The following is a 72,089-nucleotide window of genomic DNA, read 5'->3' as shown; positions in this document are numbered from 1 at the left end:
AACAAGAGCAGTAAAAACCGAACCAGTCAACAGTTTTCATCCACATCCAGTCTGTCAGGAAACAGTCATTCTGCTTCCACCTCTAACACTGTGACTGCTGCAGATACGACTGTTAAAACTACCAATTCAATTTTTGTTACAGATATTATTGATAATGAACTGATCAACCAGGAAATAATCTAAACCCTAAAGGTTGCATCAAAGTTGAGAAACTTGTTTGAACCATGAGCGTTTTTAGATTTGCTGTTCAGTTTGTGACGTTCCTGCTGTGTCTTCTTGTGTTTCCTCACAGTCTGGTGGACGACCGGCTCAGCTAAACAGTTTATCTCTGTCGCAATCTCTTTTTACCATAGACTGTATATAAGAAGCTTTTTACTGATGAACTTATTTGAGTTAAGAGCCCATCCAAGAGCCGTTCCTGATTTTGAGTTTTTAATTTTCCTTGAATTGCTTTTATCTCCTTTAAATATGATTTGCTTATTTTTGCTTTTTTCTTACATTGAAATGTTTTTTATATGTTTTAATGTTTTTATTTGTTCTCTTTTATAATGCAATTATTTTATGATTAGTGTATTTGCTACCTTTTAACCACTTTGTAACTTGGAAGTCAAATGTATTATAAAATGTAATTGAAATCATTGAAACAGAAGTGTGAAATATGTTGACATGCATTGGCATGTTTCATAAACTCATCTATTTAAACCACATCAAGTTCTTATTTTTATTTTTTAAATCATAGTAGCCAGATTACAGCACAATATAAAAACAGAAATTACTTCAAAAATAATTATCAAACATAGGTTTAACTTCACTGCTGAAAAATTGATTGATTGATTGATTGATTGACAGTTCAATGTGTTATACTGTTAAGACCAGACAGAATATATTTGTATAATGATGCAATGACTATCAGATCTCAATGTTACATCTACGTGTATATATCTATGCCTATACAGTATTTTTAGCCATGTACATGAAAAGAAAAACATCACTTTGTACTAATAAAAGAAGATATTTTAAGAATGTGGCTTCATGTATGAAGACCACATGTATAAGCAGACAGCTGAGTTCCTGTTCAGACACAAGCTGTGGTCAGTTCTGATCTCTACGAGGCTGAGAGTCTGTCACTGCCTGTTGGCCTTTGCTCCAGGATGTACCATCAGTGCAGACAAAGAAATGCTATTTTATGACTTATTTTAACATATTTCTTATTGTTTAGAGTTTCTTCACCTGCCCATCTGGGATAAAGTGGTACATTCCATCTAGTGTTGTAAATCTTAGTACCACAAATTTTAAAATTCCTTTCGAAACACATTAAATAGGTCATAAATGTATTTCTAAAAAAGGTGTAAAAAGCATTTCAACCATTTAGATTTGAATTGTGGAGCTAGGCTTCACAAACTGTGTTTCAAGATTTCTGTGTTCAGGATTTAGTGGTGATTAGCATAAACTCACCCCTGCTGCTGTAGAGGTATAAATACATTCAGCACACACTACTACTACTACAGTCTACAGTTAGCCAGTTAGCTGAGTTAGCAGCCGAGTTAGCCGCCTCGCAAGCAGCTGAGCTGAATCTCAGTATTGAAGAATTTAAAAGAGGTTAAAGCAGCAATGGATGATTTGTTAAACAAGGAAGCTAAAAATCATTGTCTTTGAAGACAGAGAACATCTGATGGAGGCCCCAGAGCAGCTGAGGTGTTGGCTTACAAACTTAAAAAACAGCAAAAGAAGGCACCAATAGTGCAGCTACATGAAAGAGACACAAAGGTACTAATAAGGGGCCAGAATGAGATAACAAACCAATTTGCTAAATATTACCAAGATCTATATGACACTGCCCAAAATACCGTAAACAAAGACAATATCAGAGGAGGAAATCCATAATCATATTAATAAACTAAATACATAAGTCTCCTGGAAGTAATAAATATTCAAATGAGTTCTACAAAGAATTTAAGTATGACCTGGTTCCACTTCTATGTAGAGCTTATAATTGATCATTGGACTACAAAACAGAGCTTTCACAGCAAACCACAAACCACCTACAGAGTAATGGAAGTGAATCTATCATCAGTGTGTCTATATGTATCCTTAGTAACCCGACCACCTGCGTCATTGTCACTATTTCTCATCATACTGCAGATATATTCATGACACTCAATAACCGTCTGGTAAATAGAATAACACCCCGCCCCCTCCCCCCACACACACACCCCCACCACTACCACCAAGAGGTTTGTCATGCAGGAAGCAGTTTGTACTTCCTCTTAATCATGAGTTATGGTTGCTGTCGAACATGCACCTTTTGTATTTGACCTCATGTAACTTAAAGATGAGTGTTTTCTTGTTTTTTGTGTTTTTAATCTGTGTAACACCTGGACACTGGTTCTAGCAATCCCCACCCTAGTGTCTACTATCCAATCGGGTTGAATTCTTGTTCCACTATCTTTTTTATCATATACTGTCAACCCAGTCTTGCAACCTGTGTGCAGATAGCACAACTCTCAAGTTTCAACTTGAAACTTTCAAGTTGCATGCAATTTGTAATGATCGCTACCCATCTATAGTGTGATATCACTTCTTTGATGAGGTCAGAGTTTCGATGTGGAAAGACGCATGTCCAAGCTTGTAGCCAACATTATGCTTAAAGCTGGTTTCTTAGCACTAAAACTGTCACCTGTACAAGAGTAATGTCTGCCCAAAATAAATAAAACTACAGATGCAGAGGGAATTGTTAGGGCGAACCAAGGGACCTAAGCTCAGGACACCAAGACAGGGCGAAGATTTGAAGAGTTTATTTACGTATGCAATGTTTGAGGGTGGAGGGGGAGGGGGGAGGGTGTTACCACAGTTCACCATCATTAAAACATGACCTTTATATGTGTGGTCAGACACGTGACTGCAACGTTCTGTTGAAACCACAAAGTCTAAAGATGTCTGTGTCAAACATGTCTCTAACTGTGTTCACTCAAAATGTGGTGTTTTGGTGTTTTCTTTGTTTGGCAGCTCTCACTGTTCAGTCTTTTCCTTTTGGTTGTTGAATGTCTTTTTGTTTCTTTGCTAAACATTAGTCACTGTTTCTATCTGCATTTCTCACAGATCACCTTTCTGTTGTTGACTTTAAGTTGATTTATTTTGATTTTCTTTGACCTGCTCATTACTCTGTCAGTGGCAATGACAGATCTTTGGTCCAAGGTGTTCTGGTACCAAGTACACTTATGAACATCTTTATGCTCAAACATGGTGTTTATTATGGCTAATCCATGGCTAGCACAGAAGTCCAATAACAATACGCCACACAGATTCCTAATCACCCTGCTCCAGGTTTGTTTGTCATTATCCATGTGGGCGTTGCAGTTTCCCAGGAGAACTATGGACTTGTATCCGATACTCTGAACTGCTGTGTGCACAGTCAACAATCGGAGTCTTCCTCCCAGCAACATGAAGTATCAAGAAGGCAACCCGCTCATTCTGCAGGGGGGGGGACCCTAATATTGCTGTGCTCAGCCAGGGACTCATGAGTATCCCCATACCCACTCAGCACCTCTCACCCTGGGCAATTCCAGCCCCTCTTCAGGAGTTTGGTTCCAGAGCTGATGCTGTACATATAGGTAAGCCCAACTATATCCAGTTGGTACCATCTCCATCTCCCACACTAACTCCAGCTCTGTCCTCACCTGCAAGGTGACGTCCCTATAACTAATTTACAATGCTCAGGATCAGCACATCACACCCCTGCCCAATGCCTGATTGACATCTCACCTGACCCCAGAATTTATCCCTGCAGGTGATGGGCCCACAGGACAGTGACTCCATGTCGTACCAAAATGGCATCAATATCTAAATATCTTTAGCAACACATATCTGAGAACAAATTACATGCAAGATCACACACACACACACACACACACACACACACACACATTTTAAAAAATCACAACTATCACATATATCATATATCAGCTAGTAATACTTTACAGTCACTCAGTTTAAAAACAATAATCACTAATCACATGGTGTTCTGTCACAGGAAACATCAGCATTCATCAACCACAAACAGAAAATAAGAGGTGACAGTCAGTGTCTGAAGCCAAGTTCCTGTTCCTCTCTCAGATAGAAACTGTGGTCACTGACTGTCTCTTCAGTCTGGTTCAGTGTGTTGGAGGATGAACATCTACAGCTGCCTGTTGGCCTTACTGCTGGCCTGTAATGTGACAGCAGGTAAGAATTTATCTCTCATCATAATAATGTTTAATAATAATGTTTTTCAGTGATGAATGTGGTGCAGCTCTTTGTTTTCACTGCTGTTTTCAGGCTGTAAGAATGCAGCAGACACATATAAAGTATGAAGTCTGTTGTTTTTGGTTTATTGTTCATATCGTAATCTGAAGATAGATGTCAGTTTCTCCATAACAAGTTTATCTACTTTTCTGTGTGATAGAGTCAGAGTCAGATTCAGATTCAGACAACGTTATTGATCCCAAAGAGGGCAATTTATTTGCAGCTTCCACAATAAAACAAACAACATCCAGTAAGTAACATGTCAAAAACAGAGATCAGCAAACAAACAGAGGTCAGTGAAGAACAGCACGATAAAAATAACTACGGTAAAATAGATCAAATATAAATAAATACATGTGTTACTTCTGTTGTTAAGTAAAGGCACAGTCATTAAAATGGCATTTAATATGACCACTGTAAGAGTTTAGTAACCTAATAGCAGAAGGAATGACAGATAATGAGTATCTATTAGTTACCCTTAAAGACACATGATACCATATTTCTTTGCCTCCTTTTTCACCTGATTCTCCAGAAAGAAAACAAACCTCTTTGCCTGACTAGTGATCATAGAGCAGACCTTAACAATGCTGTACAGGCTGTTTTTGTCCTTAATGGATAGTCCATCGAACCAACAGATAAAAGAGAATGTTAAAAGACTTTCAATAAATTAACAAAAAAAGTTACTTACAGTCCTTCACTGATACTGAAAGAGTTCAGCTTCCTCAACAAGTGGATTCTCAGTCGTCCATGTTTGAAAATAGACTCAGTGTTAGTATCAAACTTAAGTTGACAGTCAAACACAGTTCCAACGTATTTATAAAACTCAACAGTCTGGATGCTTTTGCCAAGTATGACACTAGCTTTATGTTTAGTGTTTTATCTGAAGTCAATAATTATTTCCTCAGTTTTTGATACTTTGACGTCAAGATAATTACAGATACTCAGGTAATGCAGGACCATCATCAGACTCTGAACCTTGAAATAGAGATAAAACGACAGAGTCATCAGAAAACTTAATAGGAAAACTGTTCTGCTGAGAAGTCCTTTAGCTGTCAGTGTACATGATGAATAGGAAGGGTGCCAACACACAGCGGTCCATTTACGAAAGACCTGCTTGGCCCCCTTGGTCTCATAAGCATATTGGTGAATTTAGGCCATATTCTTAATTCCTCGCCAAGCCGTACCCAAGTACTCTGCTGCTATATTGCACTTTCATTTGATCCTACATTCCTCTTTGCCCTTTCTTATACAGCCTTTTTCTCTTGGGGATTACTAGTACAATAAGTCTGTTTCTTTTTGTTGATAACTGATTTAAGCTCCTTTGTTATCCAAGGTTTGTTAAATTGATAAATAACCTTTTTAGTTGGGATGATGGAGTCCACACATAAAGTGATGATGATATGGTGTCACAAAGATCATTAATATTATTACCACATGCATCATAAAACATTGCCAGTTTGTAAAGGCTTGAAGTCCTCACTGATTTCTCCACACCAGGGAGTTTCATGAAGGAAGGAGTGTACAGAGGCATGAGATATACACTGTTGTGGTATTATGATCCAAGAGAAGGCAGTGTCAACAAATTATACGCACCTCAGGTCAATGGTAGAGTTCCTCAGTGTAGTGGAAGACACATTAATGTGCGGATTAATGTAGACAATCAAAAAAAACAACTGTTGAAATTCACTAGGCAAGAAAAAGGGCAGAGTGAGATCTTCAACAGTTCTATGTCAGCCTAACAGATCCTCTTCAGAACCATGACGGTGTTACAGTACCTCTAGGTGACAGCTCCTCATTCAGATCACTGAGCCACCTTTCAGTGAAGGCCAGTAGACAAGGGTCTTTAACTTCATGTTTGAATGTGACTCAAACCTTCAGCTCATCATTGATAGATTTCTTGATTGCAGCCAAAAGTATTTTATAGATTTTAAGGTTTTGTTGAAGCATGTTCAAGTTTATTATCATTGTGTTTGAATAAATCAAGTTAAAAGATGATGTTGATTATAGATAGATATGATTAAACAATATAGATGAAAACTGTAATCAATGTACAGTACATTACACTATACCCATATAACTAAATACATTATGAACAAATACCAATATTGATTGTAAAAATGAGTGGTTATAAGAAGATGAAAACCTTCCACATATATGATCTTAAACACTTGATCACATGTATGATGTAAAATATCCACAGACTCACACAGAGACCAGAGACTGTGACGCACAAACAGTTTGTTACTAAAACAATAAAAAAACACAGAAACCACAAAGAGTGATGCAGTGCACTGTGACTGTGTTCAATAATATGTCAGACCCCAAAAACCTCTGACAAAAGTCACAAAAGGGAAGTGATGCTTTAAGGTCTTCATGTTTCATGATTAGCAGTTAGCACTCAACAGCTAAATGTGATTCTGACTCTGATGAACAACAAAGTTATTGTAAACTGTGTTTCTTTTGCAGGAATGATCTATCAAGGAGTCAAGGAGGGGAAGTCAACCTTTCTGTCTTGTCCTCACTCTGTGGAGGGTAAAGTGACGTGGAGCAGAGAGACTGATGGAAGGAAAGTTGATATATTTGCAGTTGATGGAGACAGAGAGATAAGATTCAATGATCCCCAGAAACGATACAGTTCAACAGCAGAAAAGTCACTGATCATCTCTGGAGCTGCTGTCTCAGACTCTGGAACATATTACTGTAATAATGAACCAGCTGCTGAACTGACGGTGATCCCATCAGGTAACATCAGACTCTGTTAAAGTTGTTCTGCTTTCTGCTTTCTCTTCCTGTTTCAGAGTCTCTGAGCTCAACTTTTCTTTCTCTAAACTTTGATTAAACACAAACATTAACAAATGATATTGTGATTACTATAATTACTCAATCAGATTTTAATTTCCATCTAACTTCTTGTTACTGTAGTTAAATATTTGTATGTTGTGAAAGAGCTCAGTGAAGAAAAATGTATTTAATATTAATTAATATGTTTTTATTTTCCTTCAAAGTCCCTTAATCTGAAACATTCTTTAGAAACTAATAATAAAAGTATGTAGACAGTAAGCTGCTTCTAACCCTGATTCCTCCTGTTCATACTGAGCATTAGATCCTTCATAATGTTAACAGGAAGTGATGGAGGACTAAATCCACAGTCATCCTTCTGTGGAAACATGGATTTAAAAGTTGATCTGAAGCTAATATGAAGCTTCAGCGTCCAAATGAGTCAAATCTTCATCTTCTATGTTTCAACGTTACAGTGTTTTTAGTAGCAAAGTCTTTTTGTTACTATACTTCCACCACAGCTCAACAGGAAACACTAAGAGGGAATATGATGCTAAAAAGACTGTAAATGTGTCAGATATCACTTGATATGACTAACTCAGACTACATAAATGCAAATACTCCAAAACCTCACCCAACTTTAGAAGTTTCTTGCACGAGTTCAAAGAGTACATGAAATCCCTTACACTAATTGACACTAAACAAAGTATCACATCCATAGATATTTACGAAAGATTTTTCAAGGAAGAATAAAGCTTACACCCCCCCCCCCCTTTTCTTGTGTTATATTATATTTTCAGTTTCCTTTCATTGATTTAGTATTTTCTTACAATGTTTAAATAACTTTATTTTTTTGTAATTTATTTATTTTTGATACATATTGGAGCACCTGTCTGATATTTCATGTGTTATTATCATAGAGGTTATTATCTGTACAACTGTTTTGTGTACATCAGTTGTTATGCACAATGTTTAAATAAAGATCATTGAAAAAAAAAGACTAACTCAGACTGATGAAGCTCAATAGAAGCTGATCAGATACTTTATAATGACTGTGTGGAAACACTCTGGATTTAGTCCTCCATCACTTTACATTAAAGCACATTTGAAGGAGATCTTTTAATATTCAGTATGAACAGGAGGAATGATTACAGAGAGGAAAACCTCTTTACTGTTCATATAAACACCTGACTGCTGGTTTATTAATCCCAGTAAGGCAGCGAGCAGCCGACCCAACAAGTGTAAAAGTAACAGAGCATTACTGTGATTAGTAACTGTAATATAATTACTGAATATCAGATAGTAATCCATCACACTACACATTGCTGTAAATGTAATATTACTGTAGTGTTACTGCTCAACACTGTTGGCCAATATATTAGTGCAGCTGTAAGTCAGACATCAATACAGTCAGAGCACTTTTAGTGACCTCACCACTTCTTCACTTTACTGTAGAAACAGAAGTTAGTTTCTTAAAGAAAATCTTGTTTTGGAACAAAACTCATTCATGTGTCTGCTGACTTTATCCTGAATACATTTATGATGACATGATATAAAACATGTCTTACTTTTTACTTTCTGTTTATTTGTTGTTCACAGGAACAGAAATCCAAACTATAGAGAGGTCCAGCATCACTCTGACATGTCCTCATGATGATGGGGGGTCACATGTTCCAACATGGAGCAGAGAGGTTGGTGGAAGACAAAAACCAATCAAGCCTGATGTTTTAAATGTAACCAAGACGTTGATGTTACGTCGCCTGCGACTTACTGACTCTGGACTGTACCTCTGTGATGGAAAACCAGCTGTGTATCTAAATGTGATCAAAGGTGAGTCGTCTGAGAGACAAGAACTCAAAGATATACACACAAATATGAAGGAGAAGAAGTTATTTAAAAGGAATAATCTGATATTCTGGGCAATATGTCATATTTTTTACTTTCTTTCTTTCAAAAATCTCTTTATTGATTTTAACACTGGAGTGGTCTTGTAATACATTCAGATGCGTAGTTGAGGTACAGCAACAGTAACAGAGTACTGAAGCAAGGTTCCAGCTTAATTCCCACCCATCAGAACACCCTAAATTCACCCACCCAAAACAGAAAAAGAACCCACAGACAGCAAACAAGAGTAAGTAAGCAGGTTAACAATTGAGGTAGCGTAAACACGTAAGTACGTGCTCAAAAAGGGAGAGGGGAGAATAAAATAAAATAAAATAAAAAATAAACAAGTAAATAAAAAATAAAATAAAAATAAACAAGTAAATAAACAATAAAAGAAAAAGAAAAATAAATAAAGAACATTTTCAAAAAGGGAGGGGGAGGGATACAGTACTCAGACATTTTCAGCATCAATAGTTAGAGAGTCAACGTGGTTTATAAAGGTTGCCACATCTCATAGAATTTACATACAGAACCTTCTCCAGGGTGATACAATATAGCATTTCATGGATCAATTTACTGTGAATGGGAGGGGAGGCACGAATCCACTTAAGGAGGATAAGCCTTCGAGCAAGTAAGGAAGAAAACGAAATAATGTGCTGTGAGGATTTAGACAGGCCATGTGTGAGGGAGATGCCGAAGAGGACCACAAGGGGCTCAGGGTTGATGGTTCGGCCTATAACTTCACTAATTGTTTTAAATATTGCAGACCAATATTCCGATAAACGTGGGCAGGTTAGAAACACATGAACATAATCAGCAGGGGAGCCTTTACATTTTTTACTTTCTTACTGAGAGTTAGAAGAGAAGATCAGTCAGTGATGGATTGTAACTAAATATAGCCTCTATATCTCAGAGAGGAATATTCTACTTTTTACTCCTCTACATTTATTTGAACTTAATCTTTCCAGATCTATATTTTACTAATAAGACATGTAGGAGCAGTAGGGAGTGTGTTTGGTTATTAATAATGATAATTATCATACGTAATTATTCGTTATTAATATGGAATTAAATAATAATTCATTCTAGTTATTATTCATATTAATTTGGGGTACCACTAAAAAAACAGAAACAATAACCAAACCATAAAATTAACCTCAATCAATAATGAAAATTGGAAAAGTGAAGGAGTAGAGTCAGAGCTCTGACTATTTTGATCAGCCACTTATCATAATACATTCATAATAATCACAAAACACTTCTCTTTACAGCTAAAAACAGTTTATGAACCAGCTATCAATCTAAAAGTTAATCAATGTATAGTTATAAATTGTTCTACTATTAAACTACTACACAAACACTAAACAACAGTTGTGTACAGTATAAATAACTCAATAAAACACACAGAAAACCACAAAGAGTGATGCAGTGCACTGTGACTCTGTTCCATAATATGTCAGATCCCAAAAACCTCTGACAAAAGTCACAAAAGTGAAGTGATGCTTTAAGGTCTTCATGTTTCATGATTAGCAGTTAGCACTCGACAGCTAAATGTGATTCTGACTCTGATGAAGAACTTTTGTGGTTTTTGAAAAATTTGAAATGCTGACATTCTGCAAATGGATGTTTAGTTATTATAAACTGTGTTTCTTTTACAGAAATAATCTATCTAGACGTCAAGGTGGGGAACTTGGTCACTATAAATTGTCCTCACTCTGTGGAGGGTAAAGTGACGTGGAGCAGAGACACTGATGGAAGGAAAGTTGATATATTTGCAACTGATGGTAAAAAAGTGGAAAGATTATATGATCCTCAGAGACGATACCATTCAGCAGCAGATAAGTCACTGTTCATCTCTGGAGCTATTGTCTCAGACTCTGGAACATATTACTGTAATAATGAACCAGCTGCTGAACTGACGGTGATCCCATCAGGTAACATCAGACTCTGTTAAAGTTGTTCTGCTTTCTGCTTTCTCTTCCTGTTTCAGAGTCTCTGAGCTCAACTTTTCTTTCTCTAAACTTTAATTAAATACAAACATTAATTTATTAATGAAATGCTGCATTTCAGAGGTAAATGTGGTTTTAACTTCAATACATTCTGACATTAATTTCTTACTCATTGTTAAGAATAATTAATTTCTGACATGAACTTCTTGTCATTGTAGTTCCTTAAATATTTATGTGTATTTTTACATGTGATGTGCTTTACTTTGTAGTAAATTAGTAAAAACCTTTTTATGGTCAGTGAAGGAAAATGTTACTCTATTACTCTAAAATGTCATTTTTAACATCTTTCTCCAAACCCTTTTCTTTAAAACATTCTAACGGAACTAATAATTTACCTGTGAAACACATTTTAAATGAGCTGCTTCATGTTTAAAATATGGCATCAGTTTAAAGTTATTTAAAAGACTAATTTGACATGTTTTACTTTCTTACTGAGTTAGAAGAGAAGATCAGCCAGTGATGGATTGTAACTAAGTACATTTACTTAAATACAGTTTTTTAGATATCATGTGTTGCTGATGATCCACTCCTCTATATCTCAGAGAGGAATATTGTACTTTTTACTCCTCTACATTTAATTGAATTTTTTAGATCTATTTTTTTTTTACAAATAAAATATGTAATGTATATTATATTTGTACTTTTTTATTTCTGTTGTCCTGAGTTTATAACTCACCACAAAACTGGTCTTCACCTTTTTTCAGAATTCATGATTTCATGACTTTCTGTGGTAAAATGTATTTTGCTGTTCTGTTCTTTATATTTCCTCCATCTTACACAGAAGAAAACAGGAAGCCAACAACAACAACTACTACTACAAGAAGACAAACAGCAGCAGTAACAACAACAACTATGGCTACAACAGAGAAACCAAGTAAGATGAAATAGATATAAAAGTTAAATTATTAAACTAATTAAAAGTTCATCAATCTAAACAAGCTAAAAAGCAGAAAACATTTTAACTGCAGTTATTAATCAAACAGATGCAGAGATATCAGAGCCTGGGAAACTTTTAACACTGTGTCTGTCAATTTTTAAAAACAGGATCATTTTGTGTCATTCAGTGAACAGTTAGCTGAAGTGAAATATATTTTCTGTCCTGTAATCTATATTTTCTCTACTCTTCACAGAAGATGAAACAGCAACTTTGTCTACAATAACTTCCCCAAAGGCTTCTACAACATCAGCACCACCTGCAGACACCACTGCAGCAAGTAAGTCAAGAAACAAAAAAAAAAGAAAATGGGTAGGCCTAAAATGAAACAGATTTAAATGTTGAAATGTAAAATTAATTACTCATGCACATATATAAGAGCCTGAGACAGGTTTAATGTTATTTAAATATATATTCTGCCATATAATATATAGTTTTTTTTTCTATTCCACACAGAAGATGGAAACATAAACTAAATTACATACAACAGCTTCTGCAACATCAGCACCACCTGCAGACACAGATATGATCATAACTAATGAGTCACATCAAGAAACCTGAAAATAAAATGAGTAAAATGGAATGGGTTGAAAGAAGTGTTGAAATGTAAAATTAATTAACAGGTGAACAATCTGCAATAACTACAGGACCAACAATAAAGTAATTAACACTTTAAATTAAGTTATTAAACAATCAGATACACAGATATAAGAATCTTAGAGACGTTTAATGTTGTGTAGTAAAATACATTTTATGCCCTGTAATACATATTTTCTCTATTTTCTCTCTGCATGGCTGGCCACAAATTCTACAACATCAGCACCATCTGCAGACACAAGTATGACTAAAACAGGTAAATCAAGAAATTGAAAAAGTAAATTAGTAAAATGAATCCTGTACTGAATATAACTCTGGTGTTGTTTTAATTTTTTACTTTGTCTTCCAATTGTTCTTAAAGAGATTCTTTTGGTGTTGATGATAGCTGTTCCGTCCGTCCTCGTCCTCATCATCATCATCATCATCATCACCTGCTGTACTTGCAGACGAAGATTTAAAAAACAAGGTAAATAAAGTCTGACCTGAAAATTTACAATCACACTAAATCTTGATGAATACAAGAAACATGCTCATAAATTTAAATGAACATGGTACTTAATAAAATAAAAGGCATTCATGTGTATATGAGTGCAACATATTGAATTTAATTTCAGACATTAGAAATAATCTCAGAATATTTTTTCCCAGTCATCATACACTTCCATAAACAGATCAAATTAACTCATTACACTGAAATGATGAAATAACAATTTTAATGCAGTAATGCAATGATGTCATGCTCCACCACTGTGTGTGTTTGTGTTCCACAGAAGAACAAAAATACGCAGTCTACGAAGATATTCAGGATGGAGGATTGATACCTACAAATCGTGAGAAGTGTTCTTTTTTTAAATGACAACTTCCTCTTTCTATTCTCATCGAGACTGTTCTAAAATTAAATCCTATGCTGTGCTTTCTATGCTGTTCCCATTGTGACCTTTAAATCACTCATCTGTAACTGAGAGGAGCTCGTAGCATTACAAGTGTTGGTTCATGTTGTACACAGGTGGGGGAGCTCCAGTCCTCTGCAATGAGGCCAACCTGGAAGTAACTTAGAACTGCATTCTATAAAAAGGCCAACAGGGGGGCGACCGTCTCTATACAAGTCAATCGAGAATTCACCAACTTCTCACTTGATTTCTAACCTCAAGAAACGTTTTCAAAATGTGTTTATGGTCTCAATCGCTAGTTTAAAGCCTTCTTCAATGCAGTATGATGTTCATTTGGGACATTTTGGCCTCCCTGATTTTATATTTGACGATAAAGCAGGGTATGCATTAGTGCGTGGCTGCGTCATGATTGACAGGTTGATTGATTCACAGGTTCAGGAGTGCGGACAGATAGACTGTATGGAAATAGCTATGAACTTGTTTCACACCGGCAGTTTTCTGTTTGTGGTTATAATTAGTCTTAACAGCTAGACCAGTGGTTCTTAACCTGGGTTCGATTGAACCCTAGGGGTTTGGTGAGTCGGTCTCGGGGGTTCGGCAGAGCCTCATTTTTTTTGAAAATGACATGAGAGTGGCACTTGCCAAGGTGAAGCCACGCATATCTGAACTGGTCTCTCAAAGGCAACAGCAGAAGTCACACTGATTTGCAGGTGTGTAATTTGTTGTGAGTTTATGCATTGTGTTGGCTTTGTTCTTTGAACAAGGTGATGTTCATACACGGCTCATTTTATGCACCAGTAAAAAAACATATCTATGTCTTGAATTTGAAAAAAATCATATTTTATTTTTCACTAAAGAGGGGTTTGGTGAATGCGCATATGAAACTGGTGGGGTTCGGTACCTCCAACAAGGTTAAGAACCACTGAGCTAGACTGTAGACTGTGGTAGGTAGGCGTGCAATTTCCTTGAGATCCAGCCCTCGCAACCTCCCCCACTCCGTCCTCTTGCTCCTCCGGATGCCCATATAAGTGAAATCCGTGTTCTTTTTTCCCCCCGAAATGCACCTCAAATTTTCAAGATGGAGCTGCTCAGATCCGATTCCATTGGCCTCAAAGCAGCAGTCCACAAACCAATGGGTGACGTCATGACTGTTATGTCCATTATATATATAGTCTATGGTTGTACATTATCACTATACTCAAATCACAAAGCTTCCACAGATTCTGAGACGCTTCTAAAAGCCTCTTCTCACCATCTGAATGAGAAAATAATGAATCCTCTGCACAGCAAACACCATTTCTTACCTGCTTCCTCGGGTGCAATTTAATTTCTTACTGTAATCAAATAAAGATGCCATAACAACTATTCATATCCCCAAGTCTGTTTTATATCATTTACACCTTTTTTCCTTTATATGAACATGATCTTCTATTATTTTTTTATATTTGTATTTTTCTTTCAAAAGCAAGATGACACTAGTCTACCATTTCTTCTTTTTGGCAGGTGGGAACATTTCTGGCAGACCATCAACTACAATCAACATGGCGGATCTCCCAGGTAAATGATCAAATATTTTCCCACAGCCTTTGAAACCGAACTGAAGTATTTTTGTGTGTATATTCTGTATATCCTGTAATTGTGAGATCCTTCTCATTTATACCTTCTAACTTGTAACTTGTAATCTTGTCAAAAAACGCCACAAATTTGGACGTGGAGTGCAAAGGCCTTTACCTGAAAATGTCTTTTCAATGTGTCATTAAGTCTTCGCCAGGCTTCAAGAAACAAAAACCATCCAAACAGCATCACACCTGTTATTAAAACCTGTTTCACCTTAAAATTAGATCAACTGATCAGTCACTGATGTTGATAGTCAGCTCAAAAGTTGGAATAGTGTATGAATACCTGTAGTATAAGAGGTCAGGTAGTTGTGTATAATAAATGTTTGTCTCCTGAATGTTTTAAAAGGTGAATCAAAACAAAATGATCATGCATATCACACCATCCCTGATCTTCCACCAATGGGAAACAAGACCGGTAAAGTCTGAGCTGTCATCTACATTTACAGTTTTACACTTTAACCAAATGTTATAGAGATATATCTCTGGTTATACACGTAATATATTAAATATATTTTGCTTCTTCTTACAGATACATCTCAAACTAATGAGTTGCCGTATTCCCTCATTAAGAAACCTTTCCCTGATGGTAATAAACAAGGTAAATCATTGGGTTGGAGGGTATTTATATGTTTGTAAGTATTGGAAGGTTTTTTTTAAATTAAAACACCATGTAACGTACATGTAAAAATGTATATCATTACAGTTTAACCAAATGTTATAGAGATATATATCTCTGGTTAAACACATAATATATTAATTATATTTTGCTTCTTCTTACAGATTATCCCTTGACCACCAGCATTAAGAAACCTTTCCCTGATGGTGATAAACAAGGTAAATCATGAGTTTGGAGGCTATTTATGTGTTTGTACAGTTTAACCAAAATGTTATAGAGATATATCTCTGATTACACACATAATATATTAATTATATTTTGCTTCTTCTTACAGATACATCTCCAACTAATGAGTCGACGTATTCCTTGACCACCAGTTGAATGACTAGAAGTGTTTTTTACTGAAACCCATAGTACCCAAGAACAAATAGCTAATACCTGCATGTTGTTATGTCAACATTTTGCCTCTGTTAGGTAAAAAGTAAAATTTTTGAAAGTTTGTTTATTGAAAAAAATTGGAAGAAATCCTTATTCGTAATTTTTGGAGGTCAAAACTGTTTCAGTGTGACTTTGTCCAGTGTATTATATTCTTTTTTTTAATTATAGTCCTGCAATCCTTTTAGAATAAATGTCTTTATTATTCATAATTCTAAAATATTTGTTTTTAAATAAATGTTTAAATTAAAAAAAATACCACGAAACAAAATGCTTTCATGTGTTCTGTTGCTTTGTTTGAGCTGAACCATTTCTCCTGTCGATGTATTTGTTTGTGACTTTATTAATACACATTTGTACAATACAGTAAATTTAATATTTTTTGTTCTTTCAGCATATTCACAGCATTTATTTCAGTTTTTTAAAAATCATTGTTATATGTCATTTGTGTGCTTGGAAATGAAGTTATTTCCTGTTTATATAAAACAAAACAACCCCCTGGTGAGATGGTTATATAAATATTTGAGGGTGGTTGTCATAATTATGATGAGATATTTTGTTGTTTTCTATAATCTGAGCAGTGAATGTCTGTCTGGGTGTAAATGTGCCTGTTCTATATTAATAAATCAATTTTTACCATGAAAAATGTGTCTCAATTTTTCAGCAATCATAACCCAAATATGAAGAGTCTCAGAAAGGCCACTAGATGGCGACATTGCTCCTTGCTCTAAGGCCCAACTTTCTACCAGATATCTTAAAAATAAAAGAAGTGGCCTTTGAGATATTATCATAAGTAACAGACAAACAAAGCTGGAAGACATTAACATCTATGTCATGTTCCTCATCACTGTAACCATTAACATAAACATAATGCTCTCTTTTAAATGTGAGACGCTGACTGATGAAGATGCAACACAAGTGAACTGAAAACATGTTTAATCATCTTTATGTTTACCTTCTCTCTGTTGCAGCTCGACAGATACAGACACGACACACAGCAGAAACAGAAAATCATCTCTGATCCTCCATCACACAGAAACAAGAGAAGTAAAAACCGACCGGTCAACAGTTTTCATCCACAAACAGTCATTCAGTCTATGCGGTTGTTTAGGGCCACAGCCACTAGGGGGCACACGATCAGTGGGATTTTATATTTTGCCAGCTCTTCACACTACAGTGCGGTATTTTTACATATAAATGATAAACCATTACATTCAAACCCTTCTCAAACGAGTTAACACAATGCCGATTACGCCTATCACTGCCATATAAATCTCTGTAGTTCACATTATCTTCAGTCTGTGGAACTTCTTTCTTCGTCTGCGAAGAAGCTAACTTCCGGTTAGCTATCTGCTAACTTCAGCGCAGAAGAAATAATTTAATTGTGCGGCTCTTCAAACTGTTCAGATGTTACCGGACAGATGTATAAATTCTGCTTATAGCGATACGAGTCATTTCGCGGGAGTTATATGATGTCCAAACTATTGATTTACTGTTTTACAGCTGCAGCAACGAAGTCTGTGTAACCATGGTAACTAAGATACACAGTAGGTAATGCTACGGTAAGGATGTTATAAGGACTATTAAGACTCACAGGCCTCATTAGATTAAGGTGACCAGATTTCTGAAATGAAAATCGGGGACATTTTCAATGCAGCGGTGAAAAATCATTACATTTTATCATTATGAAATAAAAAATGGGGACAAGTACTTTTTCATGTCTTTTAACCAGCTTTTATTACACAGTCAGTAGATATTGTACAGTTAGTATCGGACTGAGTTGAAGCCTTCACAGGTAGAGGTGTGGTTACAGAAACTGCACATGGTCGGCATTGCCTGTGTTTGATGGTGGGACCCAGTGTGATATCTTTTGGGGCCCAAAATCCCTGGTGGCGCCCCTGCAAAAGGTTAATAAATCAAAATGTCAGCACTCACAAATATCATGTGTCAGTAGTGAACAGCAGTGTCAAAAACACAAATATAGAATAATACATGAGAAAAAACATCTCTCTTCCAAATTTAAGAGTCATGTGCAAAGACAGCTGCCAGACCAGTAGCTAGTAAATATCATTAAGATGTAATTTAATAATAATTACCAAGTCAAAACATATAAAAAAGATGTAAGTGGATCACATAATGTGTACCACTGGAAACAAATGGGTGACATCACCAACCATCCATCCACTGAGGAAGACAACAATATCTTAGTCTTGTTAGCCTGAGTTATGATAGATTTTTTTGGTCAAAAGTGTCTACTCAACTGAATACTGAACTGATATTTATGACACAAAAGGTGGCAATCAAAAAGATAGGTGACATTACCGTGATCCCCTCATTCATCCACCTCCGCCTCAGGAGCCTGGATAGAATAAGAGCAGAGGAGAACATGAGAAAAATTGCAAGAACAGAGCCAATCAGCAAGGCTAAACATCAACAAAATGCTACTGTATTAAAATCAAAGCCTACATTTATAAAGTGCACCCACAAAAGTCACTCATCAGGGGGACAGTTCCAGTATAGAAATTGGGCTCATATATTATCTGTTTCTCCTTCTATCTCCTCTCCTCTCCTCTCTCACTTTGTCTCTCTGTCTCTCACTCTCCCTCATTCCCTCTTTCTCTCCCTCCCTCTCCTTACCTGATTTGCATATTTCTCAGACAAATGTATTTTCTTCTGGATGGCTCTGTCTTTGGCCAGCATCTCCATAAACTTATCACAAGGGAGGTTGATGTTTGTCTTTACAATAAGGATGGCCTTGATGGAAGGAACAGTGAACCTATTTCTGCTGTCTGTCCATATGTCATTCATTTGAGAGAACACCCTCTCTACTGGTGCATTACTGCCAGGTAAGCACATGACAACAGACACTAATCTTGCCAGGTTAGTGTGCGGGATGTCATTTTCTTTGAAATGAGTAAAGACTGTGCTCCATCTCTGACTGAGTGGTGTCTCAAGTTCTCTCCATTTCACGAGTGATTCCCCCTTTAGGAATTCTTGCAGGGCAGAAACTTCATCAAACAAATCATCTTCTTTGACTTTCACATTGGGGCACTTTTCCTGCAGTGTGGCTGTTGCCTTCTGGATCTCTTCGCGCAGGGGTTTGTTTTTTAAAAGGAGACAGTGCAAGTCATTTAAATTGTCTGTATGCTTTCCCCAAGCTTGCAAGTAGTTCACAGCCGTTGTGAAGAAAGATTGACTTGTTTTGAGAAAGTTTTCTCTTTCAATTGCTGCATTTTCCACAAGCTCCCCCAGCAGTCCTCTGGCCAGTACTGGAATGAAGATGTCATCACGTCTTGCTGTCAATTTTACCTCCACCTGTCTCAGTATTGCAGCTGACTCCACAGCACAGCGGTCCTGGCCTTCAAGCTTCTTGATTGTTTCACTAAATATGGCCAGATTTCCATGGGCGAAGGCAAGCCACAGCTCAGTCAGTGGATCTTCAAACATTCTTCGCAAGACAACAGGGCATTTCTCTTCAGAAAGAAAAAAGGCTTTAAGTGGTGCATACATTTTAAGCACTCTTTCTAGAGCAGGGAGCATGGACAGCCAGCGAACGTTGCTGTGTCCTAAGATGTTCTGATACTCTTGGCCAACAAATTCACAAAAGCTCTTTAATCTTTCCACCCTAACAGTGTAAATATGAAAATATCCGAATATTTTTGTGAGCAGGTACTCTACATCAATGGGAAGGGTGTCCATAGCTGTTTTGGTTGCATTATGGATGATGTGGGCAGGACAACCCAGGCCAATCACCTCCCGCTGCAGTGCATTTTTCACTTTGGTGTGGACATTGACTCTCCCCACCCTATTCAGCCCGCCAAAGTTGGTGTTTGTATTGTCAGCAGAGAATGCCACTACTTTATTTTCCAGTGAGAATTTTTCAATCACTGCCATGATCTCAGCTGCAAGTTCCTCTGCCTTTTCTCCTTTAAGTTGAACAAAATCAAGTAATTTTGTTTCTATGGACATGCTGCCATCATTAGCTTTGCAATATCTGACCATTAATGGCAGCAGCTTCACATGTCCATGATTGGATGAATCAATGGACAGGGAAACAAATTCAACCTGCACTAGATCCTGTCTTACCATACTGGTTGCCCATGGTGCGAAGATATTATTTACTATGGCTTCACCTTTGGTCCGGGCACATGAAAACTTTGGCTCATAAAGCTTCTTTGTCAGTTGTGCTGTGCAGTCCATAGAACGGTAACTATGATTATGTTTCATAGTGTGATACGCCAAGATACCCTCCTGCACAGCTAACTCGAACTCCTTTTGGGAAGGCTCTGTCTTCTTATAAAATGTGGCGATAGAGGGCGTAACAGCATTGGCAGTCAGACCTTTTTTATGTTTTTTTGTCTGCTGATGCTCCACCACAGAATATCTCCCCCCACTGGCAATTGAAAAAGAAGACTGGCAAAGGGTGCAGTGGACCACTGTATCATCTTGGCCTGGGCGACAGGGGCGTATAAATGGAAACTCTTGCTGGATTTTTTCAGTAAAATGGCATTTGCGCTTCTTTGAAAGAGCCATCTTCTCCTCTACTCTTCTTGTCTCTCGTCTCTTTTCTCTTCTCCTTCAATGCTTTTCTTTTCTTCACCCTTCTTTCTCCTCTCCTTAGCTTCACTCTGTTGTTTACTTCTTTATTTCTGCCTTTCCACACTGTTCTCCTCCTCTTCTCTCCTTCACTCTGTTGTTTACTTCTTTATTTCTGCCTTGCCACACTGTTCTGCTGCTCTTCTCTCCTTCACTCTGTTGTTTACTTCTTTATTTCTGCCTTGCCACACTGTTCTCCTGCTCTTTTCTCTTTCACTCTGTTGTTTACTTCTTTATTTCTGCCTTTCCACACTGTTCTCCTGCTCTTTTCTCTTTCACTCTGTTGTTTACTTCCTTATTTCTGCCTTGCCACACTGTTCTCCTGCTCTTTTCCTCTTCTCTCCTTCACTCTGTTGTTTACTTCCTTATTTCTGCCTTGCCACACTGTTCTCCTCCTCTTCTCTCCTTCACTCTGTTGTTTACTTCTTTATTTCTGCCTTGCCACACTGTTCTCCTGCTCTTTTCCTCTTCTCTCCTTCACTCTGTTGTTTATTTCCTTATTTCTGCCTTTCCACACTGTTCTCCTGCTCTTTTCCTCTTCTCTCCTTCACTCTGTTGTTTACTTCCTTATTTCTGCCTTGCCACACTGTTCTCCTGCTCTTTTCCTCTTCTCTCCTTCACTCTGTTGTTTACTTCCTTATTTCTGCCTTGCCACACTGTTCTCCTGCTCTTTTCCTCTTCTCTCCTTCACTCTGTTGTTTACTTCCTTATTTCTGCCTTTCCACACTGTTCTGCTGCTCTTCTCTCCTTCACTCTGTTGTTTACTTCCTTATTTCTGCCTTTCCACACTGTTCTCCTGCTCTTTTCTCCTTCACTCTGTTGTTTACTTCTTTATTTCTGCCTTGCCACACTGTTCTCCTGCTCTTTTCCTCTTCTCTCCTTCACTCTGTTGTTTACTTCTTTATTTCTGCCTTGCCACACTGTTCTCCTGCTCTTTTCCTCTTCTCTCCTTCACTCTGTTGTTTACTTCCTTATTTCTGCCTTGCCACACTGTTCTCCTGCTCTTTTCCTCTTCTCTCCTTCACTCTGTTGTTTACTTCCTTATTTCTGCCTTGCCACACTGTTCTCCTGCTCTTTTCCTCTTCTCTCCTTCACTCTGTTGTTTACTTCCTTATTTCTGCCTTTCCACACTGTTCTGCTGCTCTTCTCTCCTTCACTCTGTTGTTTACTTCCTTATTTCTGCCTTTCCACACTGTTCTCCTGCTCTTTTCTCCTTCACTCTGTTGTTTACTTCTTTATTTCTGCCTTGCCACACTGTTCTCCTGCTCTTTTCCTCTTCTCTCCTTCACTCTGTTGTTTACTTCCTTATTTCTGCCTTGCCACACTGTTCTCCTGCTCTTTTCCTCTTCTCTCCTTCACTCTGTTGTTTACTTCCTTATTTCTGCCTTTCCACACTGTTCTGCTGCTCTTCTCTCCTTCACTCTGTTGTTTACTTCCTTATTTCTGCCTTGCCACACTGTTCTCCTGCTCTTTTCCTCTTCTCTCCTTCACTCTGTTGTTTACTTCCTTATTTCTGCCTTGCCACACTGTTCTCCTGCTCTTTTCCTCTTCTCTCCTTCACTCTGTTGTTTACTTCCTTATTTCTGCCTTTCCACACTGTTCTGCTGCTCTTCTCTCCTTCACTCTGTTGTTTACTTCCTTATTTCTGCCTTTCCACACTGTTCTCCTGCTCTTTTCTCCTTCACTCTGTTGTTTACTTCTTTATTTCTGCCTTGCCACACTGTTCTCCTGCTCTTTTCCTCTTCTCTCCTTCACTCTGTTGTTTACTTCCTTATTTCTGCCTTGCCACACTGTTCTCCTGCTCTTTTCCTCTTCTCTCCTTCACTCTGTTGTTTACTTCCTTATTTCTGCCTTTCCACACTGTTCTCTTCCTCTTCTCTCCTAAACTCTGTTTACTTCTTTATTTCTGCCTTTCCACACTGTTCTCCTGCTCTTCTCCTCTTCTCTCTTTACTATCAGTTTCTCCTATACTTGTCTTCTTCCTAATCTACAACAGAGCAACATAGAGATAATATTGTAATATCATTGTAATCTAATATAACAAGTTACACCTTTACTAACATACAAAACAGTGACTCAGGGCATCAGCTAATCAGATGGCCTGCATTTATAGCTACTACAGTCATTGGTTACCCACACAGCACTGTATTCCCACACAACTATTGACTTATTATTAATTTATTTATTATTTGAACAGAGTCCTAGGTCCTTATGCCTACGGGAAAATCATATGCTACCAAAGCAGTCTTCCACCTCCCTCTCTTCCAAAACAGAGCCACATACAATGTCATCACCCGGTAATCTCATGCTAACGTTAACGTTACAGCTTCACTAATGACAGATATGAAAACAGCGTCATAATGTTAACGTTCATTCACTGACTTTTATAACGTTTCGTTAGGTCTTCAGTTCAGATAAACAATCATACTTACTTTAACGTTACATCACTTCACACACACAGCCAAGTCTACTGCCAGTTCACACAAAATAATAATAAGTTCATACACAACATACCATTCATCGCTGCCGTTGGTCTTCTTTTCTCTCCTTTTTGCCGCCTCTAGATTGTAGCTGTTGACGCTGCTGCATCTGGTCGTACGTCCTGATAACGTCTGTACGTCATACGACGTCTCCTCTGGCGATGCGTTTAATGTCTACCGTAATAACTGGTGTTTGAGTCTGTGTGCATTTTCCCCCATTCAGTGTCAAAATCGGGGACATTTTCGGGGACAGGTTTGACCGGGGACAGGTCACCCAAAACGGGGACTGTCCCCGGAAATCGGGGACGTCTGGTCACGCTACATTAGATTAACTTCATCAACTATATAAATGTGATATTTAAACACTTGTGGTATTTTAATTTTTCATAAATCATTTTAAATCTAAATGAAGAAGAGAGGAGCCTCTGCTGTCCAGGAGGGAGAGTGTGTGTTTCTATCAGCAGCTGCTCTGAACGGCTAAAGAAGAGAAAACTGGAGATGGAAAACTATCACAGTATAAAGGTTTGTTATTGTTTATTGAATCTGATTAAATGAGCTGACAGTCATTTTCTTGCATATTATTATTTTTAGCTGAAACGTTAACAGCTAACATCAGTAGGACTGTAACCTCATTTATAATTCATAACGGCTAGCTTTACTAGCTCCCAATGTTTTCTTGCAACATAAAAGTAGTGGTTTGATTTATTATTTGTATTTATTTAATTACTTTAATTCACCTACCTATCTAACCTTGTGTGTCCAAAATGCCCAAAATAGTTTCAATCTAACATTATTTTTCTGTTAAATTGTATTTCCGTAGATCATATTCTTTTAATCTTCTAGTTATACCTTATCTCAGTTTGCGCACCAATTTTTATTCTTAACTTCTTTTTTGTAATCTTGTGTTTTTCATCAGCAAACCTACAGAGGAAAGGCCTTTAAAAGTAAGCACGTCACTTTCATTTTTGAATTCAGCCTGGTTTTGACATTTTTGGGGACTTGACGTGTGGCCAGCACTGAGATCTCTTTGAAAGTTATTAAACAGTGAACTAGTTAAATTGGACTTTTCCTCCGTCATCAACCTGCAAGAGCTTTTGGGCAGATAAACATCTGTCAACCCTACGACTCGTCATAATGGAGGGGACAAAGTCTGCAGACAGAAACCACCGGACCAGGCAGTCTGACAGAAGACCAGCCGAACCCGGATCATCCTCACAGCACTGGACCTGCCACGCTCTCTGAGATCTTCCACTTGGTGTGTATACGCGTGGTTCTGAAGGACGGACAGCTGAGGCCCTCCATGGATGAAAGTAGGATCCAAATATTGCATTAATCAAGGATTGATGTCAGATTGAGTAATTAAAAATGTCTTTAAAAGTAAAACTCAGTTAAACTCATTCACCGCTATATTGAGTAATAATCATATCATATTGTATTGTAAATTCATCATCTATTCTTTGAAGTGATACAGGGGATTATTGAACAGTAGAGCCACGATGTCAGAAATTTGACTGATGAACCAATAGACTAAGTAAATACATATTTCCTCCAGAACAAGGAGGTGGTGCCCCTGATAACGAGAGCTTATAAATTTAAACATCCAAAATTTCTACATAATACTATGGTGCCCCGTGTGAGGTGGGTTTTAATGTCACTGTATTCACTTCAAAGAAGAACATGACGATTGAATCAACACCCATGGCATAAATCTGCTGTTGCTGGTTTGTGTGTGAGCATCTTTAAATCTTAAAACCTGTGAATTCATGATTTAAACTAAGCATTTGAATTGTGAAGCTGAATGAAAATGAATCTGCTTAGCCACAAGTCATCTCTCGTCTATCCGGTGGCGACAAAGTGCCAGGAGCACGTAAGTCAACTTCTGGTAGAGAAAACAATAGGAGTAGAGTCTGCAGATAAATAATAATAATGGTTCATTTTTGTAGTAACCAGTTTTACTTTTTCCATCATTAGGCTTCCATACAAACTATGAGCGCTAGTTTCCCGTGCTGCTCTCCTCATCTCCTGCTGCTGACTGTGAGATCTGAGCAGGTAGAAGCTGATAGTTCACTTATTATAACCAGGGAGCACACTGCAACAAGATTAATGATCAACACAGTGACATTATATCATTGATATGATGCGCAAAAGCGAGTCACTCTCTAGTGCACGCTGTTGCTCGCTCCAGATTCCGGGAGCATCATGGAGCCGCTATTAGGAGAGCAGGAGGTTGGGTTTTCTGCTTTTATCCTCCCCCTACTTCAGTAGCTTATGAAGGGAGGGGGCAGGTTGTGTTATGAAGCCTACACCGAAGCCAAAAGCGAAGTTATATGGTTAACTAGCGCCACTGTTGAATAACCAACTCTGCACTGCTCACCACTGACTATTGGCACTTTTCCACTATACAGTTCAAGCCCTACTTGACTCGACTCGGTTTGGTACCAGGAACCTTTTCCATTACTATAGTTCCTCCTCAACGTGAGCGGGGTTGTCATAGCAACGCTGCGTTAAATTGCCATGACTTTGTTTTCTACGCGAGACAAACAGATAAACAATGGAGGCGATGGTGTACTTGCTGCTGTATGTGTCTTTCTGTCACACACAAAGCAAGAGAAGAGAAACCAATCACTGTAACACTGTTATTGCTATTTAAAAATGCCGCCTTGTTTCCAGGTTTGAAAGTCAAAATCAAAAGTAATCCATGCTGCGGCCATTTTTCAGTTCAAGCAGTGGTCAGAGGTTAGCATAGCTTTGGTTAAGGTTAAAGAGATCTGTACTTTTGGTGCATTCCTGCAGAACTTTCTCAGCAAACCACAAACCACCTACACACTAATGAAAGTGATGCACACAAAAGCATTCAGCATCACTGTTTCTCTGTGATGACATCACATCATACGATACTGCAGATGCATTCATGACACTCTGCAGACAGCTTCAGGAAGCTTCTACATAAACTAACTATAGTAGCAGGATTTCACTCCAAATGTTCAACTTCTCAAATCCATCGGTACATGTTGGAGCTGAATCTGCATTTCTACATACACTCATCTCAAGTGTAACATCAGACATCATAAGAGTAGTCTATATCAATATAAGATCAGCTGAGTCAATGCCTTGATTTAAAAAGGTTTTATTTTAATGTTTTATCTCTCTGTTTGAACAGTAATTTAAATCCTGCTTTAGTTGCATTTGCTGTTAATATTTATTGTTATAATTTATGGTTTTGTATTGTTTTTGTGGCCTTCTTGCATTTATTGTATTCATGTGGTCAACGAAAGTAGAATACAGAGTTTTTGTCACGGTTCACCATCATGACAACGTGACTTTGATACCAGTATGGTCAGATACGTGACTGTGATGTTCTGTTGAAACCACCAAAGTCTAAATATGTCTGTTAAACATGTCTCTAACTGTGTTCACTCAAAACATGGTGGTTTGGTTTTTTTCTTTGTTTGGCAGCTCTCACTGTTCAGTTTGTTCCTGACACTTGTTGAATGTCTTTTTGTTTCTTTGCTAAACATTAGTCACTGTTTCTATCTGCTCCTCCCACAGATCACCTTTCTGTTGTTGATAGTAAGTTTACTTTGAGTTTGTGTGACCTGCTCGTTACTCTTTCAGTTATTATGTGATATAAAGAGACAGATATTTTTTTCAGGAGTTCAAACTTGAGCTACAAGAGACTAAATACTGGACTCAGACCAGGTGCATTTATAAATTCCTTCATGTACAATCCATCCATCCATCTCCCACTGCTTATCCAGGGGTGAGGCATCCTTCTCTCCGGCTCGGATGTGCCCAGAACTCCTCTAAAGGGAGGGGTCCAGGAGGCATCCCGACCAGGTCCCTAGACTACCTAAACTGGCTCCTTTGACAGCGAAGCAGAAGCAGCTCCAGATGTCTGAACTCCTGACCCTATATCTAAGGCTGAGCCCAGGCACTCTCTGGAAGAAACTCATTTTCACAGTTTGTATCCATGATCTCATTGTTTGTGTCACTACTCAAAGCTGGTGACCATAGATGAGGGTTGGGATGCAGACTGACTGGTGAATAGAGAGTTTCACCTTCAGCTCAACTCTCTCTTCACCAGGACAGTCCAGTACTACATCACTGCTGATGCTGCACCAATCAGGTCTGAGAACAGATTACATACAAGATACCCCCCCCCCCACACACACACACACACACAGTCTTACTTTTGTCACTTTTGGGGTATTTACATAGACTTACATTAATTTTCTAGAAACTTACACTGGCGCAAAAGTTTTAACAACTGGGAATATGACCTTTGTCCCCAATCAACACACACTTATGTAATAAAGTCATTTTAGGTACTTTCTAACACTGGAGCTGTATGTTTTTAACATGATCACACTCTGCTCTGACAGAGGAAACATCAGCGTTCATTAACCACAAACAGAAAAAAACTTGTCAGAAGTGACAGACCTGTGTTTGAAGCTGAGTTCCTGTTCCTCTCTCAGATAGAAACTGTGGTCACTGACTGTCTCTTCAGTCTGGTTCAGTGTGTTGGAGGATGAACATCTACAGCTGCCTGTTGGCCTTACTGCTGGCCTGTAATGTGACAGCAGGTAAGAATTTATCTCTCATCATAATAATGTTTAATAATAATGTTTTTCTTTATTTTCACTGCTGTTTTCAGGCTGTAAGAATGCAGCAGACACATATAAAGTATTTCTGGTGTTTTATGTATCGTTCATATCATAGTCTGAAGGTAAAGCTCAGTTTCTTCATACAGAGTTTAACTGATGTTCTGTGTCATTGTTTTATTGATTGCAGCCAAAACTGTTTTATAGAGATTTTAAAGCTTTGTTGGAGCACCTTCAACTTTATTATTATTATATTTGAATCAAATTAAAAGTTCTTTGTTGGTCACGTACACAAAGCTCAATACAATGAGCAGTAAAATGATGTGATTAAAAACTAGATTATTTTATAGCAGGCAAGTTAAATAATAAAGTAGAGCTCTGAGGTCTACTGACTCAGGTCAGATAGTTGAGCCCAGAGCTCTGAGATCTACTGACTCAGGTCAGATAGTTGAGCTCAGAGTTCAAACTAAACATGATGAAGCAGCTTTTACACAACTGGAACAAACTACCAGCAGAACTGAATTCATGTTTAAATCCAGGTTGAAAACTCTTCTCTTCTCCTGAGCTTATGATTGAGCTCTTTTAAAGCGCTTTACATTTTAATCTTTCATTGGCACTCTATGTCCTTTTAATGATTTTAAAGCAAATCATTATTTTATGCTGCAACCTTATATTTAATGATCTATTATAGTATTTTATTTCTCTCTTTCTATTTTTCTGTACTTTGTTTTTATTATTAGTGTGTGTGTGTGTGTGTGTGTGTGTGTGTGTGTGGGGGGGGGGGGGGGGGGGGGGGGGGTTAATTGTATGTTTTAATGTTTCTCAAATTGCATGTTTTTCTGTTTTATGTAAAGCACATTGAGTTGCCATTGTGTATGAAATGCACTATATAAATAAAACTGCCTTGCCTAAAGATAAAAACTGTAAATGATGAAAAGTAGATCAAAGATAAAATATTATATTACATATATAATAAATATAATAATATTATTATAAACATATACTAAGATAGTAAAAATGAGTGATAATATATGATCTTAAACACTTGATCACATGTTTGATGTAAAATATCCACAGACTCACACAGAGACCAGAGACTGTGACAAACAGTTTGTTACCAAGACAATAAAAACACACAGAAAACCACAAAGAGTGATGCAGTGCACTGTGACTGTGTTCAATAATATGTCAGACCCCAAAAACCTCTGACACATTTACTGATGGTGTGAATAATGTGTGAAGTTAGATGTTAAAGTGAAGTGATGCTTTAAGGTCTTCATGTTTCATGATTAGCAGTTAGCACTCGACAGCTAAATATTAATGCTGACATTCTGAAAATGGATGTTTAGTTATTATAAACTGTGTTTCTTTTGCAGAAATAATCTATCAAGGAGTCAAGGAGGGGGAGTTCGCCTCTCTGTCTTGTCCTCACTCTGTGGAGGGTAAAGTGACGTGGAGCAGAGAGATTGATGGAAGGAAAGTTGATATACTCACAATTGATGGCGACAGAGACCAAAGATTCAATGATCCTCAGAAACGATACAGTTCATTAGCAGATAAGTCACTGTTCATCATCAGTGCTGCTGTCTCAGACTCTGGAACATATTACTGTAATAAAGAACCAGCTGCTGAACTGACGGTGATCCCATCAGGTAACATCACACTCTGTTAAAGTTGTTCTGCTTTCTGCTTTCTCTTCCTGTTTCAGAGTCTCTGAGCTCAACTTTTCTTTCTCTAAACTTTGATTAAATACAAACATTAACTTATTAATGAAATGCTGCATTTCAGAGGTAAATGTGGTTTTAACTTCATTCAATTCTGAGATTAACTTCTTGTTACTGTAGTTGCTTAAATATTTCTGTGTATTTTTCTATGTTAGTATTTTTATTGTTGATGTGATTTACTTTGAGATAAAAATGTCTTTAAATTACTCTTATATATTATTATTATTTCTATTTTCCTTTAAAAGAGCTCATCTTGTTCATGCAGAGTTACAGATAACAGCTCAATTAAATCCTTTTCTCTAAAACTTTATTAAGGTACTAATAACTTACACGTGAAACATGTTATCAAAGAGCTGCTTCATAATTAAAGGACATGTTCAGACATTATTCAAGTTTGTCTAAAACCAACAGTCAGGAGCCAAAATTAACATGAAGTGTGTTTTTCTGTCTGTGATGATTCCTCCTGTTCATACTGAGCATTAGATCCTAAATAATTTACAATGGAAGTGATGGAGGACTAAATCCACAGTCCTCCTTCTGTGGAAACATGGATTTAAAAGTTGATGTGAAGCTAATATGAAGCTTCAGCGTCCAAATGAGTCAAATCTTCATCTTCTATGTTTCAACGTTACAGTGTTTTTAGTAGCAAAGTCTTTTTGTTACTATACTTCCACCACAGCTCAACAGGAAACACTAAGAGGGAATCTGATGCTAAAGAGACTGTAAATGTGTCAGATATCACTTGATATGACTAACTCACACTGTTACCATAGTAACTATAATAACTATAGTAACTCACACTGATGAAGCTCAATAGAAGCTGATCAGATACTTTATAATGACTGTGTGGACACGCTGAAGATTTAGTTCTCCATCACTTTACATTAAAGCACATTAGAAGGAGATCTTTTAATATTCAGTATGAACAGGAGGAATGATTACAGAGAGGAAAACCTCTTTACTGTTCATATAAACACCTGACTGCTGGTTTATTAATCCCAGTAAGGCAGCGAGCAGCCGACCCAACAAGTGTAAAAGTAACAGAGCTTTACTGTGATTAGTAACTGTAATATAATTACTGAATATCAGATAGTAATCCATCACACTACACATTACTGTAAATTAGTGGTGGGCCGTTATCGGCATTAACGTGAGATTCTTATCGGGCGATTAAAAAAAATATCGCCGTTAATCTATTCTCAAAGTTGGGTTGGGAGCTGGGTCTATACTACGCAAGCTATGATGACTTTCACCTTGATATTTTAGCGCGGATGTAGTGGTAGCGCGGAGATCTAGTTTGTCACCAGAAAATGTGAACAAGCTGGTCTGCCTGAGTGACTGGTGGAAGAAAGGAGAAATAGAGCTTGGACTGATTGAGACAAAGCTACTGACTGTAAACTGTTCATCACGACCTCTTATGTAGGCCTACAGTTCAAAATTCATGTTTAACTGAATAAACAGTTAGTAAACAAAAGTACATCTTATTGAACATGATTTATTTTCATCACCAATTATCATAGAACAGCTTTCTCAAGCAGTTTGTGATGCATTTTGGAGACAGGAGATGAGCCCCTGGTCTAATGTGCCACCTGGCTTGAGAAACCCGTTCTCAAAGACTTACTTTTAGTCATTATTTGGATAGCACACATAATCTGAATGCCTTCGGCAGAATTCAAATGAGCAACAAAGAAACGCAGTCACACCAAGAAACCTACAACAAAGAAACCAAGTAAGATGAAACAGATGTAAATGTTAATTTGTTAAACTGATTAAAAGTTGATCGATCTAAACAAACAGAAAGCAAAAAACATTTTAACTTATTAATCAAACAGATGCAGAGATATCAGAGCCTGGGAAACTTTTAACACTGTGTTCAAGTGAAACTGAAGTTTCTATGTGAGAAGTCGAGTTCACAACATGTTCAACATTCAAATTGTTTTTATTTATAGAGATTGAACTGTTGATGATGACTCAGCACTAATATTAAAGTAGCATCCTTCTATTTTAAATACTGTGAATCATTTTGTGACATTCAGTGAACAACTGTAGTGAAATAGATTTTCTGTCTTGTAATACACATTTTCTCTATCCTGCACAGACGGTAAAAAAACAACATCACCTACAACAACTTCTACAGCATCACCTACAACAACTTCTACAGCATCACCTACAACAACTTCTACAACATCAGCACCATCTGCAGACACAGATATGACTTCAAGAAGTAAGTGAAGAAACTCAAAAAGGAAACAAGTAGGCCTGAAATGAAAAACATGACACACAATCAATTAGCACTTTAAATTCAGTTATTAAACAAACAGATGCACAGATATAAGAGTCTTACAGAGGTTTAATGTTGTGTAGAAAAATAAATCTTCTGCCCTGTGATATATATTATTTCTATTCTACACAGATGGAAAAACATCGTCTACAACAACTTCTACAGCATCAGCACCATCTGCTGGTAGGTATGACTGTAACACATGAGTCACGTCAAGAAACCAAAAAAGAAAATGGATGAGTAAATGAGTAAACTGAGTGAAACTAGTTAGTCACTGAGAGTTTAGGAAGAACTTTACAAATAAACTTAGTGATGGATTTATGATTAGCTGGTGCAGCCGGCTCCTGTACTGAATATAAATGTTGGGATGCACTATGTTTGTTTTACATTTTTACTTTGTCTTCCACTTGCTGTTGAAGACAGGACTTTTGTTTTGGTGAAGATAGCTTTTACCTCTGTCTTCGTCATCAGCATCAGCATCAGCATCATCATCATCCCTTACTGTACCTGGAGACGATTTAAAAGACGAGGTAAATAAAGTCTGACCTGGAAATTTACAATCACACTCAATTTTGATGAATATAAGAAAGAAAATTAAACCATCAACTTTCATGTCAACATTTTGACTTTAGAAATAATCTCAGAACTTTTTTTTTTTTGTCATCTTACACTTCCATACACAGAAGAAATGACACTATAAAGATGAAAACAAACTATTTTAAACCAGAGAAGCTGTTTGTTTTTCTGTGTGACCAACGATGATGTCATGCTACACCTGCTATACTTTGGCATCAAAGTCAGTCTCAGAGTTTAAAACAGGTTATTAATAGGTGATTATTTAAAAATAATGTTATTCACTAATTTTGTTTGCCTTCCTGCTGGGACAGAGGAAGAATACCCGATCTATGACGACATTCAGGATGGAGGACTGCAACTTCAACAGCGTGAGAAATTAGAAATGTTCTTTTTTTAAATTACAACTTCCTCTTTCTGTCATGATTGAGACTGTTTTCCTATCCTACGCTGTGCTTTATGTGCTGTCACCATTGTGATCTTTAAATCATTCAACTGTTACTGAGAGGAACTTTATAACTATATTAGTACATTATCATTATACTCAAATCACAAAGTTTCCACAGCCTCTGAGAAACTTCTAAAAGTCTCTTCTCCCCATCTGAATAAAAATATAATGAATACAATGCACAACAAACACAATTTCTTTCCTGGTTCCTCAGGTGTAATTTAATTTCTTACTTTAATCAAATAAAGATGGGAGCCATAACAAACAATCACGTCCCCAAGGCTGTTTTATATCATTTACACCAACAGGATTATGTTTTATCCACTACGTGAACATTATTTTCCTTTTTTCATACATCAAATCATCTTTATGCTTCTTTTTGGCAGGTGTGGGAAGTTCTGGCGGACCTTCCACTACATACTGCATGGTGGATTCCCCAGGTAAATAATCAGATATTTTCCCACCTTTGACACCAAACTTAAGTATTTTTTGTGTTTTTCTTGGGATAGAGCGTACACTGTATAGAATTTTAAAAATGGACTTCAGTATCTTGTCACTCACTATATTGTAACTGTGAAATACTGCTGTTGTAACTGAGAGGTGTGGCTTATTTACTGTGATGATGGCTGAGTCAGTTAAGATGCAGCATACAAAGTTTTTGTCTATGCTTTAGCATTTGGTTCTGGTCTCGGTCCAAGGCGGGGAGTGATTGGTCTACTAAGCAACACAGAGCAATCAGGACACTTTCTCTTTCTGCTTGGACAGTCACACACACGTAGTCACTCACTCCAGATTCTGGGTTGTTGTATCCAATTTTTGGGCCTCAGGGAGCTGCTATAAATATGCAGTGAACTTCCAGGAGAGTTGGGATGTCTGATGTTAGCTCACAGCCTCACAGAGCTGCTAGCTGTCTTTTCATTGTGTCATTAACTCTTCGCCGGGCTTCAACAAACAAATAATCCAGCATCCAGCAAATAAACAGCATCACACCTGTTATTAAAACCTGTTTCACCTTAAAATTAGATCAACCGATCAGTCACTGATGTTGACAGTCAGCTCAAAAGTTAGAATTGTGTATGAATACCTGCAGTGTGTAAGGTCAGGTAGTTCTGTATAATAAATGTTTGTGTGTAAATGTTTTAAAAGGTGAATCAAACCAAAATGATGCCACATGTTACACCATCCCTGATATTCCACCAATGGGGAACAGAACTGGTAAAGTCTGAGCTGTCATCTACATTTACAATTTTGCAGTTTGACCAAATGTTATAGAGATATATCTCTGCTTACACACATAATATATGAACTATATTTTGCTTCTTCTTACAGATACATCTCTAACTAATGAGGTTCCACATTCCACAAGCAGAATGATCAGAAGTGTTTCTTTCTGAAACTCATAGCGCCCGAGAACAAATAACTAATACCTGCATTTTGTTACGTCGACATTTTGCTTCTGTCAGATTTCAAGTTTTGTAAAAATGTCTGAAAGTTGGTTTGTTAAAAAAAAGAAAGAAAAAGAAATGCTTTTTAATAAGTTTTGGAAATCAAAACTGTTTCAGTGGGACTTTACTATATTGTATTATTTTTTTTATGATAGTCTTTATTATTCTTAATTCTAAAATATTATAGTTTTTTAACTGAACTGATTCTCCTGTTGATGTATTTGTTTATAACTTAGCAATACACATCTGTACAATACAATGTTCATTCTGCATAATCACAGCATTTATTTCCCTTTTTTTGTTTTATTTTCTATAATCTGAGCAGTGAAAGTCTGTCTGGGTGTAAATGTGCCTGTTCTATATTAATAAATAATTTTTTTACCATGAAAAATGTGTCTCCATTTTTCCCAAATATGAAGAGTCTCAGAAAGGCCACTAGATGGCGACATTGCTCCTTGCGCTAAGGCCCAACTTTCTACCAGATATCTTGAAAATAAAAGAAGTGGCCTTTTAGATATTATCATAAGTAACAGACAAACAAAGCTGGAAGACATTAACATCTATGTCATGTTCCTCATCACTGTAACCATTAACATAAACATAATGCTCTCTTTTAAATGTGAGACGCTGACTGATGAAGATGTAACACGAGTGAACTGAAAATATCTTTAATCATTTTTATGTTGACCTTCTCTCTGTTGCAGCTCGACAGATACAGAAACAAGAGCAGTAAAAAACCGACCGGTCAACAGTTTTCATCCACATCCAGTCTGTCGGGAAACAGTCATTCAGTCTATGCGGTTGTTTAGGGCCACAACCACTAGGGGGGGCACGATCAGTGGGACTTTATATTTTGCCAGCTCTTCACACTACAGTGCGGTATTTTTACATATAAATGATAAACCATTACATTCAAACCCTTCCCAAACGAGTTAACACAATGCCGATTACGCCTATCACTGCCATATAAATCTCTGTAGTTCACATTATCTTCAGTCTGTGGAACTTCTTTCCTGAACTGGCTGGATGAATGTACGTCTGCGAAGAAGCTAACTTCCGGTTAGCTATCTGCTAACTTCAACGCCGAAGAATTAATTTAATTGTGCGGCTCTTCAGATTGTTCAGATGTTACCGGACAGATGGCTAAATTCTGTTTATAGCGATACGAGTCGTTTCGCGGGAGTTATATGATGTTCAAACTATTTATTTACTGTTTTACAGCCGCAGCAACGAAGTCTGTGTAACCATGGTAACTAAGATACACAGTAGGTAATGCTACCGTAAGGATGTTATAAGGACTATTAAGACTCACAGGCCTTATTAGATTAACTTAATCAACTATATAAATGTGATATTTAAACACTTGTGTTTTTTTTGATTTTTCATAAATCACTTTTAAATCCAAATGAAGAAGAGAGGAGAGCCTCTGCTGTCCAGGAGGGAGAGTGTGTGTTTCTATCAGCAGCTGCTCTGAACGGCCAAAGAAGAGAAAACTGGAGATGGAAAACTATCACAGTATAAAGGTTTGTTATTGTTTATTGAATCTGATTAAATGAGCTGACAGTCATTTTCTTGCATATTATTATTTTTAGCTGAAACATTTAGCACATCAGTAGGACTGTAACCTCATTTATAATTCATAACGGCTAGCTTTACTAGCACCCAATGTTCTCTTCTAACATGAAAGTGGTGATTTGATTTATTATTTGTATTTATATCGATCTAACCTTGTGTGTCGTGTGTTTCAGGCTAACATTATTTTTCTAGTTATGTTAAATTGTATTTCTGTAGATCATATTTGGACATATTTAGATAACTGGATCATTTGAATATTTTGATAAAATTGTATTTGTTGTGTGGTTAATATATAGATCTGGAAGATACATGTAGTACCTTTGTAATGTCTTCCAGCCTATATTTAAATATGAATAATAATGTAATGTTTCATCTTTTCTTTGCATACTGCAGCAGGAGCATGTAGCTCATCAGCTGACTGCTGCAGAGGGAACATGGTCAGAGACTTCAGGCTCATCTCCTCCTCTGATGTGACTGCAGCTCCAGAGCTCATAACTGCTGAACCAACATCCGGTACCAGCACTACCTAAACATCCATTACACACATTTAATACATAAAGTCAGAGAGTTGCTGTTAATTCATGTTCCATCTCTAGTGTGTGTGTTCATGTTGGTTCAGTTATGAGCAGCATGTGTAGTTTGGTGCTTGTGTCTCAAGTGTTTTGGGGCCACAAACAGAATTTTGTTTAGGGCCACCAACATCCTAGGGCCGGCCCTGCAATGACCATATTACAACGCAGTATGAAAACAGAATATACTTTAATAATAATTACAAAACCTATCTTACTGTAATGATATTGGCTTACTAATGCATATGGGCCTGAGCAGGTCTGATGAGACCTTCCCCCTGGTGGTGGTCCCCTCACTTTTTGCTGCTGTGGTGACGACGGTACCGTGTGGTGTGGGTTGGTGCATATAAGGGTGTTTATTATTTGTCACCTCTCTTGTCTAGTTCCTCTTTGCTCCAGGAAGCCCCCCGCTCAATTTAGTATTTGGCAGTTAAATCTTGTTAGGGCCTTTTGGACAGTGCAATATATATTTTTATGTATGGCAAATGGAACTAATTGTTTTCTAATATTGTTAATAAAGTTTGTATTTTGTAGAATCATGACCTTGCTTCCAGTGTTCAATTCGAACTTGTGTGACCTTTCTGTTTAGCTTCAGGGGTTGTGGGCTCCATTTTAACGATCTATAGCACATGGCTATAGATGACATTTAGCTGAAAAGAAAGTTGGCTGATGAGCTGCTAACCTCACATTTAATTCATGTAAAGGAAAAATATGGAGATATAACCAACCAGTGTGATGAGTGTAGAGGTGTGTGTAGTTATAACCAGTGTGATGAGTGTAGAGGTGTGTGTAGTTATAACCAGTGTGATGAGTGTAGAGGTGTGTGTAGTTATAACCAGTGTGATGAGTGTAGAGGTGTGTGTAGTTATAACCAACCAGAGTGATGAGTGTAGAGGTGTGTGTAGTTATAACCAACCAGTGTGATGAGTGTAGAGGTGTGTGTAGTTATAACCAACCAGTGTGATGTGTGTAGAGGTGTGTGTAGTTATAACCAACCAGTGTGATGAGTGTAGAGGTGTGTGTAGTTATAACCAACCAGTGTGATGAGTGTAGAGGTGTGTGTAGTTATACTGCAGCAGTCTGGTGTCATCAGCTGATTTAATAAACAGTGAGTGGCTGTGCGTAATGGCACTGTGCTCTGTGCATCATCTCAGAGACTGCAGAGTTTCATAGGTTGTTGGGACAGTCCGCAGCAGCACTCTCTAAGGTGCTGACTCCTGCAGTTTTGTGTGATTTTCAAATTCTTGTGGCCTTTTAACTTGATTATATCACCTTGTTTCCAGGTTTGAAAGTCAAAATCAAAAGTAATCCATGCTGCGTCCATTTTTCAGTTCAAGCAGTGGTCAACAGCATCTGCAAAGGTTAGCATAACTTTGGTTAAGGTTGAAGAGATCTGTACTTTCGTTGCACCTCTGCAGAACTTTCTCAGCAAACCACAAACCACCTACACACTAATGGAAGTGACGCACACAAAATCATTCAGTCTGTAACACTGAATACACCATCAGTGTGTCTGTAGCGTTAGTGACCTGACCAATTAAGTTCACTTTTAAAGACAATTAACATGAATATGCTTTAAAGCCACAAAGCTTCAGCTCTGTTTTTGTGGCCTTCTTGCATTTATTGTATTCATGTGGACAACGAAAGTAGAATACAGAGTTTTTCCCACGGTTCACCATCATGACAAACGTGACTTTGATACCAGTATGGTCAGATACGTGACTGTAATGTTCTGTTGAAACCACCAAAGTCTAAATATGTCTGTTAAACATGTCTCTAACTGTGTTCACTCAAACCGTGGTGGTTTGGTTTTGTCTTTGTTTGGCAGCTCTCACTGTTCAGTTTGTTCCTGACACTTGTTGAATGTCTTTCTGTTTCTTTGCTAAACATTAGTCACTGTTTCTATCTGCTCCTCCCACAGATCACCTTTCTGTTGTTGATAGTAAGTTTACTTTGAGTTTGTGTGACCTGCTCGTTACTCTGTCAGTGATTATGATGTTAAGAGACAGATGTTTTCCTCATGAGTTCAAACCAGAGCTAAAAGAGACTAAATACTGGACTCAGACCAGGTGCATTTATAAATTCATGTACAAATCAAACCATCCACCCATCCATTCATCCATTTTCTGCCATTCATCCAGGGCGAGTCATGGTGGCATCAGGCTGAGCAATGAAGCCCAGACATCCTTCTCACCAGCAACGCTCATCACCTCCTGTTGGGGCATCCCAAGGTGTTCCCAGGCCAGGAGAGATATATAATCCCTTCAGCGTGTTCTGGGTCTCCTCCCAGGTGGATGTACCCAGAACACCTGTAAAGGGAGGCGTCCAGGAGGCATCCCGACCAGGTGCCTAGACTACCTAAACTGGCTCCTTTGACAGCGAAGCAGAAGCAGCTCTACTCCTAGCCTCCCCCAGATGTCTGAACTCCTGACCCTATCTCTAAGGCTGAGCCCAGACACTCTCTGGAGGAAACTCATTTTCACAGTTTGTATCAATGATCTCATTGTTTGTGTCACTACTCAAAGCTGGTGACCATAGATGAGGGTTGGGATGTAGACTGACTGGTGAATAGAGAGTTTCACCTTCAGCTCAACTCTCTCTTCACCAGAACAGTCCAGTACTACATCACTGCTGATGCTGCACCAATCAGATCTGAGAACAAATTACATACAAGATACCCCCCACCCACCCACACACACACACACACACACACACACACACATTAAAACAATCAAATATTTTGAAAAATATCAGAGAGTAAAACTTTAAAATCTTCAGTTTAAAAACAATAATCACGAATATCCAATAAGATCATTTAAGGTACTTTCTAAGACTGGATCTGTACGTGTTTAACATGATCACACTCTGTTCTGACAGAGGAAACATCAGCGTTCATTAACCACAAACAGAAAAAAACTTTTCAGAAGTGACAGACCAGTGTCTGAACTTTAACCTGAGTTCCTGTTCCTCTCTCAGATAGAAACTGTGGTCACTGACTGTCTCTTCAGTCTGGTTCAGTGTGTTGGAGGATGAACATCTACAGCTGCCTGTTGGCCTTACTGCTGGCCTGTAATGTGACAGCAGGTAAGAATTTATCTCTCATCATAATAATGTTTAATAATAATGTTTTTCTTTATTTTCACTGCTGTTTTCAGGCTGTAAGAATGCAGCAGACACATATAAAGTATTTCTGGTGTTTTACGTATCGTTCATATCATAGTCTGAAGGTAAAGCTCAGTTTCTTCATACAGAGTTTAACTGATGTTCTGTGTCATAGTTTTATTGTCTGCATCCAAAAGTGTTTTATAGAGTTTTTGAAGCTTTGTTGGAACACGTTCAAGTTCATTATTATTATATTTCAATAAATCAAGTTCAACGTTCTTTACTGGTCACGTACACAAAGCTCAATATGATGTGCAGTAAAATGATGTGATTAAAAACTAGATTAGTTTATAGCTGGTCAGTTAAATAATAAAGATAAAAACTGTAAAAGATGAAAAGTAGATCAAATATAAAATATTATATGTACAATATATTACACTATACCTATATAAATAAATATTATTAACACATACTAAGATGAGAAATAAAAATTAGTGATAATATATGATTTTAAACATTTGATCACATGTTTGATCCAAAATATCCACAGACTCAAACAGAAACCAGAGACTGTGACGCACAAACAGTTTGTTACCAAGACAATAGAACCACAAAGAGTGACAGTGTACTGCACCAACACCCACCACACACACACACACACACACACGCATTTGTCAATAGTGTGAATGTGTGAAGTTAGACGGTAAAAGTGAAGTGATGCTTTAAGGTCTTCATGTTTCATGATTAGCAGTTAGCACTCGACAGCTAAATGTGATTCTGACATTCTGAAAATGGATGTTTAGTTATTATAAACTGTGTTTCTTTTACAGGAATAATCTATCAAGGAGTCGAGGAGAAGCAACACGTCACTCTGTCTTGTCCTCACTCTGTGGAGGGTAAAGTGACGTGGAGCAGAGAGATTGATGGAAGGAAAGTTGATATATTTGCAACTGATGGAGACAAAGAGGAAAGATTCAATGATCCTCAGAAACGATACAGTTCAACAGCAGATAAGTCGCTGAACATCATCGGACTGTCTGTCTCAGACTCTGGAACATATTACTGTAATAATGAACCAGCTGCTGAACTGACGGTGATCCCATCAGGTAACATCAGACTCTGTTAAAGTTGTTCTGCTTTCTGCTTTCTCTTCCTGTTTCAGAGTCTCTGAGCTCAACTTTTCTTTCTCTAAACTTTGATTAAATACAAACATTAACTTATTAATGAAATGCTGCATTTCAGAGGTAAATGTGGTTTTAACTTCATTCAATTCTGACATTAACTTCTTGTTATTGTAGTTACTTAAATATTTCTGTGTATTTTTCTGTTAGTCTTTTTATTGTTTATGTGATGTGATTTACTTTGAGATAAAATGTCTTTAAATTACTCTTATATATTATATTATTTCTATTTTCCTTTAAAATTGCTCATCTTGTTCATGTAGCGTTACAGATAACAGCTCAATTAAATCCTTTTCTCTAAAACTTTATTAAGGAACTAATAACTTACACATGAAACATGTTATCAAAGAGCTGCTTCATAATTAAAGGACATGTTCAGAAATTATTCAAGTCTGTCTAAAACCGACAGTCAGGAGCCCAAAAGAATATTAAAGCAGTTTATCTGTCTGTAATGATTCCTCCTGTTCATACTGAGCATTACATCCTTCATAATGTTTACAGGAAGTGATGGAGGACTAAATTCACAGCCCTCCTTCTGTAGAAACATGGATTTAAAAGTTATAATGTTTACAATGGAAGTGATGGAAAGACAGAACCAACATCTCAATCACACAATGGCTCGATTATGGAACAACTGACCTCCACAATAAAAGACAAAACTGAACAATATAATGAAATCTGGCTTCTATTTATAAACCTCATAAAGGAGAGATGAATCCTCTTCTTCCACAACTACTACAGCAGGACGTACATACACCAGACACAGTGAATGAAGGACATCAAACATGAATACACGCACACACACACACACTTAACACATACATACACACACACACACACACACACACACACACATAAATGCACTTAACACACACACACTTAACACTCATGCACGCACACACACAGACACACACACCTTACACCTCTCTTATCTTCCTTCTCTGTCACATAGTATAACCCTCCTTCTATTTTTCCACTCCTTCTTGCTCTCTCTTTCTCTAATTTTTTTTTTGTAATTCATTCATCCATTTATTAATGTCCTGTCATTTACCTACGTCTTTTTAGTTGTCATTTGTTAATACTAGTGTAACACTGGGTGTAAGGTTAGCGTCACCTTAATTGAATCTATTTCGGGTTGTGGGTAAGAAACAGCACAGGAAGAGCTTCTTCAGAGCAACTTGTGTACTTTTAACTCTGTTCAAGAAAGAGACAAGTGGCACCAGCAACAAACTTCATACATGACCTTAGTGTGCAGCGTATCACTCCGCCAAATCTAAACTACGGTAAAAACTATGGACAAACTACATAGGAAGAAGTAGTAAGCAAAAAAAGTAAGTGATGGAGGATTTCCAGCATACCAACGTGTTTGCGAAAAAAAAAAAAATCAGCTGTTTAAAAAAATATTTAAAATAAATGGTGCATGTTTCAGAAAAATGAATGTCTGGTTGTTCATGCCCTGTTTAGTCAATGGTTAGGCTACAAATCAATTCCTAGTTACTTTTGAGTATTATAATTGTTATGAATTCTTCAAATCAAAGGACATTTATGTATGCATGCTTTTATTTTGAAGTAAGTGGTTTTATTATGAAGGCAGTTATGCAGTTCCTGTTCTTTTCCTCACGTTCTCCACTCGACATATTAACAGCGGTGCAGCAGTCACTGATGATGTAAATTGTGTTCATAGGGAAGTGAAATGAGAGTGTACATGTTACTTTCCTCTTCTGATTGTGTTGTTAGCTGCTGGTGTATATTTACACTCTTTGAAAGTCCGTTATTTTACTTGTTAGCATGATCGCGAGTTAGCATCATTTAAGCTAACTCAGTTGTGTGTATGCTGCTAACTTTCATATTACACCAGTTTACATGTATATGCTGCATGATTCAGTGTTAAAGTAGCACTTATGAATATTAAATGATTGATACTGATATAAATGTATTTTTATTTACTGTGAAGTGTTATTCACTGTATTTAATTTACAGCAGTATACAATGATAAATCAGTCCTTTTATTTCTTGTTATAATTTCAGAAACTGCTCTGTACCCAGAATACATGGTTGTACCCGTACAGTTCTACAGTAAACAATATAAGGGCAAATTCTACTGATGTCAGTGCAGTGGTCAATTAGGCAAACATCAGCATCAGAGGTCGCAGTCCTCAACAATAATGACTGAGCTTTGCTGGTATGGCTGTAGTATCCGTAGTCTCAGTATGCTATACAAGCAATACGGATCCCACTTGACAATTACGCTAATCAGGGCCTATACCGTGGTTTAGGCTCCTCCCAGGGAAAAAAGTTGAGGCTCAGGATTTTTTTTTACAATCACCCCTGTTACACTATACCGATATAAATAAATATATTATAAATAAATAATGATTGGAAAAATGAAAAGGTGAAAATCTTCTACATATGAAAACACTACAGTGCACTGTGACTGTGTTCAATAATATGTCAGCTCGACACGTTTACTGATGATGTGAATAATGTGTGAAGTTAGACGTTAAAGTGAAGTGATGCTTTAAGGTCTTCATGTTTCATGATTAGCAGTTAGCACTCAACAGCTAAATGTGATTCTGACTGTAATGAAGAACTTTTGTAGTTAGAAATGCTGAAAATGGATGTTTAGTTATTATAAACTGTGTTTCTTTTGCAGGAATAATCTATCAAGCAGTCGAGGAGAATCAACACGTCTATCTGTCTTGTCCTCACTCTGTGGAGGGTAAAGTGACGTGGAGCAGAAAGATTAATGGAAGGAAAGAGGATATATTAGCAACTGATGGTAAAAAAGAGGAAAGATTATATGATCCCCAGAAACGATACGGTTCAACAGTAGATAAATCACTGTTCATCTCTGGACCTATTGTCTCAGACTCTGGAACATATTACTGTAATAATGAACCAGCTGCTGAACTGACGGTGATCCCATCAGGTAACATCAGACTCTGTTAAAGTTGTTCTGCTTTCTGCTTTCTCTTCCTGTTTCAGAGTCTCTGAGCTCAACTTTTCTTTCTCTAAACTTTGATTAAATACAAACATTAACTTATTAATGAAATGCTGCATTTCAGAGGTAAATGTGGTTTTAACTTCAATAACAAATATACTGAGAATTAATATCATCATTACTTTTTTTAATAACTCAAAGTCAGATTTTAATTCCACTTCATTGACTGTTAAGAATATTTAATTGTAGTACTGTAGTTACAGTATTTTTCTATGTTAGTCATTTTATTTATTTTTATATGATGTGCTTTACTTTGCAGTAAATTAGTGAAAACATTTTTTTATGGTCAGTAAAGACAAATGTTTGTAAATTACTCTAAATATTTAACACCTTTTTCCAAGTCTTTTTCTTTGAAACATTATTAAGGAACTAATACTTTACCTGGGAAACACATTTTAAATCAGCTGCTTCATATGTAAATAGTAGTTTCAAATTTTTTAAAATCTTAAACCAACAGTCAGGAGCCAAAATTAACATAAAGTGTGTTTCTGTGTCTGTAATGATTCCTCCTGTTCATACTGAGCATTACATCCTTCATAATGTTTACAATGGAAGTGATGGAGGACTAAACCCACAGTCCTCCTTCTGTGGAAACATGGATTTAAAAGTTGATCTGAAGCTAATATGAAGCTTCAGCGTCCAAATGAGTCAAATCTTCATCTTCTATGTTTCAACGTTACAGTGTTTTTAGTAGCAAAGTCTTTTTGTTACTATACTTCCACCACAGCTCAACAGGAAACACTAAGAGGGAGTCTGATGCTAAAAAGACTGTAAATGTGTCAGATATCACTTGATATGACTAACTCACACTGTTACCATAGTAACTATAATAACTATAGTAACTCACACTGATGAAGCTCAAAAGAAGCTGATCATCTACTTTAAATGACTGTGTGGAAACACTGTGGATTTAGTCCTCCATCACTTTACATTAAAGCACATTTGAAGGAGATCTTTTAATATTCAGTATGAACAGGAGGAATGATTACAGAGAGGAAAACCTCTTTACTGTTCATATAAACACCTGACTGCTGGTTTATTAATCCCAGTAAGGCAGCGAGCAGCCGACCCAACAAGTGTAAAAGTAACAGAGCATTACTGTGATTAGTAACTGTAATATAATTACTGAATATCAGATAGTAATCCATCACACTACACATTACTGTAAATGTAATATTACTGTAGTGTTACTGCTCAACACTGTTGGCCAATATATTAGTGCAGCTGTAAGTCAGACATCAATACAGTCAGAGCACTTTTAGTGACCTCACCACTTCTTCACTTTACTGTAGAAACAGAAGTTAGTTTCTTAAAGAAAATCTTGTTTTGGAACAAAACTCATTCATGTGTCTGCTGACTTTATCCTGAATACATTTATGATGACATGTTATAAAACATGTCTTACTTTTTACTTTCTGTTTGTTTGTTGTTCACAGGAACAAAAATCCAAACTACAGAGAGGTCCAGCATCACTCTGACATGTCCTCATGATGATGGAGGGTCACATGTTCCAACATGGAGCAGAGAGATTGGTGGAAAACAAAAACCAATCAGGCTTCATGTTCCAATTGTAACCAAGACGTTGATGTTCCGTCGCCTGCGACTTACTGACTCTGGACTGTACCTCTGTGATGGAAAACCAGCTGTGTATCTAAATGTGACCAAAGGTGAGTCGTCTGAGAGACAAGAACTCAAAGATATACACACAAATATGAAGGAGAAGAAGTTATTTAAAGGAATAATCTGACATGTTTTACTTTCTTACTGAGAGTTAGAAGAGAAGATCAGTCAGTGATGGATTGTAACTAAGTACATTTACTGAAATACAGATTTGAGGTATCATGTGATGCTGATGATCCACTCCTCTATATCTCAGAGAGGAATATTCTACTTTTTACTCATCTACATTTATTTTAACCCAGCCTTTCTTTTTTTTACTGATAAAACATAAGATGTATTTTATATTTGTAAATAGTTTAGATCACTTTGCATTGATGTGTTTTTACTTTGACACATAAGAGCATTTTCTGTGGATCAGTGTCAAAAACATGAAAATCTTCTAAGAGTGAAAACTTTTTACAGTTACCGTATATTCTGTATGTAAATATTTACATAAACATCTTGTAAATGTAAAATAACAATAATAACACTGAATGGTGTTTTTCTCCATAATATTTTTTACTTGTGATTCTTTATGAGAACATGTTGTACGGTGGTATTACTACTGTTACTGAAGTTAAAGATGTCAGTACTCCTTCATCCTTACATGGATACCACATTCATATCTGTCCATTAAACATGAAGCTGCAGCCAGCAGTCAGTTAGCTTAGCTTAGCTTAGCATAAAGGCTGAGACAGAAGGAAACAGTGAGTCTGGTGTTACAGAGAGTTATATGCAGAAATATAACGACACACAAGGCTGAACAAGAGAAATGTCACACCAAGAAACCCAAAACAAAAAGAAACAGAGGGTTAGGGTTAGAAAGATGAAACGGATGTAAATGTTAAATTATTAAACTGATTAAAAGTTTATCGATCTAAACAAACAAAAAGCAGAAAACATTTTAACTGCAGTTATTAATCAAACAGATGCAGAGATATCAGAGCCTGGGAAACTTTTAACACTGTGTTCAAGTGAAACTGAAGTTTCTATGTGAGAAGTCGAGTTCACAACATGTTCAACATTCAAATGTTTTTTATTTATAGAGCTTGAACTGTTGATGATGACTCAGCACTAATATTAAAGTAGCATCGTCCTATTTTAAATACTGTGAATCATTTTGTGACTCAGTGACAGTTCCTCATCCAGATCACTGAGCCACCTTTCAGTGAAGGCCAGTAGACAGGTGTGTTTAACTTCATGTTTGAATGTGACTCAAACCTCCAGCTCATCATTTGCAGCCAAAAGTATTTTATTGACATTTTAAGGCTTTGTTGAAGCGCGGTTAAGTTTATCATCATTAGATTTAAATCACGTTCAAAGTTCTTTATTGGTCATGTACACAAAGTTCAATACAGTGTGCAGTGAAATAATGTGTTAAACCAGATCATTTTAAAGCTGTTACAATTAAAGAATGAACATAAAAACTGTAAAAGATGAAAAGTAGATCAAAGATTTAAAATTTATTATATATACAGTTATTACACTACACCCATATAAATAAATATATTATAAACAAATAATGATTGATGAAAAGGTGAAAATCTTCTACATATGAAAACACTACAGTGCACTGTGACTGTGTTCAATAATATGTCAGCTCGACACATTTACTGTTGGTGTGAAGTTAGACGGTAAAAGTGAAGTGATGCTTTAAGGTCTTCATGTTTCATGATTAGCAGTTAGCACTCGACAGCTAAATGTGATTCTGACTCTGATGAAGAACTTTTGAGTTTTTTAAAAATTAGAAATGTTGACATTCTGAAAATGGATGTTTAGTTATTATAAACTGTGTTTCTTTTGCAGGAATAAACTATCACATAGCCATGGAGGGAAATTTGGCCTTTCTGCCTTGTCCTCACTTTGTGGAGGGTAAAGTGACGTGGAGCAGAGAGTATGATGGAAGGAAAGTTGATATATTTGCAACTGATGGTAAAAAAGAGGAAATACTATATGATCCTCAGAGACGATACGGTTCAACAGCAGATAAGTCACTGTACATCTCTGAAGCTGCTGTCTCAGACTCTGGAACATATTACTGTAATAATGAACCAGCTGCTGAACTGACGGTGATCCCATCAGGTAACATCAGACTCTGTTAAAGTTGTTCTGCTTTCTGCTTTCTCTTCCTGTTTCAGAGTCTCTGAGCTCAACTCTTCTTTCTCTAAACTTTGATTAAATACAAACATTAACTTATTAATGAAATGCTGCATTTCAGAGGTAAATGTGGTTTTAACTTCAATAACAAATATACTATAAGAATGAATGTATCATTACTTACTTTAATCACTCAAAGTCAGATTTTAATTCCATCTCATTGACTGTTAAGAATATTTAATTGTAGTACTGTAGTTATTTAAATATTTCTGTGCATTTTTCTGTTTGTCATTTTATTTATTTTTATTTTATATTATTTTATATTAATTAATATTATTATTTTTATATGATGTGCTTTACTTTGTAGTAAATTAGTACAAAATATTTTTTATGGTCAGTAAAGAAAAATGGTTTTAAATTACTATAAATGTTTAACACCTTTTTCCAAGTCTTTTTCTCTAAAACATTATTAAGGAACTAATACTTTACCTGTGAAACACGTTTTAAATCAGCTGCTTCATATTTAAAGGACAGGTTCAGAATTTTTAAAATCTTAAACCCACAGTCAGGAGCCAAAATAAACATGAAGTGTATTTATCTTGTCGTAATGATTCCTCCTGTTCATACTGACCATTAGAAGATCCCTTCATAATGTTTACAATGGAAGTGATGGAGGACTAAATCCACAGTCCTCCTTCTGTGGAAACATGGATTTAAAGTTGATCTGAAGCTAATATGAAGCTTCAGCGTCCAAATGAGTCAAATCTTCATCTTCTATGTTTCAACGTTACAGTGTTTTTAGTAGCAAAGTCTTTTTGTTACTATACTTCCACCACAGCTCAACAGGAAACACTAAGAGGGAGTCTGATACTAAAAAGACTGTAAATATCACTTGATATGATTAACTCTCACTGTTACCATAGTAACTATAATAACTATAGTAACTCACACTGATGAAGCTCAATAGAAGCTGATCATCTACTTTTAAATGACTGTGTGGAAACACTGTGGATTTAGTCCTCCATCACTTTACATTAAAGCACATTTGAAGGAGATCTTTTAATATTCAGTATGAACAGGAGGAATGATTACAGAGAGGAAAACCTCTTTACTGTTCATATAAACACCTGACTGCTGGTTTATTAATCCCAGTAAGGCAGCGAGCAGCCAACCCAACAAGTGTAAAAGTAACAGAGCATTACTGTGATTAGTAACTGTAATATAATTACTGAATATCAGATAGTAATCCATCACACTACACATTACTGTAAATGTAATATTACTGTAGTGTTACTGCTCAACACTGTTGGCCAATATATTAGTGCAGCTGTAAGTCAGACATCAATACAGTCAGAGCACTTTTAGTGACCTCACCACTTCTTCACTTTACTGTAGAAACAGAAGTTAGTTTCTTAAAGAAAATCTTGTTTTGGAACAAAACTCATTCATGTGTCTGCTGACTTTATCCTGAATACATTTATGATGACATGTTATAAAACATGTCTTACTTTTTACTTTATGTTTGTTTGTTGTTCACAGGAACAGAAATCCTCCAAACTACAGAGAGGTCCAGCATCAATCTGACATGTCCTCATGATGATGGAGGGTCACATGTTCCAACATGGAGCAGAGAGATTGGTGGAAAACAAAAACCAATCAGGCTTCATGTTTCAACTGGAACCAAGACATTGATGTTTCCCAACCTGCAGCCTGCTGACTCTGGACTGTACCTCTGTGATGGAAAACCAGCTGTGTATCTACATGTGACCAAAGGTGAGTCGTCTGAGACACAAGAACTCAAAGATATACACACAAATATGAAGGAGAAGAAGTTATTTAAAAGAATAATCTGACATTTTTTACTGTCTTACTGAGAGTTAGAAGAGAAGATCAGTCAGTGATGGATTGTAACTAAGTACATTTACTTAAATAGAGATTTGAGGTATCATGTGATGCTGATGATCCACTCCTCTATATCTCAGAGAGGAATATTCTACTTTTTACTCCTCTACATTTATTTGAACACAGTCTTTCCAGATCTATATTTTACTAATAAAACATAAGATGTATTTCATAGTTGTAAATAATTTAGATCATTTTGTATTTATCTGTTTTTACTTTGACACATAATAGTATTTTCTGTTGATCAGTGTCAAAAAACACATATAACCAGTTCAAATAAGAGGGAAAGTTTAATGCTGCTTCAAATTGAGTTTATAACTCACCACAAAACTGGTCTTCACCTTTTTCCCTGTTTCACAATTCATGATTTCATGACTTTTTGTGGTAAAATGTATTTTGCTGTTCTATTGTTTATATTTTCTCCATCTCACACAGAAGAAAAGAGGAAGTCACCAACAACAACAATAAAAACAACAACAACAACACAAACAACTACAAGAAGACAAACAGCAGTAGTAACAACTACTTCAACAAAGAAACCAAGTAAGATGAAACAGATGTAAATATTAAATTATAAAACTGATTAAAAGTTGATCAATGTGCAGTAAGGATTCAAGGATACTTTATTGTCATACCAACAACATATGCATGGACATGAGGAGGTACGAAATTAAGAACTGAGGCCTGAGGTCTGTACTATAAAGCTGGATTTTCTCTTATCGGGGTAACTTCAGGGTTAACCCTGGGTTTTCCGTACTACGAAGCTGGTTCACTTCTTACCTGGTAAATCACCATGGTAACTTATGCTGAACGGCTAACCTTCCGGAGCAGGTTATGTTCTGGATAAGAGATCAACGAGTATAAAAGCACCACCTCCTGACCAATCAGCTCTCTTAGAAAATGACCTGCCCATTCTTAGAAGATCCTGTCGGCATTGCGCGGATCGTGAGAGGAGCGCTTAGGAGAGAAAGAGTTTTTAGTGATAGATGCAATTTTTTAATTGACCAAAATATATATTTAAAAAATAATCCGTGAGGCACATGAGGAATATTAGTCTGTTATACAGTTGGTTTGAAATCATTCACTCAAATGGTTGAAGCATAATAGGTTTGTATTTTGAATGTTGAATATTAAACTAACTTAATGTCTCTTATGAGAGGAAGGGAACTGAGGAAGCGCTCTGCCCCAAACGTCTGTGCCGTAATAAAGTGAAATTGTGTGATCAGAGTGCTGTCCGTTTATATTGTCCAATTTATTAATATTGTATAATCTCATGAATTTAAGCATTAACAGACTCAGCAATTTTCTGCCAGCACTCCTTCCTGGCTTTTGCTGCATCAGAGTTGCTTTTGGCCTGGATGATGTTTGAATTCTTCATAACGTTGAATAATAATTGTCTGCTCCTCCATGGTAAAGTAGCTCTGCAGGGTTTCTGCATGTTTGTGATTGGTCAGACGCTGCAAACACCTCCCCTTTATGTGAGCGCGCAGAGATCCAGATTGGAAAACCCTGGGTTGATTTACCGAGTTGATAACCAGCTTCGTAGTACCGCTTATCCAGATTGCGAATGTCTGGGTAAGTCAACCCAGGTAACGGAGAGATATCCTGGGTATGTTAATCCAGCTTCGTAGTACAGGCCTCTGGTCAAGCCAAGAGCAAACAAAAGACAACATAGAAATAGATAAATAAAAATAGCCCTCCTGAAATCCACAACCAACTCTTGAGTTTTCTTCACATTGATGAGGTTGTGTAACTGTTTGAGAGATTGATTTAATTAAAATGTTTATTTTATATTTGTCATTAAAAAGGGGTTAAAATGTAATAAATAAGGTGTTTATCTTTGATTTAGAATTTGACTAAAATACCCTACCTTAAAAATAATCTTTTGTTAAAAATGCAGTGCTCTTGATTGCAAGAGTATATTGATGTTGAGTGTCACAGGCCAAATTTCCAGAGTTCAGTGAAGGGCACACCTGTTGCATTATGGGTCAGAACCAATACGACAGCAGAGAGAGAAAACACATACCTGCAGAGAAAAGAGCCAATATGGCTGCAGAGGAAAAGTGTATGGCAAATTAACAATATTCTGCACGGTTCAAGAGGTGCACACGTTTTCACTGTGTCTGATGAACGAAATAAATCATAAAAAGACATCTGTATGATGCATGGCTATTATTTACTGGACCGGTGCAGTTACAAATATAACAACATGACAGCTGGGGTGATTTGCTGTGCAGTCATATGTCAGCAAGGTGTACAGGAAGGGACTCAGCACACAGCCCTCGGGGGAGCTGGTGCTGAGGGAGATGATGGAGGATGAGGTGTTGTGGATTTTAACGGATTGTGGTTTGTCTGTCAGAAAGTGTTGCAAATGAAGGGGCTCAGTCCAAGTCACCAGGGTGTGTGGTATTATTGTGTTAAATGCAGATGTGAAGTCCACAAAGAGCAGAACCATGGATTTAAAAGTTGATCTGAAGCTAATATGAAGCTTCAGCGTCCAAATGAGTCAAATCTTCATCTTCCATATTTCAACGTTACAGTGTTTTTAGTAGCAAAGTCTTTTTGTTACTATACTTCCACCACAGCTCAACGGGGAAACTTTTAAAATTTTTACTTACTTACTTAAATTACTGAATTTCAGATATTAACCCATCACACTACACATTACATTGATCTCTGTCACCCATCGTGATGTCAGGTCCATTGATCACAACCTTTTTGCTGCTTCTCTCCAGTCCTCATCCCTGTCTGAGCTCCATAATTGCTCCTCCCGACAGTATGATTTCCCTCTACAAACCATCTTTGGTCTACTCAATGATGTTGCTCCACTAAAGCGTAGGACTGCCCCAGCTTCTCGCTCCTGTCCCTGGTACACCCCTGAGCTCGGATAAATTAAGGCCGCACCTCCTCAAACCTCCTGTGCAAGCCCACCCCTCTACAGCTGAGCAGTGCCAGGCTTTCCTGCTATATTTTGACTCCAAAATCGACCAAATCTACCACTCGTTCTCTTTTACCTCTCAGTCTCTCATCTCTGTTAATCTACCTGCTCCAGATACAAAACTCAATGGCTTCACTCCTATTGACTCATCCTCCATCTTCTCTCATCTCTAATGTAACTCTTCCTCCTGTCAGCTTGACCCTGCTCCCACCTCTCTCCTGACGTCATGTGCAACCATACTGAGTACTCCTATTGCAACTGCTGTCAACTCTTGTCTCTCCTCTGGTGTCGTTCCTACTGCCCTCAAAACTGCCCCCATCCTGAAAAAACCTGAACTGGATCCTGATGTCCTCTCCAACTACCGACCCATCTCCAATCTTCCCTTCCTAGCCAAAATAATGGAAAAGATTGTTGCCTCCCAATTGGAATCTTTTCTCTCCTCACACTCTCTGTTTGAGCCATTTCTGTCAGGTTTCCGTAAAACATCACAGCACTGAAACAGCTCTCCTGCATATATTCAACAATCTCCTCCTCTCCACTGACACTGGTTCATACAATATTGTCCAGGGTTCTGTTCTTGGCCCCCTCCTATTCCTTCTGTACATCCCACCCATTGGTCAGATCATTCGCACCCACGGTCTCAGTTTCCATTGTTACACAGATGACATACAGCTCTACATACACTCTCATTCCCCCATAGATTTCCCCTCCAGATCTACAAACTTGGATGCACAATAACTTTCTCAAACTTAACTCCAAAACTGAAGTACTGGTCATTGGTTCCATATCCTCCCTTCCTACCATCCACTCTGCACATCAGCAACCTATCCCTCACCCCTGCATCAGCAGTCAGAAATCTCGGCTCCCTGTCTCGACTCCACTCTGTCCTTTGATCATCATATTAAATCCATTACAAAGACATCCTTCTTCCACCTGTGCAACATTGCACGCCTCCGCCCATTCATCTCAAACTCTGATGATCAGAGTCATTCAGGTTCATTCATTCATCATGTCATGCATTGATTACTGCAACTCCCTTTTTACTGGACTCCCAGCAAAATCGACCCAAAAACTACAATACATCCAGAACTCAGCAGCCAGAATCCTCACGCATGGCCCATATCACCCCCATCCTCTCCCAACTGCACTGGCTACCAGTACCGTCACGCATAAAATACAAAATCCTACTTCTCACCTTCAAAGCCCTCCATAACCTGGCTCCAGCATATCCCGCGGTCTCTCAGATCCCCCAACCTCCTCACAGTCCCGCACACCAAACTATCCACCTTGGGAGGCCGGTCCTTCAGCGCCACGGCCTCCAAACTCTGGTACTCCCTCCCACAATCCCACCGAGCTATCAGCCGATTGGCTTAGTACAGGCGCTAATGGAACCAACAGTGTCTCTCTCCACTAATAATGCGTGGATTGTTATTAAACTTCTACAGTAGTACAAATAGGGTCTTTACTCATAAATTGATGCATTGGAAAGTTTGTAAGTACACCAGGAGTTTATTAAAATAAACACTTACCTGATGGCTTTTACTCTGCTGCTACTGCTAAAGCTAAAGCTGTAAACATTGTTGAAATCCTGAACAGAGCACATCTGTTGCCGGAAGAGACTAGTAGTAGTAGTAGTAGTGAAGAAGGAGAAAGTCTTCACATTCGATAGTAACCTCAAACTCTGCCATGTCGTTGATGTCTTCTGCTGTACTCTCACTTCTTGCTTCGTCATGGTGCATATAACACTAGGTCGACTTACGCCGAACCATCGCTTTAAAGAAAATCTTGTTTTGGAACAAAACTCATTCATGTGTCTGCTGACTTTATCCTTAATACATTTATGATGACATGTTATAAAACATGTCTTACTTTTTACTTTCTGTTTGTTTGTTGTTCACAGGAACAGAAATCCAAACTACAGAGAGGTCCAGCATCACTCTGACATGTCCTCATGATGATGGAGGGTCACATGTTCCAACATGGAGCAGAGAGATTGGTGGAAAACAAAAACCAATCAGGCTTCATGTTTCAACTGTAACTAAGACATTGATGTTACCCAACCTGCAGCCTGCTGACTCTGGACTGTACCTCTGTGATGGAAAACCAGCTCTGTATCTAAATGTGATCAAAGGTGAGTCGTCTGAGAGACAAGAACTCAAAGATATACACACAAATATGAAGGAGAAAAGTTATTTAAAGGAATAATCTGACATGTTTTACTTTCTTACTGAGAGTTAGAAGAGATGATCAGTCAGTGATGGATTGTAACTAAGTACATTTACTTAAATACAGATTTGAGGTATCATGTGATGCTGATGATCCACTCCTCTATATCTCAGAGAGGAATATTGTACTTTTTATTCCTCTACATTTATTTGAACACAATCATTCCAGATCTATATTTTACTAATAAAACATATGATGCATTTGACACATAAGAGTATTTTCTGTTGATCAGTGTCAAGAGTGAAAACTTTTTACAGGCTCTGTATATTCTGTATATGTAAAATATGAGAACATGTTGTACGGTGATATTACTACTGTTACTGAAGTTAAAGATGTCAGTACTCCTTCATCCTTACATGGATACCACATTCATATCTGTCCATTAAACATGAAGCTGCAGCCAGCAGTCAGTTAGCTCTTGGAAACAAAAAGAGACAAAGATGAAAGAGATGTGAATGTTAAATTATTAAACTGATTTAAAGTTGATCGATCTAAACAAACAAAAAAGCAGAAAACATTTTAACTGCAGTTATTAATCAAACAGATGCAGAGATATCAGAGCCTGGGAAACTTTTAACACTGTGTTCAAGTGAAACTGAAGTTTCTATGTGAGAAGTCGAGTTCACAACATGCTCAACATTCAAATGTTTTAATTTATAGAGCTTGAACTGTTGCTGATGACTCAGCACTAATATTAAAGTAGCATCGTCCTTTTTTTAAAAATTGTAAATTATTTTGTGACATTCAGTAAACAACTGTAGTTAATAGATCTTCTGTGTTTTTCTCTATTCTACACAGAAGATAAAACAACAGCTTCTACAACATCAGCACCATCTGCAGACACAAGTAAGTCAAGAAACCCAAAAAACCCGAAAATGGACGAAAAATGAGTAAAATGAAATAGATCTAAATGTTAAATATTTATTTTTTATAACAAATAGGATGCAGCCATCAATTTCATGTAGATACATATCGACTGTGTGTGATTATGTTAAATTACACATGTACTGTCAGTGGAGCATATTTATTTTCATATTTTTTCTTTTAACACAACTTGCCTGAAAACTCAACTCTACTGTGTTTAAAATCATTCCTTTTTTATGCAGCAGAGTCTTGAGAGTCGTAACATTGAGGAGATCGTTTGAAATGTGAAGAACACTTCCTGAACCAACAACTCTGTTAGATGGCACTACAGATGATTCCTTAATGTTTCAGCCTGATTTACTAAAACCTGAAACTAGTTAGTCACTGAGAGTTTAGGAAGAACTTTACAAATAAACTTAGTGATGGATTTATGATTAGCTGGTGCAGCCGGCTCCTGTACTGAATATGAATGTTGGGATGCACTATGTTTGTTTTACATTTTTACTTTGTCTTCCACTTGCTGTTGAAGGAAAGACTTTTGTTTTGATGGTGAGGATAGCTTTTACGTCTGTCTTCATCATCATCATCAGCATCACCTGCTGTACCTGGAGACGAAGATTTAAAAGACGAGGTAAATAAAGTCTGACCTGGAAATTTACAATCACACTCAATTTTGATGAAAATAAGAAAGATGCTCGTAAATGTAATGTTTATGGTATTTAATAAAAAGTATGATTGCAACACATTAACCTAACCAAACATTTACTTATACTTCACTCAGAGTATGGTTTATTTGCTTTTTTAAACTTTAATTATATTTCTTACTTGATGTCTCTTTTAAGAAATGTTCATACGTTTTTTTATTTAGAATTTTATAAATAAAGATTATGAAATTAAACCATCAACTTTCATGTCAAACTTTTGACTTTAGAAATAATCTCAGAACTTTTTTTTTTCCTGTCATTTTACACTTCCATACACAGAAGAAATTCTCTCATTACACTCTAAAGATGACCAACGATGATGTCATGCTACACCTGCTATACTTTGGCATCAGAGTCATTCTCAGAGTTTAAATCAGGTTGTTAATAGATGATTATTTAAAAATCATGTTATTCACTAATTTTGTTTTCCTTCCTGCTGGGACAGAAGAAGAATACCCGATCTATGACGACATTCAGGATGGAGGACTTCAACTTAAAAAGCGTGAGAAATTAGAAATGTTCTTTTTTTAAATTACAACTTCCTCTTTCTGTCATGATTGAGACTGTTTTCCTATCCTACGCTGTGCTTTATGTGCTGTCACCATTGTGATCTTTAAATCATTCAACTGTTACTGAGAGGAACTTTATAACTATATTAGTACATTATCATTATACTCAAATCACAAAGTTTCCACAGCCTCTGAGAAGCTTCTAAAAGTCTCTTCTCATCATCTGAATAAAAATATAATGAATACAATGCACAACAAACACACTTTCTAACCTGCTTCCTCAGGTGTAATTTAATTTCTTACTTTAATCAAATAAAGATGGGAGCCATAACAAACAGTCACATCCCCAAAGGCTGTTTTATATCATTTACACCAACATGATGATGTTTTATCCACTACATGAACATTATTTTCCTTTTTTTAATCATGAAATCATCTTTATGCTTCTTTTTGGCAGGTGTGGAAAGTTCTGGCGGACCTTCCACTACATACTGCATGGTGGATTCCCCAGGTAAATGATCAGATATTTTCCCACCTTTGACACCAAACTAAAGTATTTTTTGTGTGTTTCTTGGGATAGAGCGCACACTGCACAGAATTTAAAAAATGGACTTTAGTATCTTGTCACTCACCATCTTGTAATTGTGAAATACTGCTGTCATCACTGAGAAGTGTGGCTTATTTACTGTGATGGCTGAGTCAGTTAAGATGCAGCATACAAAGTTTTAGCCTGTGTTTTAGCTGGTGGTTCTGGTCTCGGTCCAAGGAGGGGAGTGATTGGTCTACTAAGCAACACAGAGCAATCAGGAAGCTTTCTCTTTCTGCTTGGACAGTCACACACACGCAGTCACTCACTCCAGATTCTGGCTTATTGTATCCAATTTTTGGGCCTCAGGGAGCCACTATAAATATGCGGGGAACTTCCGGGTTCCGGGAGAGTTGGGATGTCTGATGTTAGCTCACAGCCTCACAGAGCTGCTAGCTGTCTTTTCATTGTGTCATTAACTCTTCGCCAGGCTTCAAGAAACAAACCATCCAAACAGCATCACATCTGTTATTAAAACACCTGTTTCCCCTTAAAATTAGATCAACCGATCAGTCACTGATGTTGACAGTCAGCTCAAAAGTTAGAATAGTGTATGAATACCTGTAGTGTGAAAGGTCAGGTAGTTGCGTATAATAAATGTTTGTCTGTAATTGTTTTAAAAGGTGAATCAAACCAAAATGATGCCACATGTTACACCATCCCTGATCTTCCACCAATGGGCAACAGAACTGGTAAAGTCTGAGCTGTCATCTACATTTACAATTTTACAGTTTAACCAAATGTTATAGAGATATATCTCTGGTTAAACACATAATATATGAATTATATTTTGCTTCTTCTTACAGATACATCTCTAACTAATGAAGTTCCACATTCCACAAGCTGAATGATCAGAAGTGTTTCTTACTGAACCTCATAGCGTCCGAGAACAAATAACTAATACCTGCATTTTGTTACGTCAACATTTTGCTTCTGTCAGGTCTCAAGTTTTGCAAAAATGTCTGAAAGTTGGTTTGTTGAAAAAAGAGAAAGAAAAAGAAATGCTTTTCAATAAGTTTTGGAAATCAAAACTGTTTCAGTGGGACTTTAGTATATTATATTATTTTTTTATGATAGTCTTTATTATTCTTAATTCTAAAATATTATAGTTTTTTTAACTGAACCGTTTCTCCTGTTTATGTATTTGTTTATAACTTAGCAATACACATCTGTACAATACAATGTTCATTCTGCATAATCACAGCATTTATTTCCCTTTTTTTGTTTTATTTTCTATAATCTGAGCAGTGAAAGTCTGTCTGGGTGTAAATGTTCCTGTTCTATATTAATAAATAATTTTTTTACTATGAAAAATGTGTCTCCATTTTTCCCAAATATGAAGAACCTCAGAAAGGCCACTAGATGGCGACATTGCTCCTTGCTCTGAGGCCCAACTTTCTACCAGATATCTTTAAAATAAAAGAAGTGGCCTTTGAGATATTATCAAAAGTAACAGACAAACAAAGCTGGAAGACATTAACATCTATGTCATGTTCCTCATCACTGTAACCATTAATATTACATAATGCTCTATTTTAAATGTGAGACACTTTTTGTTTACCTTCTCTCTGTTGCAGCTCGACAGATACAGAAACGACACACAGCAGAAACAGAAAATCATCTCTGATCCTCCATCACACAGAAACAAGAGCAGTAAAAACCGAACCAGTCAACAGTTTTCATCCACATCCAGTCATTCGGGAAACATTCATTCAGTCTATGCGGTTGTTTAAGGCCACAACCACAAGGGGGGCACGATCAGATTTATATTTTGCCAGCTCTTCACACTACAGTGCGGTATTTTTACATATAAATGATAAACCATTACATTTAAGCCCTTCCCAAACGAGTTAACACAATACGCCTATCACTGCCATATAAATCTGTGTAGTTCACATTATCTTCAGTCTGTGGAACTTTCTTCTTCGTCTGCGAAGAAGCTAACTTCCGGTTAGCTATCTGCTAACTTCAACGTGGAAGAAATTATTTGTGCGGCTCTTCAGACTGTCCAGATGTTACCAGACAGATGGATAAATTCTGCTTATAGCGATACGAGTCGTTTCGCGGGAGTTATATGATGTCCAAACTATTTATTTACTGTTTTACAGCCGCAGCAACGAACTCTGTGTAACCATGGTAACTAAGATACACAGTAGGTAATGCTACGGTAAGGATGTTATAAGGACTATTAAGACTCACAGGCCTCATTAGATTAACTTCATCAACTATATAAATGTGATATTTAAACACTTGTGGTGTTTTAATTTTTCATAAATCACTTTTAAATCCAAATGAAGAAGAGAGGAGAGCCTCTGCTGTCCAGGAGGGAGAGTGTGTGTTTCTATCAGCAGCTGCTCTGAACGGCCAAAGAAGAGAAAACTGGGGATGGAAAACAGTATAAAGGTTTGTTATTATTTATTGAATCTGATTAAATTACCTAACTTTACTAGCACCCAATGTTTTCTTGCAATATTAAAGTGGTGGTTTGATTTATTATTTGTATTTATTTTATTACTTTAATTCACCTACCTATCTAACCTTGTGTGTCCAACATGCCCCAAATAGTTTCAATCTAACATTATTTTTCTGTTAAATTGTATTTCTGTAGATCATATTCTTTTAATCTTCTAGTTATACCTTATCTTAGTTTGCGCACCAATTTTTATTCTTAACTTCTTTTTTTTTTGTAATCTTGTGTTTTTTGTCAGCAAACGTACAGAGGAAAGGCCTTTAAAAGTAAGCATGTCACTTTAATTTTTGAATTCAGCCTGGTTTTGACATTTTTGGGGATTTGACGTGTGGCCAGCACTGAGATCTCTTTGAAAGTTATTAAATAGTGAACTATTTAAATTGGACTTTTCCTCCGTCATCAACCTGGGAGAGATTTTGGGCAGATAAACATCTGTCAACTCTACGACTCGTCATAATTGAGGGGGACAAAGTCTGCAGGCAGAAACCACCGGACCAGGCAGTTTGACAGAAGACCAGCCGAACCCGGATCATCCTCGCAGCTAAGGCCCTCCATGGATGAAAGTAGGATTCAAATATTTCATTAATCAAGGGTTGATGTTAGATAGAGTAATTAAAAATGTCTTTAAAAGTAGAACTCAGTTAAACTCACCATTCACCATCATTTTTCATTCATGCCGCTATATTGAGTAATAATCATATCATATTGTATTGTAAATTCATCATCTATTCTTTGAAGTGATACAGGGGATTATTGAACAGTAGAGCCATGACGTCAGAAATTTGACTGATGAACCAATAAACTAAGTAAATACATATTTCCTCCTAAACAAGGAGGTGGTGCCCCTGTTAACGAGAGCGTATGAATTTAAACGGCCAAAATTTCTACATAATACTATGGTGCCCATGTGAGGTGTTTTTTAATGTCACTAATGTCACAAGAAAAACATGACGATTGAATGAACACCCATGGCATATCTCTGCTGTTGCTGACTTTCTGCTTGTTGCTGGTTTGTGTGTGAGCATCTTTAAATCTTAAAACCTGTGAATTCATGATTTAAACTAAGCATTTAAATTGTGAAGCTGAAAATGAATTTGCTTAGCTGCAAGTCATCTCTCGTCTATCCGGTGGCGATAGAGTGCCGGGAGTGCGTAAGTCAACTTCTGGTAGAGAAAACAATAGAAGTAGAGTCTGTAGCCTATTAATGTTGTTGTTTTCAAAGTCTGCATGCATATAGCGTAATACACGCTTATCAAAAGGCCTTTGGTTGGTGATGGCTATTGTGTGTTCCAGTAGTCCGTTAATCTGCTCTGAGTTGTGGGTAAATTTGTCCGCGTGTCCTCCGGCACACATACATTGAGTGGAAACATCAGTTTGTACTGATAAAAGGAAGATATTTTAAGAATGTGGCTTCATGTTAGACCACACGTATAAGCAGACAGCTGAGTTCCTGTTCAGACACAAGCTGTGGTCAGTCCTGATCTCTACGAGGCTGAGAGTCTGTCACTGCCTGTTGGCCTTTGCTCCAGGCTGTACCATCAGTGCAGGTTAAGAAATGCTATCTTATGACTTATTTTAACATACTTCTTATTGTTTTTTTCCACCCTCTCCACCCAACTCTGCACTGCTCGCCACTGACTATTGGCACTTTTCCACTCTACAGTTAAAGCACAACGCGACTCGGTTTGGTACCAGGAACCTTTTCCATTACTATAGTTCCTCCTCAACGTGAGCGGGGTCGTCATAGCAATGCTGCGTTAATCTGCCATGACTTTGTTTTCTACGCGACACAAACACATAAACTATGGAGGACATAGAGGTGATGGTGTACTTGCTGCTGTATGTGTCTTTCTGTCACACAAAAAGCAAGAGAAGAGAAACCAATCACTGTAACGCTGTTGCCGCCTTGTTTCCAGGTTTGAAAGTCAAAATCAAAAGTAATCCATGCTGCGGCCATTTTTCAGTTCAAGCAGTGGTCAGAGGTTAGCATAGCTTTGGTTAAGGTTAAAGAGATCTGTACTTTTGGTGCATTCCTGCAGAACTTTCTCAGCAAACCACAAACCACCTACACACTAATGGAAGTGACCACTCAGTACCACTGTTTCTCTGTGATGACATCACATCATACGATACTGCAGATGAATTCATGACACTCTGCAGTCAGCTTCAGGAAGCTTCTACATAAACTAACTATAGTAGCAGGATATCACTCCAAATGTTCAACTTCTCAAATCCAAAACCTGTTAATATGAATTGTAATAATTTATGGTTTTGCATTGTTTTTGTGGCCTTCTTGCATTTATTGTTTTCATGTGGACAATGAAAGTAGAATACAGAGTTTTCCCCACGGTTCACCATCATGACAAACGTGACCTTGATACCAATGTGGTCAGATATGTGACTGCGATGTTCTGTTGAAACCACCAAAGTCTAAATATGTCTGTTAAACATGTCTCTAACTGTGTTCACTCAAAACGTGGTGGTTTGGTTTTTTCTTTGTTTGGCAGCTCTCACTGTTCACTTTGTTCCTGACACTTGTTGAATGTCTTTTTGTTTCTTTGCTAAACATTAGTCACTGTTTCTATCTGCTCCTCCAACAGATCACCTTTCTGTTGTTGATATTAAGTTTACTTTGAGTTTGTGTGACCTGCTCATTAATCTTTCAGTGATTATGTGATAAAGAGACAGATATTTTTTTCAAAAGTTCAAACCAGAGCTAAAAGAGACTAAATACTGGACTCAGACCAGGTGCATTTATAAATTCCTTCATGTACAAAAACGATCCACCCTTCCTTCCATCCATCCATTAATCCGACCATGCATCTATTTTCTGCCATTTATCCAGGGTCCAGTCATGGAGCAATGAAGCCCAGACATCCTTGTCACCAGCAACGCTCATCACCTCCTGTTGGGGGATACCAAGGCATTCACAGGCCAGGAGAGATATATAATCCCTTCAGTGTGTTCTGGGTCTCCTCCCAGGTGGATGTGCCCAGAACTCCTCTAAAGGGAGGCGTCCAGGAGGCATCCCGACCAGGTGCCTAGACTACCTAAACTGGCTCCTTTGACAGCGAAGTAGAAGCAGCTCTACTCCTATTCACCCCCCAGATGTCTGAACTCCTGACCCTATCTCTAAGACTGAGCCCAGACACTCTCTGGAGGAAACTCATTTTCACAGTTTGTATCCATGATCTCATTGTTTGTGTCACTACTCAAAGCTGGTGACCATAGATGAGGGTTGGGATGCAGACTGACTGGTGAATAGAGAGCTTCACCTTCAGCTCAACTCTCTCTTCACCAGAACAGTCCAGTACTACATCACTGCTGATGCTGCACCAATCAGATCTGAGGACAGATTACATACAAGATACCCCCCACCCACACACACACACACACACATACACACACACACACACACACACACATTAAAACAATCAAATATTTTGAAAAATATCAGAGAGTAAAACTTTAAAATCTTCAGTTTAAAAACAATAATCATGAATATACAATAAGGTCATTTAAGGTACTTTCTAACACTGGAGCTGTACGTGTTTAACATGATCACACTGTGTTCTTATAAAGGAAACATCAGTGTTCATTAACCACAAACAGAAAAAGACATTTCAGAAGTGACAGACCAGTGTTTGAAGCTGAGTTCCTGTTCCTCTCTCAGATAGAAACTGTGGTCACTGACTGTCTCTTCAGTCTGGTTCAGTGTGTTGGAGGATGAACATCTACAGCTGCCTGTTGGCCTTACTGCTGGCCTGTAATGTGACAGCAGGTAAGAATTTATCTCTCATTATAATAATGTTTAATAATCATGTTTTTCTTTATTTTCACTGCTGTTTTCAGGCTGTAAGAATGCAGCAGACACATATAAAGTATTTCTGGTGTTTTACGTATCGTTCATATCATAGTCTGAAGGTAAAGCTCAGTTTCTTCATACAGAGTTTAACTGATGTTCTGTGTCATAGTTTTATTGTCTGCAGCCAAAAGTGTTTTATAGAGATTTTAAAGCTTTGCTGGAGCACGTTCAAGTTCATTATTATTATATTTGAATCAAATTAAAAGTTCTTTACTGGTCACGTACACAAAGCTCAATACAATGAGCAGTAAAATGATGTGATTAAAAACTAGATTAGTTTATAGCAGGTAAGTTAAATAATAAAGTACAGCTCTGAGATCTACTGACTCAGGTCAGATAGTTGAGCCCAGAGCTCTGAGATCTACTGACTCAGGTCAGATAGTTGAGCCCAGAGCTCTGAGGTCTACTGACTCAGGTCAGATAGTTGAGCCCAGAGCTCAAACTAAACATGGTGAAGCAGCTTTTACAAAACTGGAACAAACTAGCAGCAGAATTTATATCATTTTTAAATCCAGGTTAAAAACATTTCTCTTCTCCTGAGCTTATGATTGAGCTCTTTTAAAGCACTTTACATTTTAATCTTTCATTTGCACTCTATGTCCTTTTAATGATTTTAAAGCTAATCATTATTTTATGCTGCAATCTTATATTTAATACTCTATTCTAGTATTTTATTTTATTTCTCTCTTTCTATTTTTCTGTACTTAGTTTTTATTATTAGTGTGTGTGTGTGTGTGTGTGTGTGTGTGTGTGTGGGGGGGGGGGGGGGTAATTGTATGTTTTAATGTTTCTTAAATTACATGTTTTTCTGTTTTATGTAAAGCACATTGAGTTGACATTGTGTATGAAATGCACTATATAAATAAAACTGTCTTGCCTAAAGATAAAAACTGTAAAAGATGAAAAGTAGATCAAATATAAAATATTATATTATATGTACAGTATATTACACTATACCCATACAAATGAATATTATTATAAAGAAATACTAAGATAGTTAAAAATTAGTGATAATATATGATCTGCAACACTTGATCACATGTATGATGTAAAATATCCACAGACTCACACAGAGACCAGAGACTGTGACGCACAAACAGTTTGTTACCAAGACAATAAAACCACACAGAAAACCACAGAGAGTGATGCAGTGCACTGTGACTGTGTTCAATAATATGTCAGACCCCAAAAACCTCTGACAAAAGTCACAAAAGTGAAGTGATGCTTTAAGGTCTTCATGTTTCATGATTAGCAGTTAGCACTCGACAGCTAAATGTTAACGCTGACATTCTGAAAATGGATGTTTAGTTATTATAAACTGTGTTTCTTTTGCAGAAATAATCTATCAAGGAGTCGAGGAGAGGAACTATGCCACTCTGCCTTGTCCTCACTCTGTGGAGGGTAAAGTGACGTGGAGCAGAGAGATTAATGGAAGTAAAGTTGATATATTAGCAACTGATGGAGACACAGACCAAAGATTCAATGATCCTCAGAAACGATACAATTCATTAGTAGATAAGTCACTGTCCATCTCCAGACTGTCTGTCTCAGACTCTGGAACATATTACTGTAATAATGAACCAGCTGCTGAACTGACGGTGATCCCATCAGGTAACATCAGACTCTGTTAAAGTTGTTCTGCTTTCTGCTTTCTCTTCCTGTTTCAGAGTCTCTGAGCTCAACTTTTCTTTCTCTAAACTTTGATTAAATACAAACATTAATTTATTAATGAAATGCTGCATTTCAGAGGTAAATGTGGTTTTAACTTCATTCAATTCTGACATTAACTTCTTGTTATTGTAGTTGCTTAAATATTTCTGTGTTATTTTTCTATGTCAGTCTTTTTATTGTTTATGTGATGTGATTTACTTTGAGATACAAATGTCTTTAAATTACTCTTATATATTAATTTTATTTCTATTTTCCTTTAAAAGGAGCTCATCTTGTTCATGTAGACTTACAGATAACAGCTCAATTAAATTATTTTCTCTAAAACTTTATTAAGGAACTAATAACTTACACATGAAACATGTTATCAAAGAGCTGCTTCATAATTAAAGGACATGTTCAGAAATTATTCAAGTCTGTCTAAAACCAACAGTCAGGAGCCCAAAAGAATATTAAAGCAGTTTATCTGTCTGTAATGATTCCTCCTGTTCATACTGAGCATTACATCCTTCATAATGTTTACAGGAAGTGATGGAGGACTAAATTCACAGCCCTCCTTCTGTAGAAACATGGATTTAAAAGTTATAATGTTTACAATGGAAGTGATGGAAAGACAGAACCAAAATCTCAATCACACAATGGCTCGATTATGGAACAGCTGACCTCCACAATAAAAGACATAACTGAACAATATAATGAAATCTGGCTTCTATTTATAAACCTCATAAAGGAGAGATGAATCCTCTTCTCCCACAACTACTATAGCAGGACGGACACACACCAGACACAGTGAATGAAGGACATCAAACATGAATACACGCACACACACACACACTTAACACATACATACACACACACACACACACACACACACACACATAAATGCACTTAACACACACACACTTAACACTCATGCACGCACACACACAGACACACACACCTTACACCTCTCTTCTCCTCCTTCTCTGTCACATAGCATTACCCTCCTTCCACTTTTCCACACCTTCTTGCTCTCTCTTTCTCTAATTTTTTTGTTGTAATTCATTCATCCATTTATTAATGTCCTGTCATTTACCTACGTCTTTTTAGTTGTCATTTGTTAATACTAGTGTAACACTGTGTGTAATGTTAGCGTCACCTTAATTGAATCTATTTCGGGTTGTGGGTGAGAAACAGCACAGGAAGAGCTTCTTCAGAGCAACTTGTGTACTTTTAACTCTGTTCAAGAAAGAGACAAGTGACACCAGCAACAAACTTCATACATGACCTTAGTGTGCAGCGTATCACTCCGCCAAATCTAAACTACGGTGAAAACTATGGACAAACTACATAAGAAGAAGTAATAAGCAAAAAAAGTAAGTGATGGAGGATTTCCAGCATACCAACGTGTTTGTGAAAAAAAAAAAAAAAATCAGCTGTTTAAAAAAATATTTAAAATAAATGGTTTCAGAAAAATGAATGTCTGGTTGTTCATGCCCTGTTTAGTCAATGGTTAGGCTACAAATCAATTCCTAGTTACTTTTGAGTATTATAATTGTTATGAATTCTTCAAATCAAAGGACATTTATGTATGCATGCTTTTATTTTGAAGTAAGTGGTTTTATTATGAAGGCAGTTAGCAGTTCTTCTTTTCCTCACGTTCTCCACTCTACATTTTTTTTTTTTTTTTTTCAAAAAACTTTATTGAAAGTGACCAGCACATACAAATGTAAATACCATACAATACATTGTTGCTGGTGTGGACATCAACACAACACCGAGAGAACAAAACATTAACAAAGAGATGAGAGGTGAAGGAAAAAAAGAAAAAAAGGAGAGAGAGAAAAATAAAAATAATATTAGCAGCAATAAAAGTAAATAAATAGTAATAAAATAAAGAGGTGCGAGAATAAATTATCAGATTACGTAAATACCTTAAAAGTACAGCATACACTCAGAGTTTTGATCGCTTTTTTGTTCTGTGAGGGGGAAATTGTTGAAATATACTGTTCCATTTCTTTCATAAACACAGTGAAGTTAGGTTTTTTGCTTGTGAATTTACATTTGTGAATGTGAAATTTAGCTAACAGTAAGATCAAATTAATAAGAAAAAAAGCATCCTCATTTTTACAGCTGTGTTCATAAGAACCAAATAAAACATGTTTATAGTATAAGACAAGGTCTGGGAAAATACAGGTAACTATAAATCTATTAATCTCATTCCACAGATCATGAGTAAATTCACAGTACCAAAAAAGATGAGAACATGTTTCAGGAAGAGCTTCACAGAAGGAGCATTTTACATCAATATCATTCTTTAATTTTTGTAAGAAATGTTTGACTGGATAGAATCTATGTATCAGTTTAAATGAAACTTCCTTTACCTTATTAGTTAGAAGAAACTTTTGTGGTAACGACCAAACTTTTTTCCAGTTAATATTACTAACAAAATTGCTCCAGTAAAATGTTGCTGCAGGAGCAGAAACCAAATCCCCCTGAAACAGGGCTCTTACCTTGGAATTCATACGTTTATTAAAAGAAAAGCAAAATTTACCTAATGGGGTTTCTAATGGATCAGAAGGTGACAACGAAACGGGTGGAGAGTGGTCAGCATTCTTAAATAATATACACAGACCAGATGGGATTGCATCAAAGATTACAGCAAATTCTTTTGGAGTTACAGGTAAATTATAGCGGGCGAGAAATTCAGAGTAACTGTACAAAAGTCCCCTACAATTAAACAATTGACTCACTAAAAGAATACCGTTGGTGAACCATTTATCATAAAATAGTGACTTATTCTTGTACAAGATGTTACAGTTATTCCAAATATAGCATTTCTGTGGGGAAAAATTATGTTTGTAAATCAGCGCCCAAGCTAAAAGTACCTGCTGATGAAAGTTGGACAGTTTAAGTGGGATTTTTTGAATATTATAATTACAAAGCAGAATGAACTTAAGGCCACCCAAATGGGAAAAGACATGATGAGAGATAAAGTTCCAGATAGAGGTTGGATTTTTTAGATATTGTTTAATCCAGTTTATTTTAAATGTATTATTAAGAGAGCTGAAGTCTATAAAATGTAGTCCACCTTTGTCATATTCATTTAAAACAACAGATTTTCGCATGTAGTGTGTTTTGTTTTTCCATAAGAAGTTGCTGAGCATCCTATCAATAGATTTACATATGGAGTTATTCACATACAATGATTGAGCAGCATAGGTGAGCCGTGAAATTCCTTCTGCCTTAGTGAGCAGAACCCTGCCCCTCAGAGATAAGTCTCTTTGTAGCCAGTGGTTGAGGACTTTTTGTGTTTTTTCAATAATTGGAACCAAATTTGAAGTGCCTGAGCTTCCTATCTTTAACAATTTGAACACCAAGATATGTAACAGAGTCTCTGACAGGAATGTGAAAAATTGAGGACACTGTACCGTTATTTACTGGTAACAGTTCACATTTGTTAAGATTAAGATAAAGCCCAGATGCTTTAGAGAAGGACTGGATAGTTTTGACTGCGACTGACACTTGAGAGGCATCCTTAAGAAATAAAGCTGTATCATCTGCCAGCTGATTGATGATTATTTCCCTATTGGCAATAGTAATACCTTTTAGAGGGCAGGCTTTGATCTGTAGATTAAGTAGTTGTACAGCTAGAAGAAAGAGGTATACAGACAGAGGGCACCCTTGACGAACGCCACGATTTAAGGGAAATCTTGGAGAGGTACCATGACTTAATTTAATAGAACTATTTCCATTTGTATATAATGTTTTTACTGCTTTACAAAAGAAATTGCCAAAACCAAATTTATTTAGAGTTACCATCATAAAATCATGCTCTAAGGAATCAAAAGCTTTATAAAAGTCTAGGAAAAGAATATAACTGTCGTCTTGAATAAGATCTGAGTAATCTAATACATCTAAAACTAACCTTACATTATTAGAGATATGTCTGTTTTGCATAAATCCTGATTGACACTCATCTATTATGGTATCTAGTGTAGATTTAAGCCTGTTAGCTAATACAAGTGCAAAAATTTTGTAATCATTATTTAATAATGATATTGGGCGCCAATTATCTAATACGAGGTGATCTTTCTTAGGTTTAGGGATGAGGGTGATAAGACCTTGACATAGTGAACCTCTGTCTATACTTTCTGCATATACTTCTTTTAGGAATGGGGCTAAATTTTCACAGAACTGCTTATAAAATTCGGCTGTAAAACCATCTATTCCAGGTGATTTATTAATCTTTAAATGATTTATAGCATTGATGATTTCATTCAAAACAATAGGTTGGTCGCAAGAAAAACTATCTGTTTCACTCAGTTGATTAATATTAGGAATAGAATCGAAGAAGTCAGAGCTATATTGATGGCAGTACTTGGAGGTATAGAGATTACCGTAAAATTCAGCACAATAATTAGCTATTCTTTGTTGATCTTCAGTAATTAAACCATTTATTTTCAATTGCTGTATAGTATTGTTTTTAGCTTGGTGTTTTTCTAATCTAAAAAAGTAGGCAGAGTTCTGCTCCCCTTCTTCAAGCCACTTTCTACGTGATCTAACAAATGCTCCCTCAGCTTTTCGCTTGTAAATTTCATCCAACCTATGTTGTTGCTCAGTGAGCTCAATCTTTTCTGACTCATTAAGAGCCTCTAGTGGTTTGGATAATAAAGAACTAATCTTAAGTATTGTATCATTTTCTTCTGCTTTTCGCGCTTTTGCTAAGTCTCCACTGTATTTCCTGAGATATTTAGCAATCTCATATTTCATTAATTCCCAATTATTGCTATATACATTTTCAATCAGAGCTTTGTTCCAATAGTGTCTGATCAATCTTTCAATTTCAGTAGTTACATCTTTATATTTGAGAATGGTGCTATTAAGTTTCCAATATGAGGATTTAACAGGGGAGGGGGAAGACAATAAAGGAATATTTATACTGATAGTTTTATGATCAGATAACGGCGAAGGCAGAATGTCTGTTAAGGCATTTTTCAGATCTTTAGAGACCAGCCAGTAATCTATACGTGACAAACTAGACACTGACTTATTGGACCATGTATAAGATTTCTGTGATACATGTGTATCTCTCCAAACATCAGTTAAAATAAATCTATCAATAAACCTCTTCAAATGAGAACTGGAGGAGTCCGCGTTTCTTGGTGGCCACCTGTCCAATTGATTATCCAGTGCAATATTGAAATCTCCACCAAATAGTATTGAAGAATTTGGAAATTTTGAAAGCCAGTGGAGCAGTCGATTTTCTAATGTATCAATGTAAGTGATATTTTCTGCTTGCGAGTTAAACCCATACACATTAATTAAGATGTAATATAAATTAGCGATCTCAAGAACAAGGAGAATAAAGTGACCATCTTTGTCACATTCTGAAAATAAAACTTTCCCATTAAAACGGTTTCTCAAAATGCAAACACCAGCTGAGCGTTCTGAACCATGGGACATCCATAGATCCCCCCCCCCACTGTGACCTCCAAAAATTAAGATCTTGCTCAGTTGAGTGAGATTCTTGTATAAAACAGAAATCAGTGTTATACTGTTTACAATAAAGAAATGTAGCTTTACGTTTGATATGGTTTCTTAGACCTCTCGCATTTAGTGAAATAACAGATAAAGACATAAGGGATAAGAAGGAAAAATAGAAATGTAAAAAAGATTAAGTGCTAGACCAAGTAAAGGAAATTTACGGTCCTTAAGAGTGTACTTACTAACCAGGAGATGAGAAGAGCAAACCCTTTTTTAAACAGTTGCGAACCTATGGTGTGGTTTCAAGTAGAGGAATAAACTGAGGAGATAATAAAATATGCTTACTTATATGCTTTTTTTTTTCTTTTTTCTTTTTTTCTTCTCTTTTGAGCAGAGTTGCATTTTTAGGCAGGTAAACAACTAAAAAACAGCTGCATTAGACTGTATCTAGAAACATCTTTTATAAAGTATCTTAAAAATAATAGTAATATTTGTAAGTAAACTAAAAAATAGCAGCTTTTAACTTGAAGGCACTTTATTCCTTACTAGGATTACCTTGCCATTGAAATGTTATGCCCATTGTTAAAAATATATATTTATATAAAAAAAAACCATACAACCCTCAGGCTCTGGCATTATTCGAGAAGAGAGAAGAAATGAAAGGTCATATTGCAAACCTTACTGATAACATCTCATTGGCTCACCAGTCATATTTCTATGGTGGGAAAATTTCAGTTCCATTTACAAAAGCACGGCCACCAACGAAGAAAGCCAGCTTGTTTTCTTTGTGTGCCTTTTCCACAGCGGGCCACAGCTGGTTCCTCTTGAGTCTGTCCTCTGCCGACAAGTCCTCAGCTAGCTTCAGGTTGTTGTTCTTCAGGAAGGATGATTTCTTCGCCGCATGCCAGATGGCATCGCGGTAAATGCGAGAGGTGAACTGCATTATGATGCCTCTGGGTTGGTTGTTGGTTGGCTTCCTGGGCCCAAGGCGATGCACCGTGTCAACGACGTCTGGTAGTTTATCTTTGGCCTCTGGTAGAAGAGCCTGGCACACCTGGATGACTTCCTTTCGAACGTCTTGTTTTTCTTTCTCTTCCAAGCCATAGAGTTTCAGGTTCCAGCGGCGGGAATAGCTCTCCAGATGAGCTAAGCGCTTCTCTCATGTGTCATGGCTTGCTTCGTGTTCTTTAATCTTTGACTCGACGCGATCAACTCTGTGCTTCACGGTCTTAATGTCAGCAGAGATAAACTCAAAAGCCTCCTGGAGACCTGTAATCTGTGTAGCGTTTTCTTTGACCGCTTCTTTTACCTCTGTAATCACTCTTGAGTTGCCACTAACCATCTTTTCCAGGGCGTCCGCTCTGTTGTTTATCAGTTGCGAGAGAGAGGAGAACTGGGACAGGAAGGCAGCCATCTCCGTGTCTTCAACTCTTCTCTGTTTAACTGCAGGAGGCTTCGACGGTGTAATGGGTAGAGGTGGAAACTCTTCTTCCATGAGTGATACCTGTACTTGTTC

At 37.0% G+C, this 72,089-nt stretch overlaps 1 long non-coding RNA gene across 1 annotated transcript; it reads left to right on the top strand.

The window, feature by feature from the left end:
• Positions 1 to 12,929: 12,929 nt before the first annotated feature.
• LOC128374401 (uncharacterized) lies at positions 12,930 to 34,095 on the top strand. Its single transcript, XR_008322985.1, has 5 exons — positions 12,930 to 12,949; positions 13,254 to 13,313; positions 14,877 to 14,930; positions 33,893 to 33,961; positions 34,076 to 34,095. It is a non-coding gene; the product is annotated as an uncharacterized LOC128374401 (long non-coding RNA).
• The last annotated feature ends 37,994 nt before the right edge of the window (positions 34,096 to 72,089 follow it).

Source organism: Scomber japonicus, chromosome 15 (assembly GCF_027409825.1).
Source record: "Scomber japonicus isolate fScoJap1 chromosome 15, fScoJap1.pri, whole genome shotgun sequence".
NCBI lineage: Eukaryota > Metazoa > Chordata > Actinopteri > Scombriformes > Scombridae > Scomber > Scomber japonicus.
This window is presented reverse-complemented; position numbering and strand designations above follow the sequence as displayed.